The following is a 72,089-nucleotide window of genomic DNA, read 5'->3' as shown; positions in this document are numbered from 1 at the left end:
ACAGTTTATATTTAATCATTCTGACTTGTAAGAATGCCTCTATTGGAATAGTCTTTTCTGTCTAGTGGACAAAGGATTCTGAGCCTCTGCATTGTTTCTTCACCACTCTTCACTAAATAACTAGTAACTTAAATTTGTTACTACTCTTACCAATCCACTTAAATCAAAACAGAGGTTCACTTATGCTAAGATATTATAGCCAGTCAAGGGAAGAACTGCATATATGTCTCCCTTTTGCCTGAGTTGCTTCCTTGGTTGCAGGGCTATGTACTTATGTCCTAATCTCTTGTTAAGATTACTTTTGAGGCCCTAGTCCCAAAAGTACAGCCAGTGGGGTGTTTGCTTTGCAAATGGCTGACCCAGGTCGAATCCTGGCACCCCTGATCGTGCTCTGAGTCATGCCAGGAGTGAACCAGGGTGCAGAGCCAGAGAAACCAGGGGTCAGCCCTGAGCACAGAGAAACACGGCTCCCAAACAAACAAACAAAAAGATGATTTTTGGTTGCACATAAGTGAAAGCTCAACTTAAAGTGCTTAAATTTATTTAGGAATTTATTTCACGTAAACAAATGAAGAAGGGTAATGTATCAGTTGTTTTCTCATTTGGAGAATGACTGCTAATTCTTAGCCAGCTTTAAGGGATATTTGGAAACTAAGCAAGGTCAAGGGGATTGGAAATGGGCAGGTGGATAAGCCAATATACAGAGACTACAACTACAGCAAGCAAGCTTAACACAGCCTGTCAGGAGGCAGGCTGGGGTTTGGAGAACCTGAGACATCGGTGGAAGATAGCTGACACTAGCGATGGGGTTGCTGTTGTCTGACACTCAACTGTTAATAATTCTGTCAATCACGCTGCATTTTAAGACATTTAATGGGGGTAAGCTGAGGCAGGATTCCTGGGGCTCAAGTGGGTTGGTGCCATGCCACCAAATCTTCAGAGCAGGGTCAGGAGTGGGGTAGCCAGGCTCCCAGACAGAACAGGGGGTCTGGGTACTAATCTGATGGGGGGTGTTAGGCAACTCCAGTTGGGGAGAGTGGTTGGCACAAGGCCGGGTTATGGCAAAATCTGTCACCATTTGAAGGCAAGGGGAACCTTCTGGGTGTCGGCACAGGCAAGAAGTCTCCGACTTCCGTCCAAGTCCTCGGTGAACGCGCCCTTGAACTGGCAGATCCTCTCCTGCAGATAGCATGTGGCCTTGACCTGGGACCCCAAAGGCCTGGGGATGCCCAGATTCCTGCCCATCTTCACCATCTGCAACAGGTCAGGGAAGCAGAGCGAGTAGAGGGGTTGTCGCAGTGCAGGTGGGAGGGCGCATTGGCCAGCTGCTCCGGGCAGGAGAGCTGGGCACACAGATGACGCCTGCCCCCCGGGCCCAGCTCAGGCCCGTGCACTTCTCCAGACCCGAGTTCTGCGGCCTCGGGTTCCCACTGGCCAGCAGCTGGTCGGTGGTGAGTGAGGGCCCCCTCTAACCTCTTCAAACAGGCACTTGTTCCCCTGGCCCAGCTCCTTTTGCTCGTGGAACAGTTTGTAGCAGCGGCTGCGGCTGGCCAGGAGCAGCTGGGAGTCCCTGTCCCCTTTGCTCTTGGCCTCTGTGGGAAGAAGTGCCTGAGCTGGTCCGGGTGGGGGATCATTCTCCAGCCAGAGAGGGGCTGCTCCGGGTGGCCCTTGGGTGGAGGAAGCAGGGGGTGGGGGGGGGCTGGAGGGGACGGGGGGAGCCTGGCTCCTGCTCTGTCCCTGCTTGCCGCAGAAGCGTCCACTGCTGAGGATCTTGGGGGGGGGGGCACCCCTTCCGTGCTGCCTGGATGGGCGCTGACACTACCTGGTCGAGTCCAGGCTGTCCCCCTGGGGTCCGGGGTGTCCTGGGTCATGGAGCCAATCCTAGGGTCCAGTGGGTGTTTCGTGGGGAAACTCCGGGAGCGGTTTCAAGGATTGAGGAGACAGTGTGGGGTGCCGGGTGGAGCAGAAGGCCCCCTCCCTTGTCCTCCACCTGCCCAGGTGGCTGGGGTCCTCTTAGGCTGGTGCCCCCCGCTGCTACTCTTCCCGCATGCGAGGCCCCGCAGCTGCAGTTCTCTGCACAGGGACCCCCAGAGGCACCTGCATGCCGGAGTGAGGAGGCCGGGCGTCACCCAGAACTCACCGTGTCTGGACACCAGGATATCTTTTTATTTTTCTCTTTTTTGGGTCATACCCCATGATGATCCGGGGTTATGCCTGGCTCTGAACTCAGGAATTACTCTTGGCGGTGCTCGGGGGACCAGATGGGATGCTGGGAATCGAACCCCAGGTGGCCACATGCAAGGCAAATGCCCTACCCGCTGTGCTATTGCTCCAGCCCCGGCACCAGGGTTTCTGGGACGGATGGCCCCCAGCACCTCATACTAGCCCCCAAGCACTGCCAGGAGTGATTCACGAGCACAGAGCCAGGACTAAGTCCTGAGCACCACCAGGTGGGTGCCCCTAACAACAACAGCAACAATAAAACCTCAAAAGGAATCATTCTGTTTTCTTCTAGACATTATGGTTTCTGTATGATATCTGCAATAACTCTTCTCTTAGTTCCTCTGTACTTGGTGTGGTGCTTTTTTTGTGGGATTTTTTTTTGTGTGTGTGAATGCTTGAGTTGACCTTCTTCACTGGTGTTCAGAAATTTGAATATGAAGTACCTTAAAGTGTTTTGTAGGAAGATGTTGGGGAGGGAAGAGTCTTTCTTCATTTCTGAAAATGCACAATGATTATTTATTAAAATATTTTTTGTTCTCTGTCACATCTTTTTCTAGGTCACAAATTGCATAAATATCAGATTGCTTCATGTTAGCCCAAGAATAATTAAGGTTGTGTTTCTTTTTGAAACTTTTAAATAAATTTAGAGAAACTTCAGGTTCACAGTAACACCGTATACAAAGTACAGAGTTCCCATATGGCCTTTTTCACCACACAGGCACAGCCTCCCCCGCTGTACGCTAGTGACATACATTAATTATATCAATAATCCTACATTGGAGCCAGAGAGATAGTACAGTGAGTAGTGTGCTTCTCCAGCACCACAAATAGTCCCTTGAGAATCACCAGTAGTGACCCCTAAACACAGAGCCAAGACTAAGATCTGAGCATGACAAAGTGTGGCCCCCAAACAAAAAACCCTAAGTTTGGAGTTCCCATTTATTTCCTTTTCCCACATTACATACAGTATCCCCGAGTATGTACCAGAGACACAAATTTTTATATTAATAAAACTACATTGGAGCTGGAGAGAGTGTACAGACATTAAGACACTTGCCTTGCATGAAGCAGACCCTGGTTCGATTCCTTGCATCAAATATTGTCCTCTGAACACCACCGGGATTGATCTCTGAGCACATTCAAAAGTGAACCTCCTCATAGCTGGGTGTAGCCCCAAAACCAAAAAAAAAGAAAGAAAGAAATCTATATTGATACATAATAATCTATTAAAGTCTATCATGTATTTTAGAATTTATTCAATGTTGCCCATTCTATGTAAAACAAATGTTAGTTTTAACAAATGAATGGTGACATAGGTCAGACATAATTGTTTTATTGTCCTAGGAGTCTTTTGTGCTCTACCTATTCATCTTCTCTTTCCCCAAATATCTGACAACTAGATTTTTTATCTTTTTAAGTCTTCATAGTTTTTCCTTTATTCAGAATGTCATCGAGTTGGAATCAGACAGTACATTTCCTCTTACAATTGACTTCTTTCAATTTGTGATATGTATATGTATATATAAGGGTCGTTCATGTATATTCATAGAGAATCATAGACATTCAGCAAAAGAAGTATGCCATTGTCTGAATGTATTAATCCATGAAAGTAATTTTGTTTTCTTCTAAGTTTCAACCATTATGAATAGCATCTATTTGCTGATATAACATCCATATGTGGATTTTTGTGTGGATATAAGTTTTAACTTCATTTAAATAAATGTCAATCAATAAAAATCACTGAGCCTTATGTTTAAAGTACGTGAAGCCCACAATTAAAAACATAAAAGTATGTGTATTTTGTAAGACACTAACAAATTGTCTTCCAAGGTAGTGATCTCATTCTTGATTTTTACATGTCAAAGAGTTTCTGATGTCATTTCACGTTCTCATCAGTATTTGCTGTTGTCAGTGTTTTTGATTTTGACCATGCTCCTAGGTGTGTGACCATGTATTATATTTATTATACATGGTTATAGTTAGAGTTATATAAGTTGCCATTCCTGAGGGCACAGGATGTCCCTAAATCACCTTCTTATTTCTCACCTGACATCTGCATGACTTGGGTTTATGTCTGTCCAGGTCTTTGATTCTTCTTCTTCTTCTTCTTCTTTTTTTTTTTGCTTTTTGGGTCACACCTGGTGATGCTCAGGGGTTACTCCTGGCTCTGCACTCAGGAATCACTCCTGGCGGTGCTTGGGTGACTATATGGGATGCTGGGAATTGAACCCAGGTCGGCCACGTGCAAGGCAAACGCCCTACCCGCTGTGCTACCACTCCAGCCCCTTTGATTCTTCTTTAGTGAAATTGTTGATTTTCTTTCTGCTGAGTTTTAAGAGTTATTTTTGCATTCTGAACAAGTCCTTATTAAATATGTCCTTTGCAAATATTTCCCCCCAGTATCTGATTTACATTTCATTTTCTTGAACTGTTAATTTAAAAAAATTTTCCCCACTGTGATTCATTTTAGATAGTTCTATTTTTATATATTTCTCTTCTGTGGTGACTAGTCCAGTGAACTTCCACATTTTTTAGATACTTTATTTTTCATCTTTTGTGTTTTTATTTGGGTTATTATTAGTTCTTTCCTCATTTTAGTTTTCCTTTAAATATTTGAGGATAATTTTACTTGGTTAAGTGTCTAGATTTTGTCTAAAGTGTTGGACTTTAAGTTCAACTAGAGTGGTTATATTTTTAATAAGCCTATAATTTGGATACTATCCATTTCTTCCCTTTGATGCTACTTTTAAAGCATTGTGATAGTGGGTTTGGAGTATTCTTTATCTGTAAATGGGACAGCCTGGTACTATGATGTGACTAACGGGGTCCCTTCACTGAATGTCAAGAGCAGTCAAAAAGAATTCACCAATCTTATTGGGCAGAATTGAAATCCCTCCCCTCTATGTAAACCCTGTTAATTGTGTTCTTTATCATTATTGCTCTGTCATGCCACGTATAACAGTTTTCAGAAAAGACTCAAAGGGAAGCTCTACATAAATAAACTCTTGTGGTTTTACTTATATTACTTATGTTACTCTCTACTTTCTGGTCACGTCAGCACCCCCTTAATTCAGAAATCTACCGCATTTTCTTTAGATTCCCTTTCCCCTTGTCAGTTGTCCATAAATTGTCTTTGTGAAGAAAACTGATGCCTTTACAGGAGTCACGAGGCCCACCTAGTTTGTGATTCTTCCCTAAGAATCCCTGTTATGTATTGTCTATAGTCAAGTATATGAAAATAATTGTTTCACCTATTCTGTAGTTTTCTGGTTGTTTACAATCCTACATCTAGACCTCTTTTCTCTATCTTGAGAGGAAGTTGGTTGCTCCAGATAATTTTGTTTGTTTCTTTTCACGGTCACACTTGACTGTGCTCAGAGATTACTCCTGGCTCTGTACTCAGGGATCTCTCCTGGTGGTGCTCTGGGAAACATATGGGATGCTGGGGAATCAAGCCCAGATCCTCTGTGTACAAGACAGACACCGTCCTAGCTGTACTACCTCTCCAACCCCTATTCTCATGATTGTTGATATGAGACTGTCATCCTTATCTCATTTTGAAATTTTATTCTATCATCAAGTTCTAGCTAAACATTTAGAGTGTACAGGTAGAATATGTGAAAGAATCTTGATTAAGAGTTCCTCAAATCTAAGGGGTATATCATTTGGTTATACTTTTTTTTAAAAAATGCTAATTTTTCATTTTGATAACATAGCAGAAACTCTTGTCTCTAAATCAAAATAACTATCTCCAAGTGCCTTTGCTAATTCAAATGCTTTTCTTTAGGTTTTAAAACATTTTTTAAGTTTATAATTTTTAAACAGTAACAAGTCTCACAATGGAGACATTACTGGTGCTCACTCCAGCAAATCAATGAACAACAGGACGACAGTGCGACAGTGAGATAATTTTTTAAAAGTTCTCAAAATTATGACATTTATTGGTTCTCCTCCTATCTCTGAAGAGAATCTTTTTTACTTTTATATTTTCATTGAGATAGCACTGTTGATGGTACTGTGTATGTTTTAGAGGCAAAGTTTCATATTTTTCTCATGTTACTATGCATTAAGCCTTCTGCCAAAGTGCGAGTATTCTTCCACCATAGTCCAGTGGACCCTCTCTACCATTTTACTCCCTCCCCACCTCTGATATTCTCAGTTCTATAGTCAGAATTAAAGCTCATCTCTCTCTCTCTCTCTCTCTCTCTCTCTCTCTCTCTCTCTCTCTCTCTCTCTCTTTCTCTCTCTCTCTCTCTTTGGCTTTAATTTTTTTCCCTTGTTTTGATTCTTTGTATCCCATGTGAATAAGATTTTGGGGAATTTGCCCTTCTCCTGATTTACTTGGCTCAGTGTAACTCTCTCAGGCCTTATCCATTCATCCACATTATATATATGTATACACACACACACACACACACACACATATATATATATAATGTGCCATATATGTTCACTGTTACTGTCACTGTCATCCCACTGCTCATCGATTTGCTCGAGCGGGTACCAGTAACATCTCCATTTTGAGACTTATTGTTACTGTTTTTGGCATACTAAATACACCATGTGTAGCTTGCCAGGCTCTGCCGAGCAGGCAAGATACTCTCGGTAGCTTGCTGGGCTCTCCAAGAGGAGCAGAGGAATTGAACCCGGGTTGGCCGCGTGGAAGGCAAACGCCTTGCCACTATGCTATTGCTCCAGCCCGCTATATATGTTATATATGATGCATATATCACAGTTTCTTTATTCACTCAAATGTTGTTGGATGCAAGTTGTTTACATGCCTTGGCCATTATATATAATGCTACAATGAACATATGTGTGCAGATATTTTTTCCGAACAATGCTGCTACACTCATTGGTCAGATATCAGGTGTCTTTCTTTAAAAGAGAAAGTGACTTTGAAAGAAATCCCTTTTTAATTGAGCACGGTTTCTGAAATACTTTACTTGGCTTGGTTTGTCTTTGTGATACAATCAGATAGAAATTCTCTAAATATATCTTAAAAGCATAGGTGAATCCAGAGATAGAAGAGAAAGAATATGGAGTGAGAAGCTGTCCAGCTCTGCGGGGTCATTTCGGAAGCATATCTTCAGTTTCCAGTCTTAAGCCTGTAGAATCAACCCTACTCATTGTTAGACAGGAGAATTGCTGTATTAAACTTTGATAATAGCAATGCTCCCTAAAATATATAAATTTTTTCATGCACCTACCATTTATTAGTTGTCCTGACATTAACTACCCTAATTGTCTGAATGGTTTAAATATAAACAATTTAAACTCTTTTTAATCAGTTATTCAAGATTTCTAACTTTACATCATCACTGGTCTAAGGGCAGTATACTGAATATTTTTTCTGATTCTACTTTAAAAAATTAAACCTTAGTCACCTGCAAAAGTAAGTGAAGTCAGAACAGACCACTCTATTTTACTGTTTTTCATTTTGTTTTTGGAACGTGTAAGGTACTTAGCAAAAAACTGGTAATGTTTGTCCTAAATCTGCTCATCTGAAAATGATTTAAGTTGAGTAATTTAATGATGGAACATTTCAGAGCTTTTCCAGGGCACAAACTCTTAACATGGATTATGAATTCTGTGTCACTCTGTGGTTTACTGTTTCCAGCTGTTGGGAAGTCTGTCGATCTCTAACTGCACACATCTGGCTTCACAAAGAGGTTTTCATATGTTTCGTAAAATGCCTGTCAGTTGATCTTAGGGTCAGGCTATGGTCATGGTGAATACCAGAGACAGGAGCAAGTTTAAGGTGAGTAAATATTATAGTTAACATTTACTTATTAATCTTTGGTGGCAGAGTCCTTGACCCAGGAGTTTGGGAAGATCCAAAATTCCTTCTGAAGACCTGACAGCGCTCAGTTGAACAAGATGAATGGAGAGGAAATCACATGGAAAAATTGCTGAATTGGTGACTACACTAATTTCTTAAGACATAAAAACATAAACAGAAATTTATAGAATAAATAATACATTAGTTTGAATATTATTATCTTTACCTAAGTTCAGAGTGTCCTAAGGCATGGAGCAATCATCCTGTCGGACTTTGAAATGATTCTTTAAGGGTTTTATTACTAGAATGGTCTTCACCATGTACTATTTAGATGAATGCTAGATTGCCTTCAACAAATGTTTCTTCTTACTTTTTTCTACTGTTTATTCTGAACAATTTTTAAAATGATTCTTTTATACTCTAAACATAATTTTATAAAGAAGCTATGATCATTACTAATGTTAAGTTGAGTTAAATAGTTGGGAATATATCAAGAAAAAAAACTATTTAGGGCATATTTCCAGCAAATACATACCCAAATGATTTCATTCCCAGCTCTATCACATGGTGTTGTCCTGGGCCAAGATATGCTGATTAATATTCCCTTCAAATTCTGAAATAGCAAGAAACTTCTTAAATAGTTGAGGTTGGAAGAAAAGAATTTTTGATGGGTATTTTTTTAAATTTTTTATTAGTGAATCACCATGAGATAAAATTTCAGACTTGCAAACTTTCAGACTTTCATGCTTGCGTTTCAGTCATACAATGATCGAGTACCCATCCCTCCACCAGTGCCCATTTTCCACCACCACTGGTACCAGCATCCCTCCCACCACCCCCATCCTGTCCCCTCCACACCACCCTGCCCATGTGGCAGGGCATTCCCTTTTGCTCTCTCTCTCCTTTTGGGTGTTGTGGTTTGAGGTATTAAGTAGGCATCATGTTCAGTCTATAGTCTGTTTTCAGCACATATCTCCCATCCCTAGCGGGCCCACGTAGGACCCCTTGCTTGATGGTTCCTTCTCTATTTGACCTGCTTTTCCCCCCAGCATGTGAGGCCAGCTTCCAAGCTGTGGAGTAATCCTCCTGGTACTTATCTCTAATATTCTTGGGTGTTAGTCTCCCGTTCTGTTACTTTATATTCCACAGATGAGTGCAATCTTTCTCTGTCTGTCCCTCTCTTTCTGACTCATTTCACTTAACATGATACTTTTCATGTTGATCTACCTATATGCAAATTTCATGACTTGATCTTCTCTAACAGCTGCATAGTATTCCATTGTGTAGATGTACCAAAGTTTCTTTGACAAGTCATCTGTTCTCAGGCACTCGGGTTTTTTCCAGATTCTGGCTATTGTAAACAGCTAAAAGACACATGAAAAAAAATGATCCTCATCACTAATCATCAGGGAGTTGCAGATCAAAACAACAATGAGATACCATCTCACACCACAGAGACTGGCCCACATCCAAAAGTGACCGATGTTGGCATGGATGTGGGGAAAAAGAAACTCTCCTTCACTGCTGGTATGAATGACGACTGGTTCAGCCCTTTTGGAAAACAGTATGGACGCTTCTCAAAAAATTAGAAATTGAGCTCCCATTTGACCCAACAATGCCACTTCTGGGAATATATATAACCCGGAGATGCAAAAAAAGTATAGTAAAGTGACATCTGCACCAATATGTTGATTGTAGCACTGATGGGTATTTTTAAATGTTCCATGATAGCAAAAAAGTTGCATTTAGTTTATTCACCTATATTCTTATTCAATCATATCCAATCCTTAATGTGAGAAGCTTCCTGTGTCAAATGACAGATCATTTAAGGCTAAATAATATTTCATATGTTTAGTAGTCTTTGACAATAAGAATACAGAATTTGGTTTAACAGGCTAACGGTTAACAATAATCTTGGGCTCATATGAGTTGAAGAAATTTGGTCTGCTAAAGAGAGCAGAGAATTGAAATTTTGGAAGGTCTTAGAACTCATTATTTAATTCAGTACTTATCAGAAAGCTAGTTTGTGGAAGGTTCTCTACTAATAGAAGAATTTGAATGATAATAAGATGTGACCTGGGTTCAGGGTGCTCACTGTGGAGTTAGAGGAGGTGAACTATTAATTTTTGAATGAAATAAAACATAAGACAATGTGGGGCCAGAGAGATAGAAAGGGGGTAAGGTGTTGCTCTTGCACATGGCCAACCCTCATTTGATCTACACATATGGTCCCCCAAAAACACCTGGTTCCTCCAGCACTACAAAGAGTGACCTTTGAAAACAGAGTCATGCCCTGAGCATAGCTGAATGTGGTCCCAGAATAAAAACAAACCAACAAACAAAAAGATGATGCTCAATTATAGAGAGATGTGTCTTTAGACAATAAAGATGAACACCCATCAAACTATTATCAGATTGCACATGTACAAATTATATCAAGCCTTGACCTTCAAATTGTATAGCATGAAAATCTATGAATTTCAAAGTTGTGCAAATACATGATTCAGTGAGCAAACAAAAGTATATCAAATTATTATTTGCTCACAGTATCAAATTGTTTTAGTTTATCTCTGATTGGGGCAAAATGGGCAAAGCTGATTGAAGATACAGCAATTAGCATAATATCTCTCTACTTGTGAAAACTTGGGAGGAATTCTGGGGCCCTCTCTAGAGAGGGGGACCACTTTGCCCTGGTACACACAGCAGAAGTGAGGACAGCTGTCTTGTTGGTTCCTCCGAAATTACCTATATTCCCAGGAACCACATGTGAGTTTAGTCTCAAAATTGTGTTTTGTTGACTAAACCTACCAAACATTTAAGGGAGAGAAGGCAGAGTAATTGGTTATCCTGGTCTCCACTCATTTTCCAGTAAGTACAAAAGCCCAATGGGGGGCAAAAACAAGCTAGAGTGATTCCAGTACTGAAAATAAAAGTGTTTCAAACCCACAGAAACAATAGAAGATTTTTCCCTCCTCTTGTAGCTGCATTTTCTTCCAGCCTCTCTCACTCCTTGGTCATTTCTAAGTTAACTTTGCCCACACTCCTCAATTTTAGTGTCTCCTTGACAGTTTCCACACATAGCAATTCTCTCTCTCTCTCTCTCTCTCTCTCTCTCTCTCTCTCTCTCTCTCTCTCTCTCTCTCTCTCTCATCCCCCCTCTCTCTTTCTGAACAACTAATTGCTTTCTGTGTCTTAAATTTGTGTTTTGGTTCCATAATTAGATTCTAAGCTTAGCCATTTGTTCAAACTTCACATATGGAGTGTCTACTATATGCTGGATTCCATGCTGAGAGCTGGGACACAGCAAGGAACAAGGTCGCTGCTCTTAACGGTGCAAATGAATAAAACAAATAATTATGCACCATGAAAAGTGTTGGGAAAGAAATTAATGGTGCTATGAGGGAAAGTTACAGGTAGGGGAAGCGAGCTTTACACTGGAACCTAAACCAAGAAAATAGGCCTGCCCATCAAAGGCACTCAGAGAGGGCTTATGGGAAGGCAATCTCTCCGCCCCAGCCCCCCGACCCCATGGCCCCTTACCTGTTCAATTAAAAAAAAATCTGAGAAGACCTGAGTATTGACCCAAACAAGAGCCTATATTGGGATGGGTAGGTGGACAGCCATGTGCCAGGCCCCTGATGAGCAATGAATGCATGATTAGTAATTGCTAGCTATGATTGTTAGTATTAGCATTATAAAAGATATGCCGAAAATTACTCAACATTTCAACCCTTCCTTTCTCTATTTGGGGAAACTCTAACCGACAACTGGTGCTAATCCCTTGGAAGGGGTTCTCAGCATCCTCAGGAGGAAGGAGTGATCCCCTTCCTTATCCTCCATGACAAGTCACTCATCCTGTCACACACCACACTGCATAATGATCATTTCAGTCTGTTTTCTCTGTGGAATTGTGGAGTCTTTGTAAATAGAGATGGTACTTTTGTGTAATATCTACTTGATTGTGTGAGTCCATTTTCCCCATATTCTAACATCTGGGATTAAGGATGCATATTGTTAGCAATCCAGTGATAAAGTTAATTGGTAGTGCCCTTTGCTGTCTTCCTGTCACGTAAAATTATGCTGTATCCTATAGAAAATGCATTAGATTAGATGAAATACTGTAGCTTCAGGCTGCAGCTTTTATGAAGTACTACTGAAATCACTTACTCAATAGATGGGTCATAATGAATGTATCTCTCACACACCTGTTGTAAGGAATTAATCTTAGCATATTGTTAAGGTGCTTACACCTTAACATTTTAAGGTGGAACATGTTAAGGTGGCACATTGTAATTACAGGCTTATCAGAAACGTGAGTTCTTCCTGTATTGTCGAATATCTTACTGTAGTGGGATTCGGCAAATACCTGAGGAATAAGAAAGCAAAGTGAACTGTGTCCGCCGTGAGAATGCTGGATCCGATTTTCCTCCCGGAGGCCCCTGTTGTGATTGAGCCATCTGACCGCAGGCCTCATACCCCCTGTGACTGCACTGCAGCAGTCTAGAGCTGGTGGTCTCTGCCTCACAAGGCTTCCTTTGTCACGCGCTTTGCATCTGCCTGCATTGGGTTTTCTCCAAGCTATACAATCACCTGAGATTCTTTTTTATTTGCTTATTTTTTAAAAAACTGCGTCATTATCATAGAATTGAATTTTAGTCGGACAAACCAACTTATTACACCTAACTACCGCCAAAGTGCCAAGACTGTCCTTGCATCACTTGCAGATAGATGCGTGCTCCTGCATTCACTGCAGCACTGTCCTTACCTCATGTCGGGGAACAGTTTTTCTCCAACATGCCCAGACATATTGCACACCGGGTCCAGGCAGGCTTGGGGCAAAGGATGACAGGCCCGTGGAGAAACACTCTCTGGGAGCAGCTAAAGGCTGTTGACTTGATTGCCTTTGCACACGTATTTTGTAGAGGGTCTTTGCACACGTATTTTGTGGAGGGTCTAGGCTTCCAAAAAGGTCCAATCACAGAAAGTTTAGCATTATTGGCTTAACCCTTCTCCTTCTCTGCTTTGCCCCTGTGTAATCCCCATCAAAGCTAGTGGCTGTGGTTAAGATAACCTGCTAATCAATGAAGAGAAATTATTAGATGATGCCTATTCAGCAGGCCTGATTGTTGGGGAAAATTTCCAAACAATAATAGTGAGTTCTGTATGGAAATATGGAATGTACTCAAAGTATATAGAGAATAAAGGGAATATCATTAGCTACTTAGATGGGGGGTGGGGTGGGAGGGGGGTGTATTGGGGTTCTTGGTGGTGGAACATGTGCACTGGTGAAGGGATGGGGGTTTAATCAGTATTTGACTGTGACTTAATCCTGAAAGCTTTGTATTTTTTTTCACGGTGATTCAATAAAATATTTCTTATTTTTTAAAAAAAAAAGATAACCTGCTAAGGGAACGTGACAGTTCTTGAGTCTTGGGCGCATGTGACTAGGAGGTCGAGTGAGACTCAAGGCCGGACCCCCGTGCTGACACCCTGTTCTAGCCAACTTTGCCGAGATACTCCCTTTTGCGAAGCTTTGTTTCTGGGCCGCTTTGCAGGGTCAGTCTTATCTGCCCCAGTGCCCGCCGCCAGGCTCCACAACCTCACTGATAGATAGAGGTGCATGCACAGCTGCATTCATTGCAGCACTGAGCCATCAGCAGGGCATGGAAATCGCTCGTGTCCAACAACGGGAGAATGCATGAAGAAGTTTGGGTGTGTTTTCACAATGGGCTGCCACGCGACTCTAGGAAAAGATGAAATTTAGCTCCCCCCACAATGTGGATGGAACTGGAGGTTGCCCTGTTAAGCCAGAGGGAAAAGGCCCAGTACCGCATGGTCTCACTCATCCGCGGGGTCTGAGCAGCATGGCCAGAGGACTGGCAGTGACACACCACCCTGACCCAGAGCCTTGGATTATAACTCTCAGGAATTCTTCTCACCACCCTCTTTCCTCCCTGGTCTTCTTGTACAGACTTCCAAACCCTGGACAGCGTTCCCCTTTATTCCTGAGGGCTTTCCTTGCACAAATCCATCCTCGTCTAACTCGAGGTGTCCAGTGGTGTCACAGCATGGCAGCTCTTTGTGCAAAGTGGGATTCAAGTGCTCTAAAGAACACACGAGAACCTCTCAGGCCAGATGCAAGCGGTAGTGACGGTTTTTCTGCCTGGACCGGTGTGATGCTGGCAGAGAAGTGAGCTGAGGGGAACGAGGTGCAGCCCGGGAGGAATGTCAACGCTGTGGGCGTCTTTCTGCTACCCCTGTGCCACCCTCGGGCTCGAGTGGTGCCAGGATGTCAGTGGGCGTCACTGCATTTGCTTACACGGGAAAATCCCTTTTTCCTTGCAGGTCCTAATCAGGCTCCCAAGATTTTACTGTAAAGGCAAAAGTCAGAAGCAAATCTCAGCCAGGGCCTCTGCCTTCTTGCTGCCCGGTCAATCTGGACACGGCAAGACGCTTGCCCTGACTCTATCTGCCACACGTCAAGACCAGGCCTGTCTTGGCTGTGTCTGAGCGAAGCCACAGAAAATCCTGCCTTTGGGATTTTTTTCTTGGCCAGTATCCTGTGAGGCCCAGTTTTATCATCCTTTACCAAAAATATATTCCGTTTCCTCCCAGTTCTGTGCTTAATTCAAGAGAGTAACTAAAAGTGCTGGGTAAACACACACGCACTATTTTTATCTCCACCTCCCATGTGGGAGCCCCCCTTCTCTCGCAGATGCCATCTCTCCAACCCGGAGCTTACCCAGGAGCCAGTTGTTGCAACGGAAAAAATGAAAATGCTCTCTCTCAATCAGACGAGTGCTTTCTTCTGGGCCTGGCTTCGCCTTCTTCACTTGCCCTTCCTGTCTGCGGGGCTAGCTCTCTCAGGATAAGGATCACATGCAAAAAAGAATTTGATGTCTGCCCAAAGAAACCGACTGTCAGAGACAAGAGGGAAAAAAGTTCCCAAACTTGCTCTTGACTATGCCTGTTGCTTTATTAAACCTGGCCGCCAGAAGAGTTCCCTACCTTTCAGAACTACCCTCTGTCTCAGGAGACTCTGGTCCTTGACTTCAGAGGTCAGATGGATTTACAAATGACTAACACAAAAGATACACTCTGGGAATCATTTTGAAATGTCAATGAAGTTTTTACCATCTAATATAAAAAAAAGTGGCAAATCATAAAATGAGAATTATTTGCATTATTTAAACATTTTTTTTTAAACACCATCAATGTTTTAAAGAGTGAATTTTCCAAGCATGGACGCAAGAGAGTTATGTAACATGATGTGCAGTTTTAGTCCAAGCCTCCTGCTGAGGGGTACTTAGAACAGGAATCCATATCCTGAGCTCCTGCTTCCTGCAGAAACCTCTTACACTTTGTACACAGACACTCTCAGTATTGGCACCTGAATCCCCACCTTCATCCTTAAGGTCCTCTAAGTTCCTAGGTAATTTCTAAATCATCAAAAACTCTTAGGGATTTTTCATGCACCACTTTCAGTTACCATTAAGACCATTTCTGAGGATGTTGGAATGTGGAACATCAGGGTTTATAGGTAGATAAAACAAAGGTAGAAAAGTAGAAATTTAGCGATGATTGAGGTTTTGTCAATGAAGACAAAGAAGGTATTAGTTGCAGTGCCAAATGGGAGAGATGTAAAGCATAACAGCATAAGTGGCCGGAATGAACAAGCTATTTCATTCACTCACTCTTCAAAAAAAGGAACTGCTCTAACCCAACATATATCATGCTTGTTTTGAAAGGATTCTGAGAAATCCCAGACAAGTTGTATGTCAAGTGAACTCTAATTGCCAATCATGAGAAGAGCTATACGCAAATATTCAATTATTTTCTTTCAAGGGATAAACCAATTGAGGTTTTTGTTTTGTTTTGTTTTGCTTTTTGGGTCACACCCGGCGATGCACAGGGGTCACTCCTGACTCATGCACTCAGGAATCACCCCTGGCGGTGCTCAGGGGACCATATGGGATGCTGGGATTCGAACCCGGGTCAGCCGCGTGCAAGGCAAATGCCCTACCCGCTGTACTATCACTCCAGTCCCAAACCAATTGAGTTTTAAGTGATCAAAGAACATTTGGGCTTATAGATTTAAAAAAGTGCAGGCAGGGCTGGGTTACCTTTATACATATCTGGATCAAGACACTCAACATCAAATATATGTTTGATGTTGAGTATATATATATATATAGAGAGAGAGTATATATATATACTCAACATATATATTTTCCAGTATATATATATATATATATATATATATATATATATATATATATATATATGGATCTGGGTAGAGGAGGCCCAGTCTCAATCTGAGCAGGCTTGGAGATCTCAGCCCCAGGTCCTGCACACCTGGGTTCCTCTGCCAGCTTCTTCATGCGTGAAGCTCATCTGAACATGTGGAGAGGGGCCTTGAGCATGGCTGTGGCTAGGTTCTGGAGGTCTTCGGCTGCCAGGGCTCTGCTTGAGGTGGGGAGGGAAACTCAACCTGCCCCCCTCCGAGGGGCCCTAGTGAAGACAGCCAGGCATGGGGGCAGGAGACTCCCTCTTTTTCCAGTACCTAGGCAGTCACACCCACACACTGCCCCCGATACCGTGTAATCCCATCAATGACCAAGATCCGGAGACTATAAAACAAAGCTCCCTAGAAGCTCTTATTGTCTAGACCTCTTTTTGTCTAGTTCTCCCTCTCAGAGAATCTGACAACCTACCAAGAGTATCCAGCCCACACGGCAAAGCCTGGCAAGCTCCTCGTGGCATATTCGATATGCTAAAAACTGTAACAATGATGGGTCTCATTCCCCTGACCCTGAAAGAGCCTCCAATGTGGCACTGTTGGGAAGGACGAGTAAAGAGAGGCTGCTAAAAATCTCAGAGTTAGGATGAATGGAGACGTTACTGGCACCCGCTAGAGCAAATCGATGAACAATGGGATGAGAGATATCATATATCTTTGGTGTTCTGCATTTCTTGATCTCAAGCAGTCTTATCTCTTATAATTACAATTTTCTAAGTTTACCTCTGATCAGTTTATAAATTGTCATATAAGGAATGCTCTTTTCCTAAATTTTGAGCTAAAAATTCTAGAGATGTATCTCACTGCCATAGTCACCTTGTGTAGACCTGGGTAGGTAGCATGAAGAGACTAGCTCCAGCCAAACTGCATAGACGGGGTAGGGACCAGGGAAAATGTTTTCCATGAAAAACAAGAAATGGATTCTAGCCAAACAATCTTCTCACCACAGAGTGGAAGGTTTGAAGAAAGCAGAAACCTGGAAATGTTTAAATTCCTACCGGAAATCAGTATATTTGCAGAAGAACAAGTATTTAAACTGATCCCAAGTGTTTAAGAATGGGTAGGATCTGGTCATGGAAGGAAGGGAAAGCTGAGAGAGGGTGGACCAAGGAAGAAATGGCACAGAAAGTATAAATTCTCACTGGTGTTTTTAGGTGAGAAGGTGATCAACCTCTTATTATTAACATAAAAAATGTTGGCTCAGAAAAGACTACACTAAATTGAAGAAAAAGACCCTCTGAGCCTTCCTCCTTGACCAAACAGGGACTAATTTAGTCTTTTCAATCACTGTCACTGTCACTGTCATCCTGTTGCTCATCGATTTGCTCGAGCAGGCACCAGTAACGTCTCCATCATGAGACTTGTTGTTACTGTTTTGGGCATATTGAATATGCCACAGGGAGTTTGCCAGGCTCTGCAGTGCAGGTGAGATACTCTCGGTAGTTTGCCGAGCTCTCCGAGAGGGGCGGAGAATCAAACCCAGGTTGGCCACGTGCAAAGCAAATGCCCTACCCACTGTGCTATCACTCCAGCCTCTTTTCAATAAGCCCTGTAATATTATTTCTTGGAAATAGTGAGGGTAAGTAATGATACAATGTTGAGTGACCTAAGTGTCATATCCCTGTCACTCTTGATCAAAGCACAGAAGGAAAATTACCGACAGAAGCTGTTGAGGACGTTAGACTATTCCCTGGGTTGGATATAACTGTTGAAGTAAATTTGGCTTTGATGGTCTTGGATTTGGTTGTTGTTTTTTTTTGTCTTTAATATATCACAGGATACCCATTTCTCCGCGCCCGCACCCCCAGAATGACTGACGAAGAGGAAGGAGCTGCTTGGGACACCAGCAGCCCACCAGCAACCTGCAGTATGTGACTTGAGAGTTTCCGCCAGGTCCCCCAAGCGGGGGACCGGCGTTTCTCTCTTTTTTTTTTCCTTTAATCTCTCTCTCTTTCCCTCAACTTCTACGGGGCACAGCACAGCATCTACCCCACTTCTCTGAGCACAAAATGGAGAGACGCACCCAAACGCGCGGCGCGGCTGGCAGAGGATCGAGGGCGGGGAAGTACCAGTCTCCGCCCACATCGGACACTTAAAGAGAGTGCAGCCACGTGGGCTTTCCCATTTCTCCGCGCCCGCACCCCCAGAATGACTGACGAAGAGGAAGGAGCTGCTTGGGACACCAGCAGCCCACCAGCAACCTGCAGTATGTGACTTGAGAGTTTCCGCCAGGTCCCCCGTGCGGAAATCTCTCTCTCTCTCCTTCAACTTTTTCCCTGGACTTTAGACAGAAACCCAAAACCGCGCGGCCGCTGCCGCGGCCGCGCGACCTAATGTCATCTTAGTATCAGCAGTATGTAATGGTTCCTTCTTAATGGGTCGGACTTTTGTGGGTGATCCTAACAAGAATAGTAAGTATTTTGTTGAAATATTGAAGGCAATCAAAATGGTAGCCATCTCTCTAGACTGAACTAAGCTATATCCCCACGCCGGCTGAGAAGAAATATCCTTCTTTCTCGGGAAGAAACGTGGTGTGGTGTCAAACATAGTGTGATGTCCATTAAGCAAACAGACCTGGTGGCGTGGGAATGGGAAATAAGGGGAAAAATTATGTACATGGACCAGCGGGACGCTGGTGGTATCTCGAGCCGGAGCCGATATCAGCGCAAGACCTTTGGTCCCAGAAACTGCTTGCAGACACTCTATTAGACTATCAACTAAGCTAGAGCCCCACGCCGGCTGATGACAGGAAATAATCATCCTCTTCGGTTTTTTTCCCTTTGCCAGACAGCGTGGCGATTACTAAACAGGCGTGAACTCGGTGGCGCGGGGCAAGGGGGAAAAAGAAAAGTTATGTAACAAACAGCAGGACTTAATATCTCTATATTCTTAGCAATGGAGAACTATCAAATGCCTCATTGGCGATAGGACTGTCTTTTTCTTTTTGGGGGGAAACCCCAGCAACGGTAGTGAGTTGTGTGTTGAAACATGGAATGTAATCGAGATAAGCGTAAATGAAGTGAAACTTATCACGTACAAGGGTGGGGACTTGGGAGGTGGGAGGGGGCGGCAGATATACTGGGGGGGTTGGTGATGGAAGATGGGCACTGGTGAAGGGAAGGGTGTTTGAATATTGTATAACTGACATAATCCTGAGAACTTTGTAACCCTCGACTTGGTGATTCAACAAAAAAAATATATATATATATATCACAGGATAGGACAAAAACTCACCCATTAGGAGACATTCAATGAGCCTTGTGATGAAGCAGGTGCGGAGAGGAGTCAAAGTTTAGCCCAAGAGAACATTTTAAAGATAGCAATATGGAGGTGTTAGAAACTGTGAGGGACTGAAGAGACAGTGCAGCAGGTAGGGCACGTGCCTTGCGCATGTCTGACCCAGGTTCAATCCCCAGAATCCTATAAAGTCCCATGATCCCTGCCAGGAGTGACCCTGAGAACTGATCCAGGAGTATGCAAACCCTGAAGGAAGAGAGAAAGAGAGAGACAGAGAGAGAGAGAGACAGAGACAGAGACAGACAGAGAGAGGAAGGAAGGAAGGAAGGAAGGAAGGAAGGAAGGAAGGAAGGAAGGAAGGAAGGAAGGAAGGAAGGAAGGAAGGAAGGAAGGAAGGAAGGAAGGAGGGGAGGAGGGAAGGAGGGGAGGAGGGGAGAAGGGAAGGAGGGAAGGAGGGGAGGAGGGAAGGAGGGAAGGAGGGGAGGAGGGAAGGGGGGATATTATAGGAATTTGGCATAAACATTTAATAAATAGAGGATTATTTATGAAAAATAGAAGTCCATGAACTTCTTTGGCTGTCATTATAAGAGCACTTGGAAAGATACGAATTTTTTAAAGCAGAAAATTCTTTAACGTTAGAAGAGGAGAGGTTGTATAATGTTTAATGCTTTTGGGTGTCAAATCAGAAGCCAGATGATGGGCATCAGCCTAGAAATGCTTCTAAACCACCAACATTCTCTAATTTAAATTTATTTATTTACTTTTTGAAGTTTCAAACACTACTTATTATCTTAACGTTAAAAAACTTATTTGTTAATGACACAAGCCTCCCTTTTATTGAGTTATAAATGAACACAGCATTATTTCCACTTGAATTGGGAGCTGGCTCCCGGAAAGGGTTGGCGTTCACTATGGGAGACCCAAGTTTGATTGCTGCCAAATGTATACTCCCCTTGAGCACCCCTGGGGTGACCCCTGGAGGCACTGCACTGGGTGTTGCTCAGTACCGAAGGAGTTATCTTCCCCAACCAGATTATCCCCCTAAAAATCTCTAGAGTTACATTACTTTATACTTGTTGTGGGAAAGATTCTTAGTTTATGTTCAGTCATTGTTCGTAACGATTTGTTTGATGAATTCAGAAAATCTTCCTATGCCTCCATTTTGAACCACCTCCTAATAAGTTTTTAATTCCCTCTGCATTTACTCTGAGCAACTAAATCTGTGGTCATAATCATCATAAAATTTTATTTCATTTTATATCCTCTTCTTCTTGGGCTAATTCTGCATGGGGAGCAATTTTATTAAACAGCATGTTGCCATTGTTAGCCAGTCTCTCTCTTAATAAATAAACAACCTAGGAAGCAGAGACAAAACCGTCTGGAAAACAACCAAAGCCAAAGTTTATTTTGATTTTTGTCACTACTTCTCTCATGCTTTCTTAATTTCCTTACACACATTAAATATACAATAACCAAAACTTTATTAATATACACATAAAGACAACATGCGTAGCATGTAAGCATGATAGGTAGCAAGTAAACCTGATGGTTGGTTTCTGTACTCAGGCTTTATGAAGTAGGAATAATACATGTGTATCACAGATTATGCAGAGATCAGTGTGGAAAAATCTCAAAAAACAATCCACATGGAACTCTACCAAAAAAAAAAATCAAAGAATTTCTGTTTAAACTATGGATAAATTTCCTCTTCACTCTCCCCCCGCCAAGGCTTCATTTTGCTTTTTTTCCAATAAATTTGTTAGAATTGCTAAATAACCAATTATTTATCTAATAACCAAAGGAGTTATTAAATAACCAAAGGAGTCATGGAGATTGGGAACACAAGGTGTGATCAGAAAAAACACAAATGGAATAAACAATTATGTGCTAGACAGCTGATAAATCTCCTGGATGAAGAAAATATGAACCAAATAATTCATTAGTTCATCTTTCTCTCCATAAAGAAAACCAACATTTTTAGTTTTGGATAAATAGCTAAGGCTTTTGCAGAGGTGAAATATGTCATGGGGGAAAATCTTATATCTTATTGTAAATTATTGAATCTTATTTACTCAATAATAAAATACTGAAGGGCAAGAGTAAATATCTGTAAAAAAAATAACCCCCTCTAGTGTATATGTCATGTGAAAAGCAAAATGATTGGATATAATGGTTGTTACTGAAATAGTAGTGGGTACGGTATTAAAATAGTATTGATATTAAAAACATTCTTTTAAAAATTCAGCTTCTCAGAGGTTTGATTTCAGATGCATTCGCATTTTCATTATCTTGATTTTTGTCCTTCTTTATTCGGATAAACACAACTGCTAAAATTATACCTAAAAAAGAAATTCAAGGTCAGTTAGCTGGAGTCTCAAAACATAGAGTCATATTCATTTATAAAATACTAGTCTGTTAGGAAAAAATGACTCATGTGAGTTCTTTTTTGTTTATTATTCAATAGTTTTAATGTTCTGGGTAATGAGGAATTCCAGGTGGTATTCTTGGGTAAGTAGGCTTTTTTATAGTAAAAAATATTGACTATATTTTGTCAATAATTATTACATATCAAATCATATATATTGCTGACCAAGTTTTTGTCAGGGAATCTAAGATCAAATGCTTTCTACTCTGAAGATTGTGTAAACATCTGATAGTTTCTGAGCTTTGAACATTTTCAATAAGTACTGATTCAGTTCTTTCCCTTTCCTAAAAGAAATAGTCCAATCAGAACAATATAGAAAGCTGTTATCTATTTTACATCTCAATTCTACTTTTATTGCATGTAGATCAAATACCACATTTCATTAATGCCTTCCTCATTGCTTTAATTTGAATAGACCTTTGTGACTTTTCCCATTTCTGAACTGAAAATTTAAATTGTGCACTTTTTTGTCAAATGTGCACTATGAAACCAATATTTAAAAAGTTATTAGTTTTTTAAAATTAAGGAAATTTATTGGCAGTGAGTTTTCAAAAGGAATTAAGGCAGAAACAACTGAATGCTCAGAAACCCATTAAGTTCCTTAAATAATTCCACCACTATTTTGAAAAAAAGATATGAAACTGTAAGATTCCACTACTTCTATCTCTCTATATCTCAAAACATTGGGGAAGGATTGATAGCTAGAGATGTTAATTGTTTTTGATTGTTTGGGAGACAATATCCAGTGGTGTTCAGGGTTATTTCCAGAGGTATTCGGTGGGAATACGGGGTTGGAGATCTAACCAGTCTTTTTTATATGAAAGGCACATGCTCAACTCATTGAGTCATCTCTAGTCCTGAAACTTATGCTGAATGAAAGAGGACTAGAATAAGAAGATGCACAGAGGGGGCGGGAAACTTGGCGTGTACAACCTCCAAAGAGCAGCTCAGTGAGTCTGAGAGATGCGCCGGGATGATGGTTCTCAGGGAGAAAACATGACCACAGGCAGGCAGGGGAGCGACTACGTTAGAAAGGCCCTCTGAGTCAGACTGGCAATTCCGTGGAAGAGGAAACAAGAATGAAAACTCTTTCAGATCTGTGAGTCAGAGTCCAATTTGATGAATTGGGTCATAGAAGAAAAGGTAAGATACCAAGAGAACAACTTAGAATACTGGAATTCTGATTTTTTAAAAAAGGAGATGCAATGTGGTATTAATCCCTTTTTCTCATAGACTTGAATTACACATTTGTTTTGAATATTTAACTTTTGGTGAGATTGAGAGCTGAATAAAAGACAATTACTATAGTAGATTTTGGGATGTGCATAAAAAGAGAAGAAAACCAGAATAGATGCTGCCATCTAGCCAGGCCAGGGACCAGAAAGAGCCTCAGCTGTGCTATAGTGGAATTGTTGTGGTTGGAGAATCAGGTACTCTTCTGAAAGCATCTGAAGCAAACATTTGCAATATTTAATGTGTGCCAACGCTGCAGGGTGAAGGCTAGCTTCTACAGATTCTGACACTGGCAGAGAAGACTTTAAGCTTTGCAAGAAAGATCTGTGTATATCTCACCTATCAATATCTCCTTCATGGTAAAAACAGCGCCTGACAGACAGGGTCGTGGCTATTGCATTTATTTTTCCTTCATTGTGATATCTTAGCAAATAGATGCAAAGCATAACAATTATGTTTTGAAGCTTCCTATATTCCCAAACTGGTCAACCAGACAATGATAAGTTGGAGGGGGGGTGGTATTAATGCAGTATTTCCAAAGCAGGGAAGTTGCATATATATTCTTGATTCTTTTCTGTGCTGTCATTTGAACAGCCTTCAACTCGTGAAGACAAAGTTAAACTAAAAGTTTTGGAGGTCAGGACAGGAATCTTTAGATGTGAGAAATTGTACTTACCAATAACCAAAAAGGTGACCAGGAGTATGCCTACTGCCATGCCCACAGTGGGAATTCCAGGCTGCTGACCTACTGGCCGGTAACAACTTCCTTCCTCACACTTGCAGAAAGTTACTGAAAAGCAAAAGAATACAAGTACTTAGCTATAAATTTTCAGGTAAAGAATTGCAGAATCCCATAAAATGACAAGAATATTTTCTTACTACCTACGGTGACAGAAAGTATGCCAGTTGTCCATACGAAAGATACCTACCTGGCAAATTGACGGTACTTTCCATAGGTGGATTGCCATTATCATTGATGCGGATTGGAATATTATAAACTTTCTCTTCAAAGTTTGTGTGCTTGGTGGAAACTTTGGCATATGACCCTGTAGGAATGGGAGAAATGAATGACAGGACAACACAGTTTCATGAAGAAAGTTTATCTTTGCATCACATGCTAAGGTTTACTAAGAAAACGATCAGATATAAGTATGAGTTAAACTACCTAAAGTGTCACCATTTCACTTGGAGCATTTATTATATTGCTTGGGGAAAAAAAGAGAAAGTGCATATTTGAAATTCTCAATTCATGATTTTTCTGTAGAAATAAATACTAAATACAGTCCACTATCATTATTCTTAACTACTGTTCTACAAAATGTCTGGAAACACGAGTTAAAGATACTTGAAATAAATGCTAGATTTCCCCCAAATTTGTTTAAATCTCTAAACTTTTATCCAGGAAGATGAGAAAATATCCGGAAGAAAAGATAAACAAAATTCAAACCAATGCATAAAGTAATCAAATTGCTTAAAATAATTATAAAGAGAAAATTTTAGGAGTATTTGGTGGGGGCAAGTGACACTTTATTTTCAAAGGGAAAAATAAATAATTCTTCTAAACAGAGTGGGTAAATCACATTGTACAAGAATTGTACAAGTTCTCCAAATTTTCCCAGTACATTTCAAACACTGAAATAAAAAATTCAATGCAATTACATTCTTCCAGGCAAATGTTTACTTCTTACCATGGAATTAAGTTAGGAACTAGTAATTGTAAAATTACTAAACATTTAAAGACCAAATAAAATACAGCTAAAGTTAAAAAAAAACAGCATATGAAGTGTTGAGGAACTATAATATATAGGTGGGAATATGAAATGCTATAAACTATATAAACTATTTGGAAAGCAATTTGCTATTTTATTAAATATATAAGCATATAGCTACCATATAATTTGGTCATTCCACTTCAAAGTAGTAGTTAACTAGAAAATACAAAATCCTATGCGCCTCCAAAATACTTTTCACAGATGTTCATTGCAGTTTATTTGTAAGAACAAAAATGGAAGTCATATAACTGATTATAACTGAATGGATAACAAATATAAAATTGCCATACAATGGAAAACTATTTAGAATTAAGAAGCAGTGGAGTCTTTCTCTATACTGCAACATGGATAAATTCCAAAATAAGAATGCTAAATGAAATTAGACTCACAAAAAAGAACTATATATGTTTTAGAAAAAATCCTGAAAATACAAGCTAGTTTCTAGTGACAGAAGATCAATAGTTACCTAGGGATAAGGAGTCAGCAGGGTAGAGTAGAAAAGAGGAGTTGCAATAGAGCAAGGAGAATTTATGTGTGTTGGGGAAGGGAGGATTTGGCCACACTAGTTCTGGCTCAGTGTTCATTCATTCCTGGTGGTACTTAGGGACTATGAGGTGTTGGGAATTGAATCAGAGTCTCATACATGAAAACTTGCACTCCAACCTCTCCATCTCTGAATCTGGAAAACATTCGGTGGTGACAGAACTGTTCAGTGTCCTGATTGTGGTTATGGTCTCAATGGTCCATACAAATGGTCTATTCTCATGAGATATTATAATGGCCTCAGTGATCTACATACTGTTTTATATGTGCTATTATAATATGTTCAGGTTATTGAATGTTAATTCTATTTTAAAAATGCTGCTGTTTTGTTTTGGTTTTTTTTTTTTTTTGCTTTTTGAGTCACACCCGGTGATGCACAGGGGTTACTCCTAGCTTTGCACTCAGGAATTACTCCTGGAGGTGCTCGGGGGACCCTATTGGATGCCGGGATCAAACCCAGCTTGGCCACGTGCAAGGTAAATGCCCTCCCAGCTGTGCTATTGCTCCAGCCTCTAAAGCTGGTTCTTAAGGATCATTACGAGGCCAGCCCTAGTCGGGCCCGTGCTCGGCTCCGGCCGGCCGGGTTTTCGGCCCCGGCGCCCATGCCCCTGCAGAGCCGGTGGATGTGGAACAAGCGGGAACCAGAGACAGCTTTAGGAATTGGGGTTCCAGCAAGTGCCTGCACCCATGTATGGAGACTGTGAATTAAGCCTGTGCCCCACGCCGGCTAACGGAGGAAAGAACCTTCCTTCTTGGTCTCTCTCCCCTCCGGGAGAAGGCGTGGTGTCCGACATTTTGTGGGTCCGTTGAGAAGGTACGAACTTGGTGGCGCGGGAAAAAAAAAAAAAAATGTGTGCTTTGAACTTGAAACAGCCGCGGGATACAGAGCCAGCCCTAGTCGGGCCCGTGCTCGGCTCCGGCCGGCCGAGTTTTCGGCCCGGGCGCCCATGCCCCTGCAGAGCCGGTGGATGTGGAACAAGCGGGAACCAGAGACAGCTTTAGGAATTGGGGTTCCAGCAAGTGCTTGCACCCATGTATGGAGACTGTGAATTAAGCCTTTGCCCCACGCCGGCTAACGGAGGAAATATGTAATTTCTGGCAGAATTTTCCCAGGACTTTATACAGAAATCCAAAACCGCGCGGACGCGGCAGCGTCCGCGCGACTTAACATTTATAATTGTCATCAATGTGAAAGGGTTCCATTTGAACAGGTCAGACTTGGGGGGGAAACTCCAAATAATAACAGTAAGTTTTTGTTGAAATATTGAAGGTTCTTAATGTAACAGCCACCTCTGGACTATGAGCTAAGCAAAAGCCCCACGCTTGCCAACGTGGCGTGGAGTACACCATACTATGAGGCGCAGGAAGGGGGATGAGGGGGAAAAATTAAAAAAAAAAAAAATGGAAAAGGAAAAAGAGAAAAAAAAGAGAGAGAGAGAGTTATGTCAACTATAGTGAGTTTTGTGTTGAATTATGGAATGTAATCAAGGTAAAGAAAAAATGAAGTGAAATTCATTAGTTATACAGTAGGGGGTAGGGGGTGGGGGCGGGGGGTAAACTGGGGTTTCTGGTGGTGGAATTTGGGCACTGGTGAAGGGATGGGTGTTTGAATATTGTATAACTGACATATAAACCTGAGAACTTTGTAACTTTCCACATGGTGATTTAATAAAAATTAAAAAAAAAAAAAAGAATCATTACGAGCCATCTTCCTCAGTCACCATTCGATTATATTCAAATGATGCTCAGATAACCACTACCTATTTACGCTCAAGAGGCTTCCCGTGTTAAAAATCTCCCTTCAGAGTCTCAGAAACAAATCTCGGAACCCAGAGGCTTTTGGCAGAAATATGTCTGGACTTCACATTAGGTTACCACCGGCCCTGGGTCACCCCAGGTGGGAAATGGTGCCATCCCTCCGCCAGTTTCACTGGTGGCTCGGTGGCCGCCATTTTCCAGAGGTCAATGGAAAATCAGGTATGGGCTGCAGTGAGGAGACACGTGGGGCCTCAAGGGATGGGGGTGGAGCCGGCCCTTTCCTCCCCTGCCCCAAGAAGACCCCAACTCGATGCCCAGGAATGGGCCCTGTGGCTGCTGATCAAGCGGCTTAAGCCATGATCCCAGAAACTCAGAAACAAATCTTGGAACCCAAAGTCTTTTGGCAGTAATCCCTCCAGATTTAGTTATTAAAATTTCAGAAGTCCAAAATCATGTGGAAGCAATAGCTATTCATATGCTATTCATAATCAACAATAGAATACAAATTGTCTAATTTTGCCTTTTCAGCAGATCTGAGTGCTGAGGTAAAATCCCAAATAATATTGGTGGGTCTGGTGTCAAAATAATGAATGTCATCAAAGTAGATAGAGAGTAATGTGGAAATCATCTGGCACACAGGTTGGGGAGGGTGTGGGGTGGAGGATATACTGGGGTTTTTGGTGGTGGAAAATGTGCACTGGTGAAAGGATGGGTGTTTCATCATTGTATGATGGAGACTTAAACCCGAAAGCTTTGCTCTCACGGTGATTCAATAAATAAATGTATTTAAAAAAAAAAACCACTCTCCCTTGCAATCCCGGTGTTTTCCTCACCCTTGATAGCTTCCCCATGCAACTTTCCCAAGCATAAATTTTCTTCCCGCAGCATGGAAGAAAACACCCTGTTGAATGTGCAAGCCCAACAAAGAAAATTAAAAAAAAAAAAAAGGTTGACTTGTGTGCAAGGCAAGTGCCCTACCTATTGTATTATTGCTCCATCCCCCTTTTTCTAAAATATATTTTATTTGTTTTAATTGGGGAGGGGGCTGGAGTGATAGCACAGAGGGTAGGGTATTTGTCTTGCACGTGGCCAACCTGGGTTCGATTCCTCCGTCCCTCTCAGAGAGCCTGGCAAGCTACCAAGAGTATCCTGCCCACACAGCAGAGCCTGGCAAACTCCCCGTGGCATCTTCAACATGCCAAAAACAGTAACAACAAGTCTCACAATGGAGACGTTATTGGTGCCCGCTCGAGCAAATTGATGAAATCATCCGTGACTGTTTTTCTTGTGGACTTTTCACAACTCACCGTTGATTTTGGAAACCTCCCAGGTGTTCTTAAGGGAGTCGCTGCCCAGGGAAAATGTGAACTGGAAACCCCGATAAGGCGGCGCATCGTCATCGGTGGCCTGAAAGATGACACTTCCAGGGGCTTGGAGGGGGTGGCACAAGAACAGGCCGTTGTAATCCTTGGCCAGCCGGGGGGCATTGTCGTTCACGTCCCGAAGGTCCAGGTGGAACTCCGCTGTAGTGCTCAGGGCAGAGCCACCTAAGGAAGCGAAGGATTCAAGCAGAACATCAGCTCTCTCGTTTCTTCTTAAGGGACAGACGGTTCCTTTTCTTTAAAAAAATTTACAATTCAGGCTCTCTGCCAAGATGTGATCCCGGGGGCTGCACGTGTGTGGCCTCAGTGCAGCTGTAAGAGCATGACTCCAGAGGCCAGCTAAACTACTTTTGGTACTGGCAGCTCCTTGCAGAAATGTCTCCAGACTGAGAACTAAGCTGCGGCCGCATGCCTGCCCAGGAAGGGAAAGGTTCTCTCTCTCTCTCTCTCTCTCTCTCTCTCTCTCTCTCTCTCTCTCTCTCTCTCTCTCTCTCTCTCTCTCTCTCTCTCTCTCTCTCTCTCTCTCTCTCTCTCTCTCTCTCTCTCTCTCTCTCTCTCTCTCTCTCTCTCTCTCTCTCTCTCTCTCTCTCTCCCCCCGCCCCTCTCTCTCTCTCCTTTTCCTTGCCAGGGGGGAAGGATGTGGCGACTGCCATGTTATGAGGACCACAGATGAGAGGTACAAGCTTGCAATGATCCAATTTCTGGAATAAATTTCCCTGGACTTAGTTGCTAAAATACAGAAATCCAAAACCTCATATCTCTTCACAGTAGGCCTGACTCTAGTGGGGAACTCCTAACAATAATAGTGAGTTTTTTGTTGAAATATTGAATGTAACCAAAGTAAAGAGAAAGTAAAGTGAAATTTATCAGTTACACAGGCGGGTGTGGGGGGGATGGGAGGTATACTGGGGTTTTTTTGGTGGTGAAATATGTGCACTGGTGAAGGGATGGTTGTTTCAGCATTGTATAACTGAGACTTAAGCCTGAAAGCATTGTAATTTTCCACATGGTGATTCAATTAAAAAAGAATTTTACAATTCAAACTTGGGGGTAGATGGAGGTAATATAGAAAAAGAGCATTTGGAATCAAACCTGGTTTAAAGTCTTAGTGATTATAACTAATTTATGTGTGCTAAGATTTTATCTACATGATTTTTTCACAACTCTCATGTCCATTTATCGATGAGAAGGATAGAAGAGCGATGTTGTTGTGTGACTTGCTGAAGGTCACACAGCGGTAGGAACGGTTCTACTTTAGAAGGCCTCACTCTGGAGCCAACAGACCCAGCTGGTCCTCAATCCTCACACAGGCACGTCCATTACTTATCTAGGCCCTGTGTCCTCAGCGGTCAGTCTTCTAGTGTGGGATGCACATGTCATTTTCTTAGCGAATAGTTTGCACTGACGTTTCTTACCGTGGCAATAGTGTGGAATTTGAAATGCTGTAGCCTCATGAGTAGCCGTTGAAATGGGAAGGTTACCTCACTTCTAAGTGCCTTCCCTCACGCACAGAGAAAATGCAACGAGAGTACTCACCCACAGTGTGGCACAAGGAATCAGTTACTACACTGGTGGCGTAAAGCAGGTCTCTGAATGCCATCACTCTGACATCGAGTGTGGTCAACTTGACATCAGTCACCGATTCTTGTGTGTGCAGTTTCTAAGTCTAACCTGCTTTGAGTCCAGTAAAGTCGTTTTGTTTGGGTTTTCCTTTTCTTCTTAACTGTTTCTGCTCTGTAGTTTCTAGTTAACCCAGCGAGGAAAGAGCCCTGTGCTCCTGAAGCCAGTTCCTCTCTCTGCATCATTTCGGTGCAAATGAAGCAGAATTGGGAGCCTGGTTGTATCCTTGGGATCTCTGAGATGGTGGGTCTTTAGGACATATCCCACACGAAGGTTTCGTCAGTCAGTACTCGGGACAATGATTCAGCTTAAAACTCCCTGCTGATTCACTGGGAGCTTTCAACATAAAGGTTAACGGCATAGGTGATGTGACAGAGGAATGTACTCATTAGAAACTGCCGAAGAACGGGGTTCCTGGCCTGCCACCTCCATCTGATCACTCATACACAAGCCACTCAAACGCTGCAACTGCTTTCACTTCTGCCCTCAGCTTAGCATAACTATGGTGTTTTTCACTTTCTAAATGATTTCAAATGCAGGGACCATTTTAATGATTCCTCCCTACAGGAAATTTCCCTATTCCAGCTTCCAACCTGGATTTATCACTTTTAAATTTAATTTTTTATTTTAAAACTGTACTCAAGCAATACTTTATTCAAGTCTCATTTTTTGCTTAACCAGATCAATTTTTTTGGCTTCTAATTAGAGCCTCTGGGTTAGATAGGAGCAATAGAGTTTCTCCTCTAGGTTGAAAAATTCCATTAAAATGCAAAGAAACCTAACATTTTAATTACCAGCCTTATCACTGGTGAGCATAGGGCTCCTGTGAGGGTTTTGATTTTTTTTTTTTTAATTTCCTGAATCTCCACATTCAGGGCCAGTGAGCAATATATAGTAACACAACTGAATTAAATAGGCTACAAAGATTATATAAAGATGGTTCAATCACCCCCATGTTATCGCTGTAATAGTCTTTCCTTCCATACCTCTATCCGTACAGAGACAGAAGCCAGATTCATTCAAACTTACTGAACAAGAATCTCCAGGGTTGACCTCCTAGTATGACAGAAGCCCCTCGCTGACTCAGGCACATATTGAAGTTGAGAAGAGTCTAAAGATCAGTTTCAAACAGGCGGGGTCCTAGTTCCTGTGATGTGAGGCTAAAGGACTGTTTCAGGTTAACAGGCAATGGTGGTCGTGCCTGTTGACCACAGCCATCGCCATACCAACTCATTGGCCCAGACCATAGATCCTGAAATCTCTGGACCATGTGACACCTACTAATTCCTCAATACTGAAATTCCAGTAGGAGCACTCCAAATTAGAAAGGAAAGTGACATTGAAGCCAATCTAACTCAACAAACAGAAACAATAGCACAGAAGGCTTAACTAGCAACAGACAGCTCAGTAATTTCTTAGGCAAGGACTTAACTTTGTGATGAGATATAACAATTTTCACGTTAAAAATGAATTTTTAACACTTAGTGATTTTGATTATTTTAGTTTAATTTTAGTGCATTGTTATCTAATCAATTTCTACCCTAGGATTGTATCAAGAGCTGTGGCTTTTGTCCACATTAAAATAATTTTTAAAAAAATAGGAAAAAAAACAGGCAATGGTTAGACCCTGCTTGCAGGGAAAACCCACAAGCATTTTGGAGGAAGGAGAAATGGAGGAACCGTCCTAGAGTCTTGAGAAACTTCCAGAAACCAGAGAATGAGCAGCATCCCAGAAGCCAAACCAGACTCCAAAGCAATCTTGTCCCAAGGACCTACTCATGAACATTGTGACTCATCTTGAAACAAGCCAGGACCACTTCATTGCACTGTGACCCATCTCATCCTTCCACTCTACGCTGGTGATATTCTGATATCACCCACCTCACCTTCCCGAAATTAATCCTCCCTCCAAACATTCCCGTAGTAATTCGTCACTGTCTTAGTTTACCTGTTTCAGTGGCCACCACTTGCACTCGATATGGATTGTGAGTTTCCCTGTCCAAGTTAGCTGCACTAAAGATCTCGCCGGTGAAGGGGTCAATTCTAAGCCATCCATCCTTGTCATTTCTCAGTGCATAACTTCATAAAGTGAAAGAGAAAAAAGAACGTCCCATTAGTTTGCATAAAAATGTGGAGATGGTGCTGAAATTCATGACGCATAAACTGTCACTTGGATAATACTTCTGGCATATTTGAAGAGCAGCTATAACTATTATCGATGTCACTTGTATACCATATGTCTTTAAAAGAAAGATATACCTATACTGACAAAGTCGTATTTGTACTTTAATTTTTTTTTTAAATTTAGAGCCATAGATGATGGTGCTCAGGAACTACTCCTGGCTCTGTGCTCATAGATCACTCCTGGAAGAGATCATGGGGTCTCATGGGTGGTGAGGATCAAACCCGGGTCAACCATGTACAAGTCAAATGCCTTCAAGTCTGTCTATCTCTCAGGAACCTTGTTTTCTTACAAAAGGCATGATATAAGTTCTGAGCAGAAAAATAAAACTTTTCAGGCAATCAAAGAATTTCAGTTAAAGTAACGTGGAAGTAATTTTTAAAACTAGCAAACCACACCTTCTAAGAAGATACCCAGATGGTATGTGGTGGTGGTTAGTCAGAGACTCTTTGCAAGGAGTACAGTGAATTCCTTCATTCAACATAAACCTATTGAGCCTTGCAAGTACCAGGCAGAGAACCAAGAGAGAAAAATAACTTAGGCCAGAAAGGAGAGAGACACATAAACAGATAATTACACTAAAATGTGACCACTGCAATGAAAAGGAGGCTGTGTGAATCCCAGAAGCTAGTTTCAGTAGAAAGGATTGCCTAAAGTAATGCCGAAAGGTCAAGGAGCAGCTTGTGGGTGAAAGAGAATTAGACTTTACAGCAGAGCTCGCATGTAAAACGAAAGGAAAAAAAGAAAGAAGTGAAGGGGGAGAAGGTGAATAAATTTGTGTAGAACTATAAAGACTTTTGCCCCATCATAATTGGTGACTGACTAATTATATTGTCTTCTTTATGGGAGTTAGGGAGTAACCAAAAGATTTTCTAAGAATTGATTCGAGACCAAAATGACAGTTCACTCAGAACTTTTGGCTGAAGTCATGTTGAAATATTTGTCCCTTTGTAAATTGTAAGGTGTTATGCCATAGAAGCTAAAGATTTGGGTTCAGTTCTACCCATGTTTGTGTTAACTCTATGGTCTCAAGGAGGATAGAGATATTACTATAGAGATGGGCACATGCATATAAATCTTGGGCCAATCTATGACTACAAATTTTTAAGGCAAATTTATGTAGCTTCTACTAAACTAAAAAAAAAATCAAGAATTGCTAAAATGGAAAGATTTACACATTTTGCTTAACCACCTCAACCTGAGTACCAGCCTGTCCAGAACCAGAATCCTGAATGAGTTTATTGTCACAGACCAGCTTTCAAGGAGCTGAGGAAACAGAGGACCCTCCCCCAAGGTTTCCTGGAGGCTGTGGGGACCAGCTTGTCCAAGTTGGGTTTTGCTCTCTGCTTATAACTGCCATCTTTGGGGCTGGAATTCTCCCTCCAATCCTGGTTCAGGAAACTCAGGACAAGACTTGGAGTAGCAGAATCTGAACGCCAGCTCCAGAACTCACAGCTCTTAGCTGTCCTTGGAGTGAAGGGGTTCCTCTGGATACCAATCTGCTTCCCACTTGCCTGAACCAAGACTTTCATTGAGTAACACTGCCCCCTTCACCCTGTTAAACCAAAGTCGAGTTTAACATGGGCACTGAACACAGCTTCAGGAAACGGACTACTCGTTTTGGGGAAAACCAGAGTTTGATCAGTTTTCACTCCTTCCCATGCCTTATCCTCCCCCTGACCTTGGCCATGAGGGTGCAGCCGGCCCACCCCACACCGCTGTCCTCTACCTTATGTTCAGACCTTCCGGATCCTTTGCAATCACTTCGCCTACTTTAGTACCTATCGGCACATCCTCACTGACGCTTTCTTGATACACAAGTTGGGAAAACCAAGGTGCTTCATTCATGTTGGTCACGAAAAGCCGGAACGTGGCATAAGAGCTGTCATTGTACTGTACACTCTTCACCAGAGGTTCTGGATTTTCTGCTTTGAACCGGATATTGTGAATGGGTGTTGTCTCAAAATCAAGAGGCTGCAGGGGAAAAGGGAGGAAAGAAGAATTAATTTGGGTATGATTTGCTTTTTTAAAAAAATTATTCCCTACTATCCTTATATAACTCTTTCCAATCTAGTGTCAGCAAAAAACCCTACTACTCAGAATGATAATGGACCCTTGGAAACATCTTCACCGCAGGATTTAGCAGAGCCTTCAATGAGCTAATGTGCATTGTGACTCTCCTAGAAGAAAAATCAATGCAGCACTCCTCAAACTATATCTTTCAGGGTAAATAAAGCACTCACTTTATTTGAGTGGCCGATTCCCCGGAGATCTCAGAACCCAAACCCCAAAATAAAAGACTGAACCAGAAATGACAATTAAAAAAACAATTTTAAGGTTAATACAAAATAGAATTTAACTGTTGAGTTACCCAAAATGCCACCCTGCAATCAAAAAACAATGAGTTATTGACTCTGTAAGCTTTCAAGTAAATAATGCTTGATGAGCCAGTATAGAAAGGATTGAAGTATTATGTAAGCCATTGGTTTTACTTGTGTTTCAGAACTTCTCAAAACATACAGTCCATTTCTAACCCGAGAGGCCAGTTGAAGAGTGAAAGACCTGGAAGTAAGACTGCTGAAAAGGATGAAAGGATTCTCAGAGATCTGTAAAGCCCACAGAAATTAAAATTTCACATATTGTGATGTATGTATATAGCAAGTAGAAAAAGTCAAAGAAAAACCCAAAGACTTTCCTACACTTTTCCAGACTGAAAGGCCCAGCAGCTCCTGCTGAGCCGTCAGTTATTTAACTCTAGGTCCATCTATTTCTTATTCGTTAAACAGAAGTGGCACTAAGCACGCATGAAGCAAAATGATACATCACTTTATTTATGTTAGTTTTTCCCTTTTCCGACTTCTGAGACAATTCTCTCCCTCGTTCAGGATTCTGCTCAATGCTACCCTGTCAGCACTGGCTTCCCCGATGTGGGCTGGCTCTGTGTCCTATGTGATCTCATAGTACATAGTACAGGGTTCTAATTTTTTATTCCTTATTTTAGATCCAGACTTCCCATAAACCTGACGGAGGAGGAACTATGTTATATGCAACTTTGTTTCTCACTTCCCCCTTCCCCCAGTCCACAATATCAGTAATATATAGAATAATGGTCAGGAAATACAAAGATGAAAAAGCTTGAGTCCCTGAACTCTTTAGGGCTCCAAAAAAGAAGAGAAATTCATTGTTGGTTTGGGGCCACACCTGACATTGCTCAGGGCTTACTTGTGGCCCTATGTTCAAGGATCACTCCTGGCCAGACTCAGAGAACTCTATGGGGCGTCAGGGATAGAACCTGGTCCAGCTGCATGCAAGACAAAAACCTGACCCATTGTATTATCTCTCTAGCCCCAAAAGTTCTGCAGAAAAATCTTACCTTCTCACATCTCCTCTCCTCACTGCTTATATAAAATCACAATCCAATTTCTAGTATATGCTTCAAAAGTGTGACAGATAGATTGTTCATGTGGAAGAGAAAGAACTAGATATGAAAATGTTAGGCTATTTGAGGTGGGTAATGAGAAACAATTGCAAGACTCTAAAAGAAACTATAGAATTTGTTTGAGCCAGCTAATTAAAAGATAAGCACCCCCTCCCCACAGAGTTTTTCTACCATGACTTCATGAATCCTACCATCGAGGACTCTTCAAGTAGAAACAAAGGCAGGAGTATACGTTGGCAGCTCTGGGGACTATTTCAGTGACCCACTGCCCATCTCAGAGTATGAAAGCAGGATCCGGTTTTTAAAATCCTGATAGATGGAGCAGGAGAAGAGCAGCCCCTAGAGAAAGTGCCAGGGACAAAAACTGCAGTGCTCTTCTCCCTCGGCATACCAAGCCCAGGCTCACGTGCCATGGAGAGCCCGTTCTGGCCACCAGAATTTAAGGGTCTGCCCTTGGTTTCCCATTTCACCACTGTGGGCCCCAAGGTGAGAGCTAAAGAAGCGATATAGGGTATTCACACATAAGCAAGCTGTGCCACTAGGACTACACTTGGAGGGTTAGGAGTAGGAAGGAGGAGAGGGGAAGAGTGTCCCTCAAGGTGTCAAGCATTGGAACTTTACCCTGGAGGAGCAGAGAGAGGTCTGGAGCATAAGATGGCCAAGGCCAGATTTGTGTTTGTGGAATGTAACTCTGGGAGCAGCTCTGAAGGCATTTCTGGGCAGGGATGGAGACCAGTTGGGAGGGAGTATCCTGTTCCTGCTGGCATGGGTACGAGAGGACAGAGCAAATGGGTAAAGGAGCCTCCTTCGTGGATCGTCCACTGAACTTTCACGCTGGAAAAAAAACCCGAATCAAATTTTCCAGGGAAAAAATCAGAAATGGAAGAAGTTAAACTAGCAAATGATCATCAGTAGGGTGTAATCAAGAATGAGCTTCGTCTAACCATGTGTCTGGTCTTTGGTGGCCTGGGCTACGCCTCAAAGCCACATAGATGGACCATTGTTAATGACCTCTTGGAAAGGACTTGGTCTCCTCTGGCCAAGCTTATTCAGCTGAAAAAAAATGTCCTTGCCACATTTCCTCTGCACACAACTACTTGAAAGGTCAACCCCCTTGATTGATATTCAACCTGGAGGCAGAGAGAAAGTACTGGGGGAGAGGAGTTGCAACCGGGGATAGTTAACATTTTCACCGGTGATTGGTGATGAAAAAAATGTGCACATCAGTTTTCCAAATGATGCTCAGGCTTAAAAATAGGTCATGTTCTGAAAATTCAAAGGGACTAACCATAGCAAAGAAGTGACAACATTTACATTTAAAAATTAAAGCTAAAATTAAATATTAAATTTCAAGAAAGGGAATCTGAAGACAGTATGGATGAGTCAGGGATCAGAGAAAGAGTCTTCCTGTTTCTGATGTTAACATGGCCCCACGCAGATGATGATCTATTACACAAGAGTCTAGAGTGGTGAGTAGCAATGAATATAGAGTAGGACACATTTGTAAAACATGTTTAATCCTAAACATCAGGTGGGGCATGTGAAACAATGGGAAAAATTTATAATATATGTGATTATATATCACATCTGTAGCACTGTCATAGCATCATTGTTCCATTGTTCATCGATTTGCTTAAGCAGGCAGCAGTAGCATCTCCTTTGTGAGACTTGGTGTTACTGTTTTGGGCATATCGAATATGCCACAGAAAGCTTGCCAGGGGCTCTGCCATGAGGGCGGGATACTCTTGGTAGCTTGCCGGGTCTCCAAGAGGGACAAAGGAATTGAACCCAGTTCGGCCACGTGCAAGGCAAATGCCCTACCCACTGTGCTATCGCTCCATGTACCACATAAATATATACATTTATTTAAAACATATTATAAATATATTATATAACATATTAAATATTTATATAATATCTATGTTTAGACCGAACATCCCTTTCTAGCACAGATCCTTGAACCCTGTAATTTCCTAATTGATAAGCTTGCATGGAACAATTTTTATTCTAATCTTAGGTCTTTGAATCTTGTTCCAGATCCTAATCAGATCTTTACATCTTAGAGTTAGTATTTACTCAAACAAAACTTTAGATTCTTTAATAATTAGCAAAGGAATCTCACAAAGAGATTTATTGATACTGATTGTATTCAAGGCGCGAGTTCAAGACACAGGCTACCACTTGGCCATGGCATTAGCACAAGTGCAGCACTAGCCCAACAGCTGGTTCCTGCAGGGTGTGGGCCGTCAGAGGAACCATGAACAGAGAACAGTCATCGAAGTCCACCAGGGACAGAGCTGGGATCGCATAGACACAAAGCACAAGTGAGATTGTGCCTGTTTGTTAATAATTGTATCTAGAACAGAATCCAGTTATTAATCGTTAGCCAGTAGTCACTGAATCTCCACTGTGTGTCAGGAAATATTCTAAACATTTGGAATACAATCACCAACCAAATAAGGACATGGCAATGAGTTTGGTCAGAGGTATGGTCTGCTGAAATGTAGCTCCTCGTGTCTGTGTATAGCTCTAACCTACTGCTAATCACAGAGCTCACCAGCATCTCCCTAAAAGCTCCCGTTAACTAAAAGTTAACATCTCCCTAAAAGTTCAAGTTAACTTGATTCACAATAGGCCCCCATAAAAAGATGACATTAGGACATCATTCATATTAAAGTGGGTGAGCTTCTACCTTTCCTTAGATGTCTTGCTACCTCTGGTCCTGGGGGAGCTTGGAATACAGACACCCTAATCTATTGCGATGAGATCAAACATGCTGTGTGGACCACCCACTACATATCCTGAAAAGGGCCCTTTCCTTCATCTTTTCCTTCTAGGGTTCCTTCTCTCCATGTAGACGGTCATGAACAAAAGGGAAGTTGAGAAGACACCTCGTCACCCAAAGTCAGACTCATTTAATAACTAACAAACAGTTTCACACCCAAACTTTGTAAAACCCAGTGAGACCCTTTGCCACAGAGTATGTAGTAATGAATGGGATCCGAATTCTGAGACAGCTTAGGGTTTGCTTCCTCATGACAACTTTTGTCCCTGTGTTTCTATTTCCTTCAAGATTATTCTAGTTCGCTACCTTTTAATGCCTCTGTTTCAATTTTCCTTTATTCTAGAGCAAAACTTAGCTCCAGAGACTTCTTTTGCAGCCTTCAGCACATTGCATTACAATTCTTCAACATTCAATGATGCTTTTAGAGTTTTTATGGCTGCAACTCCCATTCCTTTTCATTTGAAATATATTGGATGACACTGAGATCTGCTTCCTACTTAGTTATCTGGCAAACAGTTTATAGGCTCTAAACTGTAGATGAGTCAGCCATCAAGAAAAGACTGGAAATTTAAATGTATGTGGTAAGGGATGGGAGGCAACATGAAGAAAGACCTATACATGGAATCAGGTACTATAATAATCAAGACTTTGTTGCCCAGTGCTTACAGAGGAAGAGAGAGAAACCTTGGGTCAGCGGGCTTAGTGATTCCATAATCCATGAAAGAAGTAAGCCTTGAAAGAAGACATAAATTTCTAGTCATTATTTTTAAAAGTCTAGTCTTGGCACATTGGAGTAAAGAATGTATAGCCCCAAAGACACGCAGGGCTCATTAACACCTACTCCATTTATAAAACAAGAAAGTAACTTCCTATCACCTCCAATCCCAGATTTATCAAACAGAAATATATGCTAGGGGCCTGAGAGATAATACAATGGTTAAGGTACTTGCTTGCCTTGCACGTGGCTGACCAGGAGTGATCCCTGAGCTCAGAGCTAATAATAACCCTGAGTACTGCCCAAAAACAGCAGCAAAAATTATTTGCTAAATAAACCACTGAGTTAAATTTGAATCTTAGATAAATCACTTTTAAAGGATCCGTATGCCCCCCAAAATATTACATGAGGCATACTAATATTAACACTTGTTTATACTTTGTTTTATATTTTATATGGCAAAGCCGCCTCCCTCTGCAAAGATTATTTGTTTAGTGACAACCCAGAGTAAGAATCCAGGCTTTTTCTTTTTCAGGACAGTAATAATAAAGTTCTCGAGGAGTTTCTTGCCAATCCTCTCTTTAAAAATCCTCATGTGGTCAGAAGGAAACAAGTTTATTTTTAAAAACCCACAATCCCATTAAGAGGGCCACTTACCTTTTTAACTATGACAGAGCCAGCGTTCGTAATGGGATCTGTCTCAATGTCCAGCTGGCCCTCAGGGTCTCCCTCTACAATTTGATACAGGATCTTCCAACTCCCAGTGAAAGGCTCATCAGAGTCTGTGGCCTGGATGACTAAGATGGTGGATCCAATCGGCGTGTCTTCAGGGAGAGTCAGGTTTCCATACTGAAAAGGAAATGAAGGAAGGAAACCATGAGGACTTCCACTGCCATCAAGCTTACCTGCTAAAGAGCAAACCTGTCTCTGGTTTCACAATAGACACATGGACACCAGTCGTCGTGGCATCAATACTAAGCACATTTTTTCCTATTGATAAATTGATTGCAGTTGACTTTGATTACAGTCATACCCCTGGACTGATATCTATTATTCCAAGAAACATAACTCAGAAAGCTACTGGTAGAGTTCAAAACAGACTCCCCTTTTTGTATCTGATATGCTCACTAATGGACTATTATTATAGTAGCATTAATATAGAAAACTGACCAGTGAGACTGAGTCCCCACAGTATAGAAGACTTTAAGCTAGTTAATTGTAAATTAATTCCATTGATTCTTAAAGCAATGGGAGGAATAACTGGACACTGGAGTCAAGTGAACAAGGTTTGAGACCTTGACTTTCCACTTACTAACTGGATACTTGACATAAGTTACCTAACTTCTTTGAATCTTTGTTTTATCGTCTATCTAGTAGAGATAATAATAGAACCCACTTCATATGTGCAGCCAGAGACTAAGAGAGGTAATGCACATAAAGCCCAGGACATCTTTATATAAAGTACTTACTGAAAACTGGAAACTCTACTGAACAGTTAGATCACCATCTCTATCTGAGCTTCAAAGGATTGGAGAGCTAAAACCCAATGAAGGCCACACTCAACAGACACAGAAATAACGTTCACACTGATAAACAACAATGAAGCCCTGTGTTCTTATTCACTGCCTTACATTATCTTCCAATCCGCAACTAAAAACTGCCTAGATCACAACTTTGGCACCTTGATCTTAAGGATAGTGCAGACAGGGTCCTCAGAGGACTCTGGCAACAAAAGGAGCAATATTTACTCTCTCCAGAGCCCAGTCACCACCTCCAAGGCTGAGCTTCTGGAAGCAGGATGCTGATCCTCTGTTTACAATCACCATCCAGATATTCAGTAAGAAAACCCCCACCCAGGAATCAGATCAAATGCCTAAGAGAATGGGGGCTGGGAAGATACCAGCTCTTTATCTCTGTTTGCTTTGCCTCAGTGTCCGCTGCACGTGGTATGTTCAGTCATGGTTCCTATTGTCTCCAACTCTCTCACAAATCACTTCCTTTCTTTGTCACAGCCTTGTCTCTATTTGATTTATGGACATCATCACAGGACTGTCTCATATCTGACTTCAACACGACAGAGCAACCTAGCCCAAGGAAATTCTCTCTGCTCCAGAATAAGTAGAGACATTTTTTCTAGGGGGCATAGTGATAGAACCACCCCAAGTTTAAAACACACAGCAACAATTTGCAAACAGTAATTTGCACTTTCTCTTGATGTCTTCTACTGATACTTTTCCCCCCTATTCCTTCAGAACAATTTTAGTTCTTGAAAATTTTGTAAGCATTATTTTTCTAAGTCAGAGTAGTTTTTTCCTTCTCCCTGTCTCTTATCCAATTATTGCAAAAGGAGCTCAAATTACCAATACTCCAAATATTAATTTTTTTTATTTTTTTTTGATCTCCAAATATTAATTTTTCAACAAAAATTCTTGGTTTGTGACCTTGCAGTAATCTGCTTATTACTTTACAACACACAAAATAAATCATGACAAAGGACAAATAGTCATTCAACTCCTTTTAATTTGACAAAGCTCATGATTGTTGCTTTTAATCAGCCCTTATAACCAATGAGCCATAGGCAAAAGTTGATAAACAGACATTCTCAAACACTATAATAGTGACTGTTATTGTTCCCTGCAGATTTCTACTGAAGATGGCATCTGGGTTCATTACCAGTGCACAGACTAAGTCTGGCAATTTACTTAACCACTCTCTGTGTCTTCATTTCAAGTGGAGGAGTCAGGAAATATAAATAAAGTAAAAAAAGAAAAAAGACAACAAATGGTGACAGCTACTCACATCTGATGTTTCAAAGATGGGGATCTGATCATTGATATCAATGACGTTGATTTCCACATGACAGAGCGTGGTGAATTCTGGAAGTCAAAGCAATATCACAAATATTTTCACTGACAGTCATGAGCTAAAGTTGAAATCTGTCCCCACCCCTGAACATTGGCAAGTAGAGAGACAGCTACATATGCAATTTTGCTATGACTTGCAATTTCTGTGGAGGGGGAATTCCCTGATCTGACCTGTACTCAGAAACAGGTCACAAAGGACAGTATAAAGCGCTGAGAGGAGCCGGAGCGATAGCACAGCGGGTAGGGCATTTGCCTTGCACGCGGCCGACCGGGGTTCGATCCTCAGCGTCCCATATGGCCCCCCAAGCACCGCCAGGAGTAATTCCTGAGTGCAAAGCCAGGAATAACCCCTGAGCATCGCTGGGTGTGACCAAAAAGCAATAAATAAATAAATAAATAAATAAATAAATAAATAAATAAATAAAGTGCTGAGAGAAGTTCCCTGGGTTTACCATCTCCATCTGGGTGTCTTGTTCATAGGCAGGTAAAATGCATATAGCCTTCCAAGCCCACTACCAGCTCTTCTTCCAGGGCTGGACGCTAATACAGTGGTTGGACACTTGCCTTGCACGCAACAGACCTGGATTAAATTCCCAGCACCCTGAGTCTGCCTCTGTGATCCCCAAGTGATCATCCTGAGTGATCCCTGAGTGCAGAGCCAGGAGGAAGCTCCGAGCACCACTGGGTATGGCCCCAGTGGGTAGGGCGCTTGCCTTGCATGTGGTCAACCTGGGTTCTATTCCTCTGGCCCCTCTCGAAGAGCCCGGCAAGGTACTGTGAGTATCCTGCCCACACAGCAGAGACTCACAAGCTTCCTGTAGTGTATTTGATATGCCAAAAACAGTAACAACAAGGCTCACAATGGAGATGTTACTGGTGTCCGCTCAAGCAAATTGATGAACAACGGGACAACAGTGCTACAATAGTGTTACGACATGTTTATAACCTGGTCCATTTTTCTATAGATGTAGATGCTTTTACTACACAATTTTGTGACTTGTAGTATTCATCTCCTTAAAAACTCAGCTAAGGGGCCAGAGCAATAGTACAGCAGGTAGGATATTTATCTTACACACTGCTGACCCAGGGTTAATGCCTGAGCTCCACCAGGAGTGGCCCCCGAACAGAGAGCCAGGAGTGATTGCTAAACAATACCAGATGGGGACATCCCCCAAAAAAAAACTCGGCTTAGAATGGGAAGGGAAATGATTCTGAGAGCAAGAAAGTTTTTTTTTTAAAAAAAAAAAAAACTCAGCGCAGTGACTCCTTTCAGAGATTCTTATCCACTCCTCCCTCCAATAATTCACTTATTTCCCAGACACTGGAAGATACACCTATGTCTCTTCAATGCCCTCCATGGTACCTCAAACAAGTAAAGGCTCAGTAACTGTTGGATGAAGGAATGAATGGCTAATTGTGCAAAACTGCTAATGCATCATACGTAAGGATGATTCATTATACCCGCTTTTGTTGTTCCACTTCACATGATGTTAGACAAATATTAGAACCTAAATATTTATCAAATTGCCCCTTTCAAACATTTTGCTCTAAGAAACTGCTAAGCTCCAGTTTTCTCTGTAATAGAGGGGTGAGGATCTAGAATACATAAAATGATGCTGTCATTTCCTACACCTATGTAATAATCTTAATGATTACCGTGCTACTTAATGCTTACTGAACTATTAGCCATATTAAGTGCGGTTCTAGGGAACTCAAAGAAAGGCAAGTGTGTGCCTCCATATGTGTCTATGCCAGAATTTATGCATTTGGGGGCCCGGAAGGACATTTGTCTGAGAGCACATGCGTTTGTGTAAGAATTTACATTTTTTTATCAGATTCTCAAGGGTTCTTATGATTCAATAAATATCAAGAGTATCTACTTTGAGGGCCAGGAAAAAATAGTATAGAAGATAATGTGCTCACCTTGCATGTGGCTGCCGCAGCCAGGACCCTAGTTCAAATCCCTGGCCCCATATATGGTTCCCTAAGCACGACCAGAGTCAGGAATAGCCCCTGAGCACCACTGGGTGTGGCCCCCAAACCCCAAACAAATAAAAATCACCCTTTTTTGAGATTGTATGAAAAAAAAAATCAAATGGAAAATCAGAAATCAGTAGAAAAATGAACTTCCCAGAAGATGTATATCTCCTCCACTTTAAGAGAGTCGGCCCTTTGAGTGCAGGATGTGGAGAGATAGGACAGGTGGGGAGGCCCTTGCCTTGTACATGGCTGACTCACATTCAATCCCCAGTACCCCATAGAGTGCCCTGAAACTCCCCAGGGGGGTCCCTGAATGCAGAACCAGGAGTAAACCCTGAGCATCCCTGGGTGTGACCTCCCAATGAAAAACAAACAACAAGCAAACATAAAGAACCCTTAGAATTCAGAAGACAGCATTGTGAAATAGAATTCACTTTCTCATAAGGCTGCCAAGGCAGTGGCGCTTTAACGGCCGACTTCTTTGTCCACGGCAGCTCTGTTGCTCTACTCTGAGCCTATCAGCATATTTGTACCTAATTCATTTTACACCTGCCTGGATTAATTTTCGAGATCATGGACTCCTCAGACTCTCGACTTTGGACTCCCCAGAGATCTTGCTGAACTTTCCTTTGAGTGCTCAATACCACGGACCTCTGCCAGTCTTGATGATCTGAATCCTTCACTCAGTGGAGGCTCATTTCATGACTCGCCGCCTCTCCCAGCTGTCCCTGTACCCTGCTCCATAGCTCCGCACAGGTAGCTCCCTTCAGAGAACCCTCGTACACTAAAGCCTCTGCTGGCGTCTGCTCCTCTGAGGACTAGAATAGGAACAGGCCCAAAGGTGTGGCTCTGATTTTTACACCGCTCGACCATCTGTGTGCTTCTGACATCGAAGCTACAGTTCTTAGCAGCATTGCTCTAGAGTCTCACACCTCCCTAGAGAGAAAAGAAGTACTTTTGCTCTGCATGGTGAGAGTGATACTAGCCTTGGTTAGACACCTCTATTGTCAGATTGTACTGCGGAGAGTCTTGCTTCTTCAAGGGCTGTGTAGCTAACTGTATTATTCCGGTGTATTCCTGCATCAAGAAGAGATCTTCTCTAGGATGTTTGGGGGTCTGATCCACAATCTTGTATTTTAAAAGACTGTTCATACTGTTTTCTTCATCTATGTCATGGGCAATGAATTTCCCAATATAATTCGCTGTGGAGAAAAAAACATCCTTTCATTAATAACTCAATTTTAATGGTTTTGCTGAAGAGGCTGGTTCTTAGGAAACACTGTAAGTCGCAGTAGGATGGTGGAGAGAGCATTTGCTTACATGTGGACAACCTGGCTTCGATCCCCAGATCACGTATGGTCCCCAACTACTGCCAGAAGTAATTCCTGGATGCAAACCGGGAGTAAGCTCTAAGCTCTGCCTGGTGGTCCCTATACCCCCCAAAAAAAATAGGGGGAAAAAGCTCTGTAAGTAACAAAGAGAAAGACTAAAGTTCTTAGATTTATTTTAAATCTTATAATCCTTCCCATAATCATAGATTTGTATAGTATATTAGTTTCCAAGGACTGTCATAACAAGTACAATAAATGGGATAAATAATAACAAATTTATTAGTCACAATTTCTAGAAACTAGAGATCTGAGATCAACGTATCAACCAGATTAGTTTCTCCTGAGATAGCTCACCTAAGCTTGCTCACAGCTTCTGTGGGAATGTTCATTGAGTCATTTTTTTATACATGCTCAGCTTTTCTCTTTATAGAAGAGAAAATCAGTAATTTGAGTTAGGCTCAATGCTGATGACCTAATTTTGGATTTACTGCCCCTTTGTATGCCTTATCTTCAAATGTAGGTACCCTTTGAGGTACTGGGGGATTAAGATTTCACTGTATGAATTTGGGGAAGTTTGATCCATAAAAACTCACATCCAGACTTGTATTTTATTAACTTATATTTTTATACTAAGTTAGGATGTTTTCAGTTAAGAGTGTGAAATTGAAATGTCCTTGTATTTAGAATGAGTCCTAAATCCTAGAATTAGCGTTGTAATAAGAGACACAGAGAGGCTGGAGAGATAGTGCAGCAGGGAGGGCACTTGCCTGGCATGAGGCTGACCCAGGCTCCATCTCCAGCATCCCATATGGTCCCCCGAGCACTGCCAGGGCTGATCCTGAGCATAGAGTCAGGAGTAAACCCTGAGCATTGCTGGGTGTGACCCAAAATCGAAGCAAAAAAAGTTAAGAGAAGACACAGATATACACAGAGGAGGCCATGTGAAAGAGACAGAAACTAGAATAATGCTGCCAAAAGCAATCAAAGAATTCCAGAAAAAATAATGATTTTCCCTTAGAACTTTTGGAGCACATAGCCCTGATGGTACCTGGATTTCAGACCTCTAGACTGCAGAACTGTGAGAGAAAAAAATCCTGTTACTTTTCAACCAAGAAGTTTTATTGTCACTTGCTACAACAGATATGGACCATTCTTAGTACAGTAGGCAAACAGTATAACCAAACAAACAGGAAGTCAGCTTATAAGCAGCTTTGTGAAACTAGTACAAAGACCGACTCCACCCCAAAGATAAGGGGGGCAAAGAACAGGCATCCGTCCTCTACCATGCTGCAGTTTATAGCTCTACTTTTATTCTTTCCTTTTAAGTTCAAGGAGTTCTCAAAGTCAGGAACTGACTCAGTCTGTGCTAATTCACACTCACTTGAGAAACTTGTTCTGTGAAATGAGAAATATGGGTTTCTCTGCAGCAGTGAGAATTCCAACAGAGGAGTTAGATTTGAATACCTCTCATTTGTCCAATTAGATGACACCACTAATTTCTTTCTTTTTTTTTAATTTTATTGAATCACCGTGAGATAGTTACAAGCTTTCATGTTTGGGTTACAATCTCACAATGATCAAACACCCATCCCTCCACCAGTGCACATTCCCCACCACCAATATCCCCGGTATCCCCCTTTTCCCACCCTCCCCCTGCCTTCATGGCAGGCAATATTCGCCATACTCTCTCTCTACTTTTGGACATTATATCTTGCAACACAGACACTGAGAGGTCATCATGTTTGGTCCATTATCTAGTTTCAACATGCATCTCCCATCCCAACTGGTTCCTCCAGCCATCATTTTCTTAGTGATCCCTTCTCTATTCCATCTGCCTTCTCCCCTCTGCTCATGAAGCACTATTCCAGCTATGGGGCAATCCTCCTGGCCCTTGTATCTACTGTCCTTGGACACCACCAATTTCAACTTGTCTCAACTTACTTATTTCTAAATTTGGAAGGGTTTTCAGGTAAGGCTGGAGAAACATTTGTGTTATAACTATCATGGAGTTGAATAAAATAGAGCACAGAAAATGTTACATTATGGATTGCAGAGGAAAGTAATAGAGCAAAAGAGCAGAAGATATGGAATTAGAGCAGTGGGAGTTGAGAGATTTTACCTATTTGTACAATATTTTATTTATTTGTAGTCCAAAACAATTTCAAGAATTTTAAAAGCAAACAACACAGACTACTGGATGTCACAAAAGTTACTTAAATACTGACAACTCTACTGAAGAGTAGCCAAGCATCAAAAACATGAAAAAAAAATTCCTCGTAGTTTTTCATTCCCATAGTCTTTGGAGTTTAGTGTTTATCAAGTACTACTAGAATATATACACATATTATCACTGTATCACTGTCATTCCATTGTTCACTGATTTACTCAAGCAGGCGCCAGTAACATCTCCATTTGTCCCAGCCCTGAGATTTTAACATCCTCTCCTTACTCATTTTCCCCAAAAACTGGAGGCTCTTTTCAGGGTGAGGGGAATGAGACCTATTATTCTTACTTTTGATTTGGTATATCAAATACACCACGGGGAGCTTGCCAGGCCCTTAAAAATTAAATTTAAAAATAAATTATTTAGGACTGCTTTGGGGGCAGGCAAAAACTACCATTTAGGTGTTTGCAAGCATTCGGTGATGAGTTTTATCCCTAGTCCCACTGAATGTACAGAGCAAACTCTTGGCAAGATTTCCAAAAGGTGATAACACAAATGTTTCTTGGACATTTTTTATATTCCCTTATTACACAAATATCATAATTTTATCCTTACTTATGACATAAAAATATTTAGAGTTATCATTGAGCTATTCCTGCTGCATCAAGAGCTAAAATAATGACATAGAGAGACACAGAGTTGAACATGCCACCAACAGGAAGCATACCTAGAAGCAAGAAGAAAATTAAAGAGCATAAACGGAGCAGAACACACAGCAGAATCCACACAGTTCCTGAAAGACTGCATCTATTATGTCAAAATGTGTGGTTGAGAAGCACACAGGGACCAGAAGAAAAAGGTGACAATGTTCATGTAGCAAGCAAGGATCTGTTCACAAAAGCGGCGAACTCTAGGAATATTTTTCACGGAGGCCTCTGAAACTGACACAAATCATAGACAAAAATGTTTCAATGAATGTTTGTCTGGTCAACATCAGTGGGCAACAGATAAAGTTGTGGACAATATAAATCTTTCAGAAATAGTGCTTTTATAAGTTATCTTTGTACAAAATCCAAGCTAGCATGACACACAGGAAAAGAATATGGAAGATCAAGACAAAAAGGACAGAAATAGAAAGGACTAGAATTTTGCCTACCAGCTCTGTGAAATGTTGTGAGCTGCCTGGAGACGTTGTCACAGACAGAAGTCAGTATCCATTCTATTGATTACGTACTGCGAAGTATCTGAGATTGGGTTTAGATTTTAAAATTATTTAGAAAATTTGATATTATTGTATATGCTGATGAACTTAATAAGAGGAAAATAAGAGTTTATGGTAAAACCTTGCAATTGACATCAAATTATATATGGTATGCAGAATATTGGTGTAAGTGGTTATGGTGCTAGTGTAAGGCCGGTGGTAGTAATAGTAGTAACAGTAAGTGGTTGTGATATTGATAGTAGTGATCGTGGTAGTGGTTGATCTTCATTTAAAAGTATTATCAAGGTACTCTTTGGTCTAAAGTTGTTTGACCTGAAATACAATATTCATATGAGTTCCTAGGTACATTCAACTTCTATGCATTGCTATTATTGAGTAGATTTATCTGCCCAACTTTCACTCAGCAGTGAGGACAGGTGGATTATGAGTTATCCCCAAAAGAACAATATACAATTTTGAACAGTTCCCATAGCTTACCTATATTTTCATTCTCCTGGACCTCAAATACAGTCCGGGTAGAGGGACAAGAAGGTGGATTATCATTTACGTCTACAACTTCCACTTTCACTTCGAGAGGACGTGCAAGATGATTTCCATGCTCATCCTTTGCAGCTGCATAAAAAACATACTACAACAGGAAAGTGAGAGTTGAGATATGACTTCCTCACTATCCTGTCTAAGGCAGAGAAAAACAGATGTTTCATTTCTATTTCATGTCCCTCCTGTTTACAGTACTTGGGACTGGGAAATTAAAAAAAAAAACATAAAAAGAAATGGATCTTATTTGTAGGGAAATTTTATGTCTGTTTTTTTTTTTTGTGGGGGGGGTGGAGATGGAGGGCTATGCCTGGCAATGTTCAGGACTAACTTCTAGCTCTACACTCAGGGATCACTCCTGTCAGGCTCAGGGGACCAGATGAGGTGCCAGGGATTGAACCTGGGTTCGCCTCATGCAAGGCAAACATCCAACTCACTGTCTTACTGCTCTAACCCCAGGAAATTCTGTCTTCAAACTCAATCATCTATGAAGCTTCAAAATACAGGATTGTGTTCGAAGGGGGCTGGGTGGTATACGATTAGTTCTACTCTCAGATGGCCATGGACACTAGACTCTGTGCTGTTCTGTGAAAGTTCTCCCCATTTTACTCACGGAATCTTTTTCTTCTCGGTCCAAGGGCTCAGTCACATAAATATCCCCGTTCTGGTCAATTGAAAACGGAAACCTGGGCAGCTTTTCCTTTTCAACTAAGCTGTAAAATGCGCCTGGATCATTCCACCGGACCTACAGGGCCCAAAGCGAATTGTGAGGAAATAAATATCTGGACCAAAAGAACTGGAAAGAAAATAAATAATTCTCTGGTTCTTGACTGGAAATTGCTGTGGTCTCTTTTAACTACTGAATTATATGTTTCATTGTCAATCTAAAATAAGCTCTGTTTCCCTTTTGATTGTTCCACCTAAAAGAACAGAGTATCTTTTCTAAAATGATTTTGTGTGAACACTTTATGAAGTTTGTGAATTTTTCTTTTCCAATTCTGACTATAGAGTCTTCATATCCATGAAAGATTAATTTATGAAACAAAATTTTCTCTGTTATTGACATTATCTAAAGATAGCAGTGTAGCTCTGTCATCCCGTTGCTCATCGATTTGCTTGAGTGGACACCAGTAAGACAAATGGTATCTGAATAAAATATATCCCTCACCTAAATATTTAGTCTTATCAAATTCGAGGATAAGAATTATTGTCATCTCCTGGTGTTGTTTTATAAGCTACTTACAAATAATGAATAAATAACAGGTCTAGTGTAATTACTACAGACAGTCTGAGCTTTTTTATTCTGATACTAATCACTGTATCACTATCATGCTATTGTTCATCTATTTGCTCGAGCGGGTGCCAGCCCTGAGATTTTTAGCAGCTTCTCCTTACTCCATTCATTCCAGTCCTGAGATTTTGGCAACCTCTCCTTACTCATTCTTCCAAACGGGGCAGTATTGGAGGCTCTTTCAGGGTCAAGGGAATGAGACCCGTTATTGTTACTGTATTTGGCATATCAAATATGCCACGGGAGCCTGCGAAGCTCTGCTGTGTGAGCAGGATACTCTCTGATACTAATAAAATCATTTATTAAAGATTTACCACATTCCAGATGATTAAGCACTTTCATGTAATCACTCATTAAATTTCCAAACATTCATATATATTAAATGTGTTTATCCCTTACTTATTTTTTTAGTGATGTCACCAGGGTACAAAGTTAAGTTTCTTGTCCAAGGTCTTAAAACTAACTGAAATTTTCATGCTAAACTGTCTTTCAGGCCAGTCTTGAAAATACATCAATAACCACCATTGTCTAGGCTGGAGAGATCACACAGTAGTGAATAGGGTGTTTGCCTTACACACGACAGACCCAGGTTTGATCCTCTGCATCATATGTGGTTCTCTAAGCCCGCCAAAAGTGATTCATGAGCACAGAACCAAGAGTAAGCCCTGAGCATAGCTAGGTGTGTCCCATCCCCCACTCCTTACTTGTACCACCCTCTCTCCCCCCACACACACAAACACATACGCGCGCGCACACACACACACACACACACACACACACACACACGCCCGCGCAAGAACATTTTCTCTTGTTATTTAATTAAGCACTACCTTCTATTCAGGCCAAAGTTCTTGGTTCTAAGAAAGCACTCCCCTATTCTTCCTATATGTAAGTATAGGAAGCTATACTACTTTCCCGAGCTAGCTCTTCCTCTCCACTCATCTTCCAGAGTATCATAACATACGGAGTCTTTTCTCTAGGCCATCTGTAGGGTGTGTCTCCTCAAAGTCTCATTTCTTATACAGAAATTTTGAGCAGATAACAATCAACATTCTAATTAAAACCTCCTATATGAAACATAAATAATAGCAGAAAGACTTTGAGTAAAGGCACCAGATCTAAAGTTCTCATGGCAGTGAGTCCTGATAAAGCAGAATACTTCTTTCATTAATTCAGGTTTCAATAAATTAAAGTCTTTTCAGTTTATATAAAAGGTATAATGCAATGACCCCTTCCAGAACCACTTAATATTAACAGCATCATTTAAAAACACGCACTTTCTTAGAATATGAATAACATGGGCATTTTCACAGAAACCAGCTCTCATTTAATCCCCCACAACAACCCGGAAAATTATTAAGAACCCCATTTTATTGATGAGAAGAAATTGGGACCCAGAACAGTTACACTATTTATTCATGATCAGTCCTTAAAGTAATAAACCAAAGATGACTTTGTCCACCCACCTCTAAATTCAGTGCTCTTTCACAAAGCCAGTTTTCATGTCAAGGAATGTCCTGATGTTCAGAAAAGATCATACATGGTTGAAGCCCAAAGGATGTCGGGGATCCAGGGTGATAGCGTTGGATTTGGGAAGTAGGGGAAAGTGGACTTGAACTGGGGTAGTGTTGGTCTCCATAGTTTAAGGTTGTTATTCAGTTCTTTCACTCCTATTCAGTTCTGTTTCTATCCCTTAGCTTAGGATGGGGTGAGACTACTGAATAGGTAATATTTTCCCCACAATAATGACAACCAGCCTTTGAAACATGTTAAAAGCGACTGCACACAACCCTCTAGAGAGCCATACTCCATAATGCCAACACAGAGCCAAAAGTATCATTGGTAGCTACTTTGAATAGTTAGTGACATTCTCTTTCAACACTCAAACATTTAGATATAGATAGCTAAATCCAAAGTGAAGTCTGTTCATAGTTTACTCACAGTAAACTTGAGGGATTTGGACCAAGATATTTTGTATATTTAGTTTGCTATATAATTTATGCTACACAAAAAATGTAGCTAATAAATGGATCTGTGAGGACCTAAAAGGATCTCTAAAGGCTGGGCAGTTTATCTGTACACTCTTAAGTATTTGGAGGTGTTACCTGAGTGATTTTCATGGGGTGAGGCTCAGCTGAGTTCTCTACAATCTTCACAGGTTCTGGTGCTTTCCAAATATTGTCCAACACTGTGATTTCCACATCTACATTGTCACTGAAAGAATTTTCTTCCTGATCTCCCATATCCTTCACAGTAACTACCAGCTGGTAATGAGAATTCTTAGCGGGATCCAAATCCTTAGATCCTATGGGAAATAGTCAAGAAGAGAAAAGGAAATGTCTTTGAAGGTGACACAAAATCTAGTTCCTAATTTCTGACATAGTCCCATGTCCCTCGACATACCGTCTCGGGTAAGTGAAATTGCCCCAGTTTTGTTGTTGATCTGAAAATACATGATGTCGTTCATCTTGGGAAGTTGGAGCATAATTTTATAAAAAAGCTGGCCATAAGGCGTGTCTGGATCATCCAAATCAGTGGCATTTACATACATGAAGGGTTTTCCTGTTTAACAAAACATACCCAGAAAGAAAAAAAATTATTGAGACCTAAACCAATCAAATCTACTTTGACCTTCTAAAAAACATAGATAAAATAGAAAAAGGTAACCATAATTCATATTAGTATAATTTTTTTGTTATTTTCCCTTTGCCAAAGATTGTTTATAAAAATCTGAGTCTCTGAGACTGGTTTTGGAAATCAGTGGAGCAAAAACATACGTGTGAAATACTTATTCAAAGCATGAGAGTATTTGAAAGATTGTAGCATGTAAGTTAAGCAAATAGGGGCATTGCTGAGTTTCAGATGTCAAGTGCCATCAAACTTTAAGAAACCAACCCTTGGGCCGGAGCCATAGCACAGCGGGTAGGGCATTTGCCTTGCTTGCGGCCGACCTGGGTTCGATCCCCAGCATCCCACATGGTCCCCCAAGTACTGCCAGGAGTAATTCCTGAGTGCAAAGCCAGGAGTAACCCCTGAGCATCGCTGGGTGTGACTCAAAAAGCAAAAAAAAAAAAGAAAGAAACCAACCCTTGTTAAGTTTTGTGATTTTGTAAAAGCAGAGACTCAGTTACCTATTGTATGTCTTTCTACACGCCTCTCTTTTCCATCTACAACCTGTGTTTTCCTTCCTGTGCTTCAACCCAAACTGCATATAGTAATTGAACAAATGAAGAAAGACACAAAATCCAATTTTTCTCCAAAAATTAGACATTAGAGATATTTACAAAGATTAACAATGCCATTTTTCTCTATAAGTCTTTGTGTCTTTGAGAATAGTTGCTTTTTATTAAAATGTTTTTATTTAAATCCTATCTTAATTTAAATAAAATTAAGCTATTTAAATCCTATCTTAATTTCTAATACTAAATATTAATATATATAGCCATCTTGTGAGATTATTTGTTTAGTTTTATAATAAATTTTAGCAGAGAGTCTCTTGCCCCCGCGTCTGGCTGTCTTCCCCGGGGCCCCTCAGAGGGAGTGGGCTCCAGTCTCCCTCCCTGCCCTGAGCAGAGCTCCCGTGGCCGAAGACCTCTGGAGCCCAGCCACAGCCATGCTCAAGGCCCCTCTCACATGTTCAGACGAGCCTCACACACGAAGGAACGTGCAGAGGAACCCAGGTATGTGAGACCCGGGGCTGAGACCTCCAAGCCTGCTCGGATTGGGACTGGGCCACTTCTGCCCAGATTCCCCATTTTCCAGTAGCTAGGCGGTCACACCCAGGGACTGTGCCCAGCACCGTGTAATCCCACCAATAGCCAAATCCAGAGACTATAAAACCAAGCTCCCAGAAGTGACCTTGCAACATCTCATAGCCTAGTTCTCCCTCTGGGAGAAACTGCAAGTTACCAAGAGTTTCCTGCCCCCATGGGAGAGACTCACAAACTCCCCATGGCTTATTTATATGCCAAAACCAGTAACAATGATGGGTCTCATTCCCCTGAAAGAGCCTCCAGTGCGGCACCATTGGAAAGGACAAGTAAAGAGATGCTTCTAAAATCTCAGGGCTAGGACGAATGGAGACATTACTGAGACCGCTCGAGAAATTTGATGATCAATGGGATGATGATGATGATGATGATGATGATATTAATGAATTTTGTGTACAATTATCAATAACACTATTAGCTTTTAAAAATCCACAGTAATAGTATCTATGAAATTGGCAAATGTTGCAAATCAGAACTTTTCCCCCCAGAGAAATAGTTATTAAACTTTTATCAGCGTGTCACTAGATATAATCCATACAGCCAGAAGTACTTTTAGTTCTTAACAATTCTTAAGAGAATATGGGAACCTTGGCACCAAAAAGTTTGAGAACCACTATTCTAGAAGATTCATTGGTAAAGAGAGAAACTTAAGACCTGAAAGTTTTTTCCAAAAATTTCCTTAACCTGTAACCTTAGTTAGAATGAGGAAATTCTCATTACATCAGATTAACATTTTGAGCTACCTAAAACCACACTGTTTTAAAAAAACAATTTATTTCAGAAGCATTTTTTAAGTAATTTTCTGTCCCATGTTTTTATTATTATGAAATTTTCTTTACACATATATTCTTCATTGTAATGGCATAAGATGAATAAACTGCTGTTCCAAATATTTGAAATCAGAAGGCTTTATCAAGTCACTTGAAATTTATATCACTGAGATGTTACTAAGAAACAGACAATAAACTCTAATGTGCATAGGGGATAAAAAGAAAACATTCTGTAGAAAAAGAAAGGAATATAAACAAGTAAATTTTCAGCTATGAAAGTAATTACTACTCTATAAAATTCTTTTGGTAAGGTAAAAAGGATTCTGGAATATTAATTCATGAGTTTTTTACTTCATGAATTAACTTCAGAGTCAGGGATAGTGAAATCACTCCACATAGTAAGGGGGAAGCAGGCTTCTTTCTGGTTACTGAAAGCAGGTATCGAAGAGAGACGAGAACAAGAAAAATCAAGGGAAACATAACAGTGAGTTGACGGAATAGCAGAGTCGAAGCACTCAGAAGTCTAAAGCTCAAATCTGTTTATTTCATTGTTGTGACGCTGTGCTCCTTCATCTCCCCAAATCCTTAGTAAAGCTAGCAGCAGTCAAGACAGCGTTATGGCGTGAAGAGGGATTTTTGTGAAAATGAAAGTTAGAAACAGTGTGAAGGGCTAAGTCCTATCTGGGAGTTGCAAGTGAAAGATTACATAGAATTGGGATCCAGGGGCAACCATGATGAGACTGTAGCTCTCAAAGAGATTGTGGAAGACTGAACTCACTTTTCTAGAGCGTTCTTGGAGTATTCCGGTACTCTGAGATGTTCCACAGCTTACCCTAGCAAAGTGGTTCTAGCTGGGATGATTTTTTCCCCTCTAGAAGGTGGGTATTTGTCACTGTCTAATAACATCTTTGTTGTTACAGCTTGTAGGGAGATATTTCTACTGGTGTTTTAATGCCAGTGGAAGTCAGGTGAATGATTGGTCCGAGGAATCAGTAGTCCCAAGGTTAAGAAACCATGTCCTTGAGCAAAGGGATAATAAACGATCCCAGAGATTGCATAAAATTTAAATAATATGGAAAGTGCTTAATGAATGATATAGTTGTAGCTATTAGCAGTGCAAATATGTATTCCGTCTTTCCATCAATAGTTGCAGGATCCCATTACCTGGACGAGAATTCTGTCTTACTGAGCCTTCATACTTTTTTAAAACGAATTGAGGTTTGTTGTCATTGATGTCCTTCACTTCTATGGTGATGTTAACTGGACCCTCAACTATATCTCCCTGGGCGTTCAGGGCTGAGACCTGACAATAGAAAGAGAAGAAAATGACTCCGGGGAGACGGGACTTCACATTAACAGTCAAATGCCACTTGAAAGAAAGTTACATCCTAAGAATCAATAACCAGGTGACTACAGAAGAGAAAGTCACCCATAAAAGCTCATTTTGAACCTTGATAAATTATGGTCCTCTCAGAGAAATGTGACTAGTTAAACTGAGTTTTTCTCGGCAGGAAAAGGAAAACCGGGACACCGAATATAATTAACCCTCAAGGCAAATGCCATGTCCTCTTAGAAAGTTGCTTTTACAGGGTTTCTTTCCCCCCCCCCAAGCATGCCACGGCATTTTATTCTCCCTGCCCCCTTTTAATTGAATCACAGTGAGACACACAGTTACAAACTTTCACCAGTGTACATTTCCCACCACCAACGTCCCCAGTTGCTCTCCGCCTTCTCTCTCACTCATTTTTAGAGATTTTAGTATGGTAGTAATCAACTTCTGCTGAGGGCAGAAAGTTCCAGAATTCCAGACAGAAAAATTTTTTTCTTGCTCTTTTATTCCGACAATTAGATATCTACCATTTCTGGATACTCAGATGTAAGCCATAAAAACTAGGAAGGGGGGTGGCGAGGAAAAGGGTTTCCTTAGATAGCTTCTGGTATCTAACAAAAATTTGGGGTTTTGTTTTTGGCTACTTCTGTTGCTTGTACGGGAGTTCCATTCTGTCCTTGATGCTCCTTTCATTTGGGTCCAGAGCCTGTGCAATAGCCACGGGCAGATCCTGGTGAAAATATCAAAGAAGTGCTGAATCGGTTTTGGCCCAGAGGCCTGGGCGTGTGTACATGTGTCGGGAATGACCTTGGGGAGTGATGGGTTTTCTGGCCAAAAAGTCCAAGGAAAGGGAGAAAAATGCACAATGATTTCTCACATCTGCAGTATATCACTGTCACTGTCATCCCATTGCTCATCGATTTGCTCGAACAGGCACCAGTAACGTCTCCATTGTGAGACTTGTTGTTACTGTTTTTGGCATATCAAATACGCCACAGGTAGCTTGCAAGGCTCTGCTGTGTGGGCGGGATACTCTCGGTAGCTTGCCGGGCTCTCCGAGAGGGGCGGAGGAATCGAACCCGGGTTGGCCATGTGCAAGGCAAACGCCCTACTCCTGTGCTATTGCTCCAGCCCATCTGCAGGATGTAAAAAGACAAAACATAGTAGGTGAATAACTAGTGCCCAAAGATAACAGAGACGAAGGGCAGGAGAACAGGGCTTTAGTAGGAAACTGGCCACTGTGGGGGGTGGGGAGAGGGACCACTGACAATGACAAGGACAAGCGGTCACTCTGGACAAGGAGATAAAGTTATATGTGTATATATGTGTGTGTTTATATATACATATATATACATATATATATATACACACACACTCTATCAGTAACAATATTGTAAACCAAAGTGCCTACAGAGATAAAATAAAATAATGTGAGGGAAGGGGGGACAGGAGGAGGGAAAGTGGGGACATTGGGAGAGGAAAGTGAGCACTGGTGAAGGGACTGGTGCTCAAACATTGTAACCCTGGCACCCAATCATGAGTAATTTTTGTAACTATAATTCATGGTGATTTAATAAATTAGTTTTTTTAGTGACAGAATAAACAATTCTGTGGGTCAAAAAATGGCATCCTTGCCATGGCCCTCTGAATTTGAAGAGGAAAAAAACCATGTAAGATTTCCAAGCATTCCCTTAAGGTCAGGAGGCCTGTGACAGTGCAACTCTCCCAACGGGGAAAGTGCCAGTGACACTGCAACAGGCGAAGGGGCTGAGGTCTTGGGTCTGGTCTCAGGTCACCTGGAGTATGTGAACGGCTCTTTTCTCCCTGTCCAGGCTTTTCTCACAATACAGAAGTCCATCTTGTTGTATCTGAAATATTCCATCTGTATCCCCAGTTACTTTGAAATTCACAGCAGAAGGTCCGGCTTTAAACTGGAAAAAGAAATTAAAAATTTTGAATGAAAAAAATCCTTTGTAATTTGTAGGCGGTCAGAACTCTAGGTAATGTTTTCATTATACATATATATGTGTATATATATCTCACAGTTTTATATATATATATATCTATATCACCGTATCACTGTCATCCCATTGTTCATCAATTTACTCGAGCGAGCACCAGTAATGTGTCTGTCGCTCCCAACCCTGAGATTTTAGCAACCTCACCTTACTCGTCTTTCCCAATGATTGGAGGCTCTTTCAGGGTCAGGGGAATGAGATCTATCAGTACTGTTTTTGGCATATCAAATATGCCACGGGTAGCTTGACAGGCTCTGCTGTGCAGGTGAAACACTCTTGGTAGCTTGCCAGGCTCTCCGAGATATATATATATATATGTAGATATCTCAGATATACATATATTTGTAAATATGTATATATATGTATATATATACATATAGTTATGACTTGTTGCCTACTGACTGAACTACATCATATAATCAAATAGGGTGTGGCAATTATGGAAAATGGGTAGGAAGTGGTCCAGAAATCGACTTGGAGCGTTGCTGCGGTTGGGGGTTGGGTAGTGGAGTTGGCTGCTGGGGCTGGGTCCCTTGGGTGGGGAGGGTTCTCACCTGCCTCCTCTGGCGCACCCTGAGTGAAAACAGCCTGGCCCGAAGTCCCATATATATTGAATGTATATATATAAATATACATTCATAAACATTGAATGTATATATATGTACACATACATATATGTATGTATATATATGTAGCACTGTAGCACTGTTGTCCTATTGTTCATCAATTTGCTCGAGCAGGCACCAGTAATGTCTCCATTGTGAGACTTGTTACTGTTTTTGGCATATCGAATATGCCACAGGTAGCTTGCCAGGCTCTGGCGTGCGGGTGGGATAGTCTTTGGTAGTTTGCCGGGCTCTCCGAGAGGGATGGAGGAATCAAACCCGGGTCGGCTGTGTGCGAGGTAAATGCCCCACCTGCTGTGCTATTGCTCTAGCCTATATATATGTACATATATTCATTTATACTATTAAAAGTTTGTTAGCATCATTTCTTAGACTCTTGGCTAAGATCAAGTGTAAAAGTTTACTAGCCTGTTAGCCATGTGTAATTCAAAATACGTTTTCTTCAAAAAAAATTTATAATATAATTTAAGATGACAAGAATTCAAACGGTTGCTAGTTGGATCAGATTTCCTGGAATCTAAGAAATATTTTTAAAAGGTAGTTTTATTATTGGGCTAAAAGTATATCGATTCTGAAATTGTGACAAAGGTTAATAAATATATTTTTTTTGCTTTTTGGGTCACACCCGGCAATGCACAGAGGTTACTCCTGGCTCTGCACTCAGGAATCACCCCTGGAAGTGCTCAGGGGACCATATGGGATGCTGAGAATCGAACCCGGGCTGGCCGCGTGCAAGGCAAACGCCCTACCCACTGTGCTATCACTCCAGCCCCTAATAAATATTCTAATAATAATAATTGAAACGTGAATTTAACTTGATAACACTATCATAATCTCTTAATTGCTCTTCTGATGTAAAATAACTATTATCTATGGACAGCTATAGTACTACAAAGAACATTAAAATAGACAATTCACATATAAGAAATGGATATATCGACTAATTTCGGAACCCAGCAGCTTCTTGCAGAAATGCCTCTAGACTGTGAACTAAGCTATGGCCCCATGCCACCCCTGAAGGGGAAAGGTTTTTCTCTTTCGGCCTTTCCTTTCCCCAGTGGTGGCAGTGTGGTGACTGCCATCTTATAAGGCCCACTAAGCAGAGATACGAGCTTGCAGTGATGAGACTTCTGGCAGAAATTTCTCTGGACTTAATTACTAAATACCAGAAATCCATATGACCTCATATGCTCTTCATTCTCAGCAATGGAAAACAAATTGTCAAATGATGCCTTTTCGGCAGGTCTGATTACTGGGGGGAAATTCCAAATAATAATAGTGAGTTTTCTGTTGAAACATTGAATGTAATCAAAGTAAAGAGAGAGTAAAGTGAAAATCATCAGCCACACAGGTGGGGGTGGAGGGATGGGGGGGTATACAGGGGTTCTTGGTGGTGGAACATGTGCACTGGTGAAGGGAAGGATATTTGATCATTGTATGACTGAGACTTAAACCTGTAAGCTTTGTCATTTTTCTCATGGTGATTCAATTAAAAAAATTTTTTTGAATAATAATAGTAAAAAAATTTTAAAATAGATATAAAATTTGTTAAACCACATGAATATTTTTATTCTTTTAAATATATTTTATTAACAATTTAAGGCATCCAATATTTATAAGTCTGCAAAGAATATTTTATCAGTGAAAATGTTAATTAATGTAAAATCTTTTAAGAAAGAAACTGAAGCATAACATATTTGTAGCCTTTAATAACAGACATCACTACATCTTAAAAACTGGCGACCACACCTGGCAGTGCTCAGGATTTGCTCCTAGCTCTGTGCTCAGGGATCACTCTGGCTGTTCTCGGAGGATGCCAGGTGTACATCATATCAAGTATCTAACCTAACCTCTTACCTGGTACATGAAAACAAGCACCCTACTTGCTGTACCAGCTCTTTGGCCCTATAAAGAACACTTTTTAAACAGTAAACTTTAAAAGACAGGTAAAGTTGAAAACTTCAAAGAAAGAGGAGGAGAAGAAGGAGAAGAGAGAGGAGGAAGAAAGAGAAGATGAGGGAGAGGGAGAAAGAGAAGAAAGAGAAGGAGAGGAAGGCAGGAAGAAGAAGAGAAGATGAAGGGGAAGGAGAAGGAGGACGAAAGTAACAAAATGATAATAATATGTAAAATTGAAAAAATTTTAAACATTTAAGTTTTATTTTATCAACAGGGATGAGGAATGAGATGGCTGGGAAAATGATAAATATCACCTTTTTCAGAAACTTGAGAAGCAGCCACACGCTCTCAAAACCCAGGGTGTGTTAAGAAAACTATTGACAACAATAAGAACGAAGCTGTTTAGTGCTTTGATTTTCCCTCATTCCATTGTTGCTCAAGATGTCTTTCACTACCCTTGAAAGCTGACCGTGAACATCCAAACTTGACTCCACAGGGTTGGGAGCAGAACGTCCCAAAAACCTCATCTGCAGGAAATTGTCCTTATCTGACTTATCTAGAAATTCCCTGGAAATCCTTACTGACAGACTTCGTCTTCATTTGATCCCATTCACAGCTTGAAAGACACAATCCACCACCACCACCCCAAACCCGGTATTTAATGAGAATAATACATTGCAATTGCCTTAGGGAGCTATAGGAGTTAATGCAAACAAGTAGCAAGCCAAAATCTTAGGAGAATCTAAGGAATGAGATGGCCCTGGGGGCATGGACAATGTCAAAGTCCAAAATCCAGTGAGTGTACCTTCCCCTGCCCCCATCGTCTCACACAACACACACACACACATACAACGGTGAGGTGATCCTGGTGGAATGCATTTAGGGATTCCCTGTGAGGAAAGGAGAGAAGATGGCTAGAAAATGTCCTGACCACACCCTGCCTGATGTAGGCAGGCAGGCGGGCAGAGAGGAAAGCCTCCCCCAAGGCAATTGCGATGAATCTCCCGGGAAGTGATAGCCCTGACCCCCGGGCCCTGAGGAGGCTATACCCCTACAGAGATGACAGCAGCAGAAATAGAGAATAATTAAGGACTTGAAAGAGATTCATCAGATCAGAAACTCCAAATCTATTTCTTTGACACCTTACCAACCCCACCTCTGCCAGAAAACTACAAACTAAGACATCCTTGTGAATACGCATATAAAAACCTGTCTTAAAGGCCATTTCAAGGCTTCTCCACCTTTGGGGAAGTTCAAACTCTCCCTTGAGTGTGTCTGTCTCTCTGTCTGTCTGTCTGTGTCTCTCCCTTCAGTCTCTCTCTGTCTCTGTCTCTCTCATCTCCCCTTCAAAACCTCCAAGTAAAATCTGTTTTACTTCACTCCTTGTCTACTCCTGAAATTCTTTTCTTCGAGGTGAGACAAGAACCCAGTAGCCCTGGGTCCCAGGTGACAGAGGTGGATCAGGAGAAAGTGACCATCTTTTTCCTTGCTTCACACAAGTCACTAGTGGGACCCACCAACATCAGTCTGGGACATCTGGTGAATGGGGGAAAGAGTCAATTCATCGCTGGGAGTCGACAGACAGTCAATACACACGAGCAGGGCTATGGACCTTCCCAGGAAAGATCCAAGATCCTAATCTCTTACTTTTAGACTTTGAGACTCTGAACAAGCATCAAGCAGTAACTGAAGGTCACAGAGGAGTTAAAAAAAAATGCGTGGCACATCATTGAAAATATATCCTGATGTGCACAGAGAACCCCTCAGCAAAGCCAGGGAACTTACCAGTTCATGACTCAAGAAAATCTCTGTTCAATGATCACGGCTCAACAGTAAGCCATCTAAACAGAAACTCCCAGCGCCACATATGACAAAAAAAATACATTTGTTCAGGCAAGTTAGTTTTTTTAAAAAAAGGAAAACACACACCCTGTGAAGAAGGGATATGATATCTAGAGTTGTTACATCGTATTATTGAAAATATCTAGTCTCAGTAAATGATTGTGAGATGTGCAAATAAAAAAAGAAACGAGCTAAGTGGAGCAAGGAAAACCTCTTTAACAAATGGCATTGGGAAAACTCATTGGTCAGAAGTTTAAACACAAAACTCACCTCAGATCCCTATCCTACACAATGCATAAAAATCAAATCAAAATGGACTAACGGCCTCAATATGAGACCTGAATCCATAAATAATATTGAGGAAAACATAGGTAGACCCCTTTACAACACTTGACGCATCACCTATGACTTAATGCCATTGACCAAGCAAACAGAAAGAAAGAGAAACAAATAAGACTACATCACATTAAAAATCTTCTGTATCACAAAAGAAATCGTGACAGAATTCTTTTTAAAAGACCTCACAGAATTGGAGAAAATATTTACCTACCTTCCATCTGACTAAGAGTTAATAACCTAGATAACATTTTTTCATCACCCACTACTATTCTCATTTTATACAATTTTATACATTTAAAACTTAACAAAACCAAAAAACAAGCCCATCCAAAAATGCAGATGTGAACAGAAACTTCCTCCAAGAAAACATATAGATGGCCAATGAATATAGAAAAAAAATGTTCTGAGTCACTGATCATCAGGGAAATGAAAATCAAAACAATGCAAATTAAATCACCTCACACCAGTGAGATGGGCACACACCAAAAAGAACACAAACAACCATTGCTGGCCTGGATTGGGAAAAATAAAATCCTTATCCACTGCTGAGGGAATGTCGCCTGGTTTAACCTCTTTGGAAAACAACCTGGACATTTCTCAAAAAACTAAGAATTTAGCTTCCATATGACCCAACAATTTCACTTCTTATAATTACTTCTTAACATCTACACCAAGGGCCCAAAGTTTTTGACTCTACTCAAAAAAGATATTTGTGCTCCTGTTCATTGCAGCACCATTCACAATAGCCAAATCTGTATATATAAATATATCTGTGTGCATATATATTGCGATGAAGCAATAGGGTGTTTGCCTTGCATGTGGCTGACCCAAGTTTGATTCCTCCATCCCTCTCGGAGAGCCCAGCAAGCTTCAGAGAGTATCCCGCCCACATGGCAGAGCTTGGCAAGCTACCTGTGGAGTATTCAAAACGCCAAAAACAGTAACAAGTCTCACAATGGAGACGTTACTGGTGCCTGCTTGAGCAAATCGAGGAACAAGGGGATGATAATGCTACAGTGCTACTACATACAAATTCTTACTTGTGAAGTTTGCTTGGACTTGAAGTGAGCCTACGGTGACACTCTCTCCAATACTCTACCTGGAACAGGACATCTAAAGCCACGTGTCAGATGCCTGTTAATTTCACACCTGAATTTTTCCACTTTTTCTTTATGATTGTCATTCTTATCCCAAAATACCTTCATTTATCACTTCTTTTGGCCTATGGGCTGCTAAGATCACTTGAGGCAGATGGACATTTATGTCATACCAAGTCTCCATTGGCTCCAGTACAAGGAAGATTCGTTTGTCCATCTCCAGACCATTGTCTGCTGGACATCTTCTTCTGGACATCCAAATCTATCTCCCTACAGATTACCCTGCACTCAATGAACCTCAAATTTACTCATTAACATTTCCTCAAAAAACCTTGTCTTCCTTCTTTCTCTCACTCTCTCTCTCTCTTTTTCCCACCTTCTCTCTCTTACACACACACACACACACACATACACACACACACACACACACACACACAAATTATCCAGTATCCAGTGAGGCAAGTTAGAGCCCTAAGAATAATTGAAATACCTCTAGTATTCCCCCACACACACCAACAACAACAACTCATAGGAGATGACTGCTAGTAGGTGTGACTTCCTGCCTTGCCTCTCCGCTCCATCCCTCCAGTCTCCACCGGGACTTCCTCAAACCAGGCTGCCACCATTGCCCATTGGACGGTTACAAATAGCCATCCAAAAGTTCCTCCATCCTTTCAAGCCAAGCTCAAGGTGCCCATAGAGTATGTACAAGCAGAAATCTGAACTCGGCGCTCCTCACAGACTCTCAGGGGATGCCCCTCAACTTGCCTCGAGCTAGAAGACCTTGCCTAAGCTCAGTCGGAGCTCAGTTGGACTCACCACCCACTGCAACACCATCTTCCACGGGAACCCCAGGACCATCCGCCATCTCTGTTGGCTAGACGCATACTTGCCCACCACTGCCACAACCCTCCCACACACACTATACTTAGGGCCGGCTTTCTGTTTGGGGAAAGTTATTCATCTTTAAATGCATTGTTGACAAGAGAGCAGAGGAAACATTTTTTTTCATCACCCACTGCTATTCTTATTTTATATTTTCCCACCCTTTCTCTCCTCCGCATCCCCCGACCCTGAGATCAGTACCCTTCATTCCATGTGTTTTCTTTTTGTGTTTTAGTTTTGCTTTTGGGGTCATAATTGACTGTGCTCAGGACTTACCCCTGATTCTGTACTAAGGGATCACTCCTGGCAGGCCTCAGGGGACAATATAGGGTGCCAGGGATAAAACCCAGGTTGGCTGTGTCAAGGTGAGCATCCTACCCACAGTGCTGTCTCTCTGGCCCATGTGTGTTTTCTCATTATTTTCCTTATACTACTCTGTCCATTTACCGGGTGAGGTGGGAGGGCATCAGGGCACTTTCTACCCACAGGAGCCAGCACAGAACCTTGTACATATTGGACACTTCAAACATTGTTTTAAACAGTAAATGGATGTAGGTCTAACCCAGTCATTACCAGAAACACACAAATGGAAAGGCTCGAAATATGAAACCAAATGTGTGACTACTGAAAGAGAAAGGTAAAGAGAGGGCTGGTCACTCGGGCTGGTCACTTGGGTGAAAGGGGCTCGCTGGATGGTGAAGGATGCAGTTGGGTTCAGAGTGAAGTGCATGCAAATGCTGGTTTATAATGATGTGCACTCTAAAAACCCATAGAACTGATGTCAGTTCGATAAATTTTTCTTAAATGTAAGAGGGCTTACAACTGAGTGTTTCATAGCAAGCAAAAGAAAGCAGCCCAGATATGAGGATCTTTTGAGATTCCTAACCACATACCCTTTCTTCTCCTCTCCAGTGTGTAGCCAGAGTAATCTTTCCTAAATAGAAGTTGGATTCGAACCCCTTGCTTTTGGGGGACCAACCTGAGAGCCACCGGAGGCGGGGCATCCTGTCTCTGCAGGCTCACCCACTGCTCTCCCTCTGGGTGCTCAGTTCGCCTCTCTCATTGGCCTTCCCCAGTCCCGGACCAGCCGACCCTGGCATCTCCCAAGACAGAGGGCAAAGGCGGCTCTCAGTCCCTTCGCTGGAGATAGAAATTGCCCAACATAAGCACCTGCCCTAAGAGGTAGTTGAACAATCTTTCAATGTCCCCAATCTCTGCTCAGATACGGGGCAGGAAGAATGATGGGTGTCCCCAGAATTTCACCACTCAGAGACCTAATTAGCTTCCTGGGGATTACTGGTAAATGAAATAGCATGTTTCCCTCCCTCTCTGTTACGTTTCTTTTCTGTTTTTTAAAAATAGATACTGAAATTTCATTTTTAATTTTTATTAAGACACCATGCTGTGTTGGTGGTGGTGGTGACCTCGTGGCCACCCACCAATGAGATGGTCAGACTTCTTCGTCAAAACCCTGAGTGAACAGTTTGAGGCTCTTCCTGTTCCCGGAGCAAGCATATATCATTGGGCTACCCTAGCACTCGACAGGGATGAATGGAGATGTTACTGGCGCCCACTCGAGCAACTCCAAGATCAACGGGATGACAAGTGATACAAGTGATTAAGACACCATGATTGACAAGACTATCCATAGCTGAGTCTTAGGCATGCAATGATCTGGAACTAATCCCACCACAGTGTCCTTCCCTTCACTCCACCACAGTGTCCACTTCCCTTCACTAGTGTCCCTGTTTCCTCCCACCCGTCTCCAGCCTCTCTCCCCACCACCCCCACCAGCCTGCCTCTTTGAAGGGCACACTTTAAAGTTTGGCTGCCGGGGTTTTGATCTTCTACTTTTACTGCTATTGACTCTGCAGTTTGGATCTCTAGCTATACCTCGCTTCTACACCTCTGATGGGCCCAAGGCCCTTGTCCATCCCCATTACATTTCTAGGACGATTTCAGAGCCCTTTATCACAGAAATTTCTTACTCCCTCTTGAAGGCCACCCCTCCAGCCAAGACTTTTCATGGGTATGTAACAAACTTAGACAATCTTGTCTTCCCTAGAATGCCTTGGACACCCAGAGGTGAGGACCAGGAGCTAGGCTGAGAAGAAGCAGTAAAGATGCCCTGCCCAGAGAGATACCCAGCAACACCCATAGCTTAAGTGGCAAACTCATAAACTAGATGCCTCTATGATCAGATATCATCACAAAAGAGACCATAGACTGGTTCCCCTCCTACTGTAGGTGATGGGAGACCCCCACATACACCACACTCTGTGCCCAATGGTGGTGTCCACGCAAGTGAGCAAGTCCTAGTGAAGTTGTTGTGTAATCAACACTTCGCAATGCTCAGGACACCCTTCTTTCCATAGCTTCTGCAATCCTTCTGGATTGAGATCTGCCATGCCTCTGTTTCACATCCTCCAATACAATAGATCAAGGAACAAGCATCCACGCCACCATTACCTGAAAAATGACTTGACCCGTTTCTTGGCCTTCAGAGACAGTAAAGGTCATGGGTACCAGGGGACCACTGAACCTTGCATATGCAATTGTCTGTTAAAAAGAAAAGAAAAAGAGAGTGAAAATTAGCTATCCATTTTGAATGTATATGTGTCATGTTAAGACTTCTAGGACTGATATATAAAACACAAGATTTTTTATATAAATTTTAAAATTGAATCACAGTGAGATACACAGTTACAAAGTTGTTTGTGATTGGACTTCAGTCATATAATGTTCCAACACCCATCCCTTCACCAGTGCACATTTCCCACCATCAATTTCTCTCCTGCTGCCCCCCAGCCCTGTCTCTATGGCAAGCATCTCTCTCTCTGTCTCTCACACTCTCTCTCTCTTTCCTCTCTTCTTCCCCCCTCTCTCTCCTCTCTCTTTCTCTCTCTCTTTCCTTTTGGGCATTATGGTTTGCAATACAGATACTGATTATCAAGTATATCCCTTTTCCTACTTTCAGCACTCAGTTTTTTTTTTTTCTCTTTTGAGTCATACTCGGCGATGCACAGGGGTTACTCCTGGCTTTGCACTCAGGAATTACTCCTGGCGGTGCTTGGGGGCCATATGAGATGCTGGGAATCGAACCCAGGTTGGCCGCGAGCAAGGCATACACCCTACCTGCTGTATTATTGCTCCAGCCCCTAGAGTGGTCATTTCTAACAATTATTTTCATACTGTTACTTCTCTATCTTAACTGTCCTTTGCCCCACACACACTTGTGGAAAACTTCGTACCATAGATCAGTTCTCCTGGCCCCAAAACACAAGATTTTAACTTGACATAAGACAATTTGAAATCTATTCAAAACAGGCATAAAGGGGTCTACTTTTAGATGAGATTCTCATCGCGTCAGGATGGCTCAGAGAATATTGCATTACTTTTCTCCCTGAACCACTAGAGCAATCCTTTGCAGGGATGCTGCTGGCTCGTATGTTACAAATGACACTCAGCAAATCAAACATCTCACTGGAATATGGACTGTAAGTGGTTGGCATAGCAGGTAGTTGGCTTGAGCTGAAGGAAAGCTCAGGACTTCCCCACACTGCTACTCTGCCCTCTAAATCCTACATAATTTTATCCTAGCTTTGAGCACCTTCCCCATTCCTGTAAGATTATAATATGGTACATTCATGGCAGGAAGTTGCCAGTCACCTGAAGAGCAAGTGAATTTATAAAGGAACAATAGCAAAAAAAACAAAGCTGTGAATGAAGGCTGGAGCAATAGCACAGCGGGTAGGACGTTTGCCTTGCACGCGGCCAACCCGAGTTCGATTCCCAGAATCCCATATGGTCCCCTGTGCACTGCCAGGAGTAATTCCTGGGTGCAGAGCCAGGAGTAACCCTTGTGCATTGTCGGGTGTGACCCAAAAATCAAAAATAAATAAACAATTAAAAAAAAAAAAAACCTGTGAATGTGTTTTGGTACAGTGCTAACTAGTCACACGCGTGCAAATTCTATCAAATTTTAATATGAATTTAAACATAATATTTTTAGAAAAAGGATCACAGTTTTATTTATTCTAAATTAACTCATTTATTTCTTTTCAGTTGGCAACAGCTATCTGCGGTTTGGTGCTCAGGATCACTCCTGGTGGGGCTTAGGGGACCATATGCGGTGCCAGGAATTGGACCCAGGTCATCCACATGCAATCCTGCTGTGTTATGTCTCTGGCCCCAGAAATAAAGCTGGGGCCAGATAAATGGTAATGTGGGTTGAATGTGTGCAAAAAGCATGCAGGAGGCCTGGGTTAGATGCCTGGTCCCCGCAGCACTGCCGGGACTCACTCCCAAGCACAGAGCCAGGAATAGTCCCTGAGCACTGCAGACTGTGGCCCCAAAGGCAAATAAATAAATAAATAAATAACTGAAAGCTGACTAACATTCGATGAGCAATTTGGGGAAAAATGAAAGGGAAAAATGTTTACTTTAAGCAGAAGCCCCATATCAGTTCTCAAGTCCAAAAGCAGGTGAGCACCTCTATGGCTATCCCATCTGGGCTGGGCCCTCTGGGCGGAGCCAGAGCGATGAGGAGAGCTTCCACTTACACACTCACTTATGCCAAGCCCTGTCCTAAGCATAGTGACCCTGACAACAAGCCTGTGGGGGTAAATATTGCTGCTGGAGATGAGGTTGAAAGACAGAGAGATTGAGTGATTTGCTCAGCTAGTGGGAGGAAGCGGGGTTTACACTGAAACTCCTGAAACTGTCTTTCTGGGTCACCTTCCACCAAGGGGAGCAAAAACAGGCCAAAGCTATACCTGACAGGAAAGGCAACATAAAGGGACAACAAGTCCCACTTCAGTCCAAGTGAAGGGAGCCTATTCCTTCATCTCTTGCCACGACTGAGCCTCTAAAGGGAAACAGGAAGCAGAGCTTTGGCCTGAAGGGAAGGAGGACTAAGCTTAAAGCCAGCCCTAGAAGGACTCTGTCTGGCCCGGAGATTCAGCATCCTGTTCCCATCCCCTCTATCCGGGTGGTTCTTTAGGTCTTCTTCTTGTGATGGGAATCAAGGTTAGGATGGATTAAATTAGAGATATGATCAGTCACTGTCACTGTCATCCCATTGTTCATCAATTTGCTCGAAAGAGCACCAGTAACATCTCCACTGTGAGACTTGTTGTTACTGGTTTTTGGCATAACGAATAGGCCACAGGGAGCTTGCCAGGCTCTGCCATGCGGGCGAGATACTCTTGGTAGCTCTCCAAGAGGGGCAGAAGAATCAAACCCAGGTCGGCCGCATGCAAGGCGAACGCCCTACCCACTACACTATCACTCCAGCCCAGAGATATGATACGGGGCACTAATAGCTTTTTGAAGATAAATAGGCAAAACCCCATAAAGTAAGAACTTGGGAAGAGTGAATTTGTTTCCTAGGGAAAGCAAGAACGGTCTTTCTATGGGAACAATGGGAACAATCCCAAACAATAAGTATGGGATTATGAAAGTTATCAAGGAAAAGATCCTACACTACATGCCATGGTTTATTGAATCTTGATTAAACTAAAACTGATTGTTTGGGGGGAAGAATAGTAGTATGTGAGGATGAAGAGAATTCTGGGATTTGGTTCTGTCTCCCTTAACTTTGTGACAGACCCTTAGATTAACTGCGACCTTTCTGCCTCTACAAAGGCCAGTGGGTTCTTTCCCAGCCTCCTTTGCAACTTGGAAAATAATGAAGTAACCTAGTTTGGATTCATGAAACAGGAAAGAAAGCTTTCTGGAGAAAAGCAGAAGACTGGTCAGGCTAAAGTTTTGTGTTCTTGATGAAAAATGGCACATATGGGAGGCCAGAGAGATAGTGTAGGGGTGAAGGCTCCTAGCTTGCACACCACCAACCTCAGTTCAATCTGCGCACTACTAATGATCCCCTGAACATCTCTGGGAGGGATCCCTGCCCACAGAGCCAGAGTAACCCTGAGCAGGACCCAGGGAGGCCCAATCTCCTTCCCCACATGAAGCAAAGACGTGGCAGCCTTGCTCTTCTCTCGCACATGTTCTAGTTGCTCGGTGACTGTGTGTCTGCCCCTGTACCGTCATGAAAACAGAGGAGCCAAATCAGCAAACAGTATGGTGAATCAGAGTCTTGCAAATAAATCCTGGAACAGAGCAGCACATTGCAGGGATATGTCTTCACTCACGCCAGGTGAGGGAGCAAATTTTTCAAGTTCTTACTTGTGGGGGGCTGGAGCGATAGCACAGCAGGTAGGGCATTTGCCTTGCATGTGGCCAATCTGGGTTCGATTCCTCCACCCCTCTGGGAGAGCCCGGCAAACTACCAAGAGTATCTCGCCCTCACGGCAGAGCCTGGCAAGCTACCCGTGGCGTATTCAATATGCCAAAAACAGTAACAACAAGTCTCACATGGAGACGTTACTGGTGCCCGCTCAAGCAAATTGATGGAACAACGGGATGACAAGTGACAGTGACACTGATTTTTGGAGGCCAGGCATAGATGGTGGTGGGGAAATTCAAAATAATGGTGGAGGGAAGGTATAATGGTGGTGAGATTGGTGTTGCAATGTTGAATGTAATAAATTCTTGTGAACAACTTTATAAAAATACAATTTAATTAAAATAATACATAAATAAAAGTCAAATTAGGGTGAATCAAAGAGAGAAAGTCAAGTTTGTGATAATACCACAGAATTGCTCAGCTGCCAATACTTCGACTTCCTATCATCTGAAAAAATAAATCCCCATTTACTGAAGATGTCT

General features: G+C 41.7%; 1 protein-coding gene across 6 annotated transcripts; it reads right to left on the bottom strand.

Moving 5' to 3' along the window:
• Positions 1-20,068: 20,068 nt before the first annotated feature.
• CDH17 (cadherin 17) lies at positions 20,069-67,895 on the bottom strand. Of its 6 annotated transcripts, XM_012936094.2 has the most exons (16): positions 67,827-67,895; positions 58,451-58,585; positions 56,489-56,627; positions 53,188-53,346; positions 52,890-53,089; positions 50,107-50,238; positions 49,434-49,584; positions 45,226-45,441; positions 42,195-42,271; positions 40,053-40,244; positions 34,186-34,430; positions 32,223-32,353; positions 28,580-28,819; positions 24,129-24,245; positions 23,876-23,989; positions 20,069-21,880 (listed from the first exon to the last, which is right to left on the bottom strand). In XM_012936094.2, exons 1-16 carry the CDS (start codon positions 67,875-67,877, stop codon positions 21,783-21,785), a joined length of 2,397 nt encoding a protein of 798 aa, XP_012791548.2. In that variant the 5' UTR covers positions 67,878-67,895; the 3' UTR covers positions 20,069-21,782. The 6 variants fall into 6 exon arrangements, with proteins under 6 accessions (XP_012791548.2, XP_054983523.1, XP_054983526.1 ...); XM_055127548.1 differs by lacking the exon at positions 23,876-23,989 and having other exon boundaries at positions 67,827-67,892; XM_055127551.1 differs by lacking the exon at positions 28,580-28,819 and having other exon boundaries at positions 67,827-67,892.
• Between the last annotated feature and the right edge of the window lie 4,194 nt (positions 67,896-72,089).

This window comes from Sorex araneus, chromosome 2 (assembly GCF_027595985.1).
Source record: "Sorex araneus isolate mSorAra2 chromosome 2, mSorAra2.pri, whole genome shotgun sequence".
In the NCBI taxonomy this organism is placed as follows: Eukaryota; Metazoa; Chordata; class Mammalia; order Eulipotyphla; family Soricidae; genus Sorex; species Sorex araneus.
The sequence above is the reverse complement of the archived record's forward strand: the minus strand, read 5'-3'. Positions and strand labels throughout refer to the sequence as shown.

What these genes read in the sequence shown, in the direction of transcription:
- CDH17 (XM_012936094.2), bottom strand. Translation starts at nt 67,877, where the DNA reads ATGACCTTTACTGTCTCTGAAGGCCAAGAAACGGGTCAAGTCATTTTT. An exon ending in ACCGAGAAGAAAAAGATTCC is followed by an intron (nt 49,585 to 50,106) that starts GTGAGTAAAATG and finishes TTCCTGTTGTAG; the next exon opens with TATGTTTTTTATGCAGCTGC. An exon ending in CCAGGAGAATGAAAATATAG is followed by an intron (nt 45,442 to 49,433) that starts GTAAGCTATGGG and finishes TTTTCTCCACAG; the next exon opens with CGAATTATATTGGGAAATTC.